Genomic DNA, 59232 nt, shown 5'->3' on the forward strand with positions numbered 1-59232 from the left:
TTCTGACTGCCCTTTGGGCAAGTCATTATTGTACTGTTCGCTGAATTTTATTAATTGATGACCTCTTTTTTTTTTCTTTTTTTTTTAAAAGAGTATAAAATAGCAAATCAAGCATGACCCAAGGAAAAGGCCCAAACACAAATCTCCCTCAAGGAAACAAAAGAAGCCACAACCACCAGCAAGATATTCAAGCCTGCTCCGCCCTACTAAATTCGTCTGACCATCCACGTTTCTCCACCACAACCTGGCCAGAGCCAATCTATATAGCGCTATGTTTTTCCCCACATCAATCGCCTCCTTATAGCCAATCTAAATTACAATAATGTACCGGTCACGGTGCTTAAAACATATGTTTTTTTTTTAGAACAACTTAAAACATCTGTTTAACATATATAATTGTGAGGAATACACATAATATAAGAATTAAATTTAATCTTGTCCCTGTTTTAGTAGTCCTTGAGGTTCGATATTTATTTGAATAGTACATGAAGTCACGATTTTTCTCTCAAATAGTCATTCCGTCTATTTCCTCTGTCAAAATAGTGATGTGGCTGTTAAGAATTTGCCAGCTCACCGTAAAATTTTGTGAATTGACCTAAATACCCATGTTATGCTCACATATTAACTCTTTACTCTCTCTCTCTCTCTCTCCACTGTTTATGCCCTCAATCTCTTCTCTCTCCTCCTCCACCTCCTCACCACAACCACATCACCCGCCGGACCTTCATCGATATCACCACCATAAACATGGTCTGTCACTGCGGCCTCGACCACATACTAGAGCGCAAGAAAAACCTCCGGCGAGTTTTCAACATTAAAAACCTAATAAAATCATAGCCTTTGAAATCTCTCCCTATTTCCACCCTCACCAAATCCAGCCACTCCCTCCAAATCCCAACTCACCCCGTCGACTTCACCTTGCAGCTTCTCAACATCGACGTCAAGGAGCAGCTCATGTACCAGAGCCACTAAACCCACTTACCCCGCATCTCTCTCCCGTTGCCCAAAACTCAAACCCACACCACAATCTTCTTCATTCGCCGACAACCAAACCCTAAACACCACCACCAATGAAGCCCCTCTTTTTTCCGGTTCAGACCCGAGCTAGATTTGCAAGCTCAACCACTTCGAATCCCCAACCAACAACCTCTTCTCGCCTCCCCTTCTTCTATCTAAAATTCAAAGCCATTTGGGAACATTTTTGTCTCAATTTGATGGGAATTGACCACCTAATTGGGGATCCCTAGAGTTTCAGATTTAGGAATTGAAAGGTTGTTTGACGGCCGTGAGCTCGGTGGCACTGGTGGATTTTGGAGGTGAAGAAAGAAAGAAAAGAAGCCGATAAAAGAAGTTAGAAGGAAAAAGAAAGAAGAAAAAAAAAGGTAAACAAAGCTAGGGGTATTCTCGTTTATACAATTTTTTTAGTCTTTGATTGCCACATCATCATACTAACGGAGGAAGTGACGGAATGGACCTTTGGGATCAAAAACGGTGACTTCACGGACCTTCGAGATTAATTTAAAAGAACGAGGACTAAATCGATGATGAACCATACTACATGGACTAAACAATATTTAGCCCTATAAAAAATGTAACGTGACTTTTGACAATTAATGAAGCAGCACAATTACTATTTTACTGAAGAAGAAAAAAAAACCAACAAATTAATCCGGAACCAACAAGCCGGATGACTATACTTTATGGAGACGTCTGGAATGCTCCGGAGTGTCCGTGCTCCGTATTTGTCTACTGACAGAAGTAAATTAGTAAAAATAAGATTTTACCACTTGCGTGCAAACACGCCGAAGCTAAGAGCATCGTGCGTGGGATTATAATTTTTCGTTGATCTTCCTTTCTCTTCGTTTCTCTTTATCTTTTCTCATCCCCCTGTAATGGCTGCTGTACTGCTGTTCTCTGCAAATGGCCAACACGACCCAGGCCCAATTAATCGCCGACTTCATCGATCGTACTCGACTCCACCCATCCAAACGTTTCGCCCTTCGACGGCATCCACGTCGATCTCTCAGACATAGAGACGCGACGCGTAGAGCAGCCTTCTCTGAGAGATCCGACATCGAAAAAACTATTCTGGGCATCCAGTTGTTGTTGTGTAGCGAGTTTTCCATGAAGGAGGCCGCGACTATTTCCAACAGCAGCCCTCAACTTCGTCTTCGACTTCCTCTATTCTCCAGTCACTTCCTTTCCATCTGGTACTTATCAAAGCTCCCATCTTTGTTTTGCTTTGTTTGGTTCTGGTTTTTACAGTCAATAATCTATATTTATGTCTTCTGTTTTTTCCTTTTCCAATTCTCCAGCTGTTTGTGGCTGCCAATATAGGCAACCAATTGAAGCTTCTTCAACACAACTCAACGCTGCCCAAATTCGCCTCTGAGTTGCGCTTCAAAAACTTACCGACGATGTGCATATCACGCGCTCAAAAACTCGAGGAAGACTAACGGTGGACTCACGCCTATTTTTTACAGGAGCCAATGGACGAACGACACGTAAAACAGACAAACGCATAACACAGACGCTCCAGAGCATTCCAGAACTCACCATACTTTATAGTGAAAACAAAGGCTTGAATTATTTGGATATGTATCATGTATGATGGGATGTAGCTCAGCGATCTAATCCAACAAGGGACCTTGGAAGCTGGTTTTGTCATTTCATAGATGGAGCCTTGTCAAAATAGCCGTTGGAAAGCTTGTAGACCATGCATGCACACATTGCTGTAGACTGTAGAGCTCGATCTCCTTCTCTATCTCTGTCCCCTTCCCCTTCTCAAATGAAACCCTCCCTCTGACTCTCTCTTTGTCCAGTCTCTTTCACCTGGTCCATGCCTCCATGGGCATGTCTTGGCACGCGTTGCAGGTCCTGTTGCAGCCACTACTGCGCATAGTTCACTAAAATATTGTAGGCTGACACAAACAAACTTACCCTAAAGTGTCGCCAACTGGGTAAGATCAGAACATTGAATCGAACGGGCTAAACAAAGTAACAAACCATTTGGATGATCGAATGAGCTAGATAGAGGCATGTGCTGGTTGAATATAATAGCGCCCATTTGGCCCTTCTTGGTGCTCACTACTCTCACCCCACCCCAGTAATTGTAAAATGAGAACGGAGAGCTTTTGTTCTTGGTGAAAAAGGTACGCCTGGGGAAGGGTCGAAAGGACTTGGAGATAAAGACACGAGAATTCTAAAGGCGTTTTTGACCCAACACCCATTATCAATCGGTTTTTCCCTTTCTGTTTTCTAGAGGATGTGAAGCTTCCTATACACACCTACCTTCTTGCATTATGTCGAGTCTTCATCCACTCCACTATAGTAATTATAAATTAGTAATGGTCTCACTAAAAGCTAATTGATCAATTTGTTATCATATTCAAAGATGTGAACTTAAGGATATTTGTTGAAATGCCTCAAACAAGTCTAGCTAGCCACGTATAATTTATCCCGATAAGAGACTAAATCGATGTGTTATTTCATCTTACATGTATCGTAAGTATTTTTTTTTATGTAATTGTAAAATCGCTCTAAATTAATCAAGCTAAACTCTGTTACCCTAGAGTTAGGCGTTTCTATCAAGTTTCTAATTATCACATTTGGAAACTTGGAATCATGATGTAGGTTGGATTATATATGCTTTGGGTGAGGCTTGGTGTGGAGTGTTCTAAATGCACTTTTCTCTTTGGCTGTGAAAGTTTGTATTGGAGTTAGTTGAGATGAGGACCCTAAAAAAGAAAAAGGCAAAGGTGGTGGAGGAGGTTTCCAAGATGAAAAATTGAAGCAATGTGCTAGCTAGACGCAAGTACCCTTATGATAGGGCTTAGCTTTTGTCTCTGCAAATGAGAGGTTTCCTTCTACCCCTCTAAGCTTTTGGGTAAAAAGATACTAAACGTCACATTATAGAGCTTGTCATGCCACGCATGGACCGAAATGTCTTCTCCAACGCTCAAGTGAAAATCATTCCCCTCTTGACTCCATCATAGCCACACACAACATACAGACACAGAGTTTCAAAGTCTCGGATCTTTATCTTGATTTCACTAGATAATCATGTCTATAATTCTTCCGTTTTGTCAAGTTAAAGTTGGTCTGACTTCTGTGAGATTACCTAGTTTCCTTGCGGTTTTACCAAAATTCTTGTTTCTGACTTCTGTGTTCTAAAGTAACCAACAAAGCATTAGGATGGATATAAAAACTCAAGGTGTCATAATCTTCATGGAAAAGAGGCTCAATCTATTCCTCACACCTTAATCACATTCACATTTACATGCTTAATATGCTACAATCTTCCTTTGTCCACACACATACCTACTCACGATAGTTATCTCCAATGAAGCTTCAGTTTAGACGTAAATTCACTAATGATTACGCCAAGAAGAAGTCTAGTCTGATAGAAAGTTAGAAACTGATCGAGTACAGAAATCTAAATGCAATGTAAGCTGATTAGAGACAAGGCCATAATGCAACCCCGAGTAGCTAGTGACGAGCAAATTATACATTTTTAGGGTTCTAAAATTTGAGAATTGAGAATTGCTTGAGGAAGGATTGAAGGCATTCGTTTATGGGTTGTAGCATGCGTGTCTATGCCAAATGCCCTAAAGAAAAATACCACCATTATTAATTTGGAAAGCTGGATAGCTTTCCCCTGTAAACAATTGACCATAATCAAAAGAACCCATGAAACCAAAATTTGAAGGGGAAAAAAAAAAAAAGACTGGAGAAGGAAAAGGTGCAACCTTTGCTTCTATTCCAAGATTCAGAGAGAAAACGATAACACAGTGCTTATGCTCATTGCTCTCCACCTATGTTTTCTGGGCACTCTTCCCAACCTTCTCTCTCTCTCTCTCTCTTGCTTCAAAACTGAGCACTCTTCCCAACCTTCTCTCTCTCTCTCTCTTGCTTCAAAATGCAGAAATGCTGCAATATTCCAGGCAAGTATATTTTGTGTTGGTGGAGTTCCTTGGTGGAGATGGAAACAAAAATTTTGCATGCGGAATTAGGCTGTAAAAGTATGTATATAAAAAACGACACACGAGTTGGGGTAGTCCAAGCCACTGTGTTGAACAAAGGAAGATGCTTTTTTCAGTAGATCAGCAGAATAGGGTTTGAAACTTTCCAAGTTGCCATGAGGAAGATGGAGACTTTACCTGGCTCACTATAAAACAAGATATGGAATAACGGACTCTGTCTTGTCGTATTTTGGAGTACGATGAACAAAACCATGGAAGAAAAGGTTTTTGGCCGTTTAATTAGTGCTAACTGCCAATCAAGGTTGATCAATGCAGCAATGGTAATCAACATAAAACGAGATTATTAAATTAGTTATTGTTATGTTTATTGTTTAATCAGTGTCGACTAAAGGTAGTGCTTATGAAGTTAATGTTAACAAAAAACAAAAAAAAGTTTTTAGCATCACTCTACGTCTTTTATTTTTGTATAAATGTCGATTGTTTGAAATTTTTAATTTGATGTTCTAAGTCAGCATTCCGACGCAAATATATTTGTGAAGCGATTAGTCCTATTCAAATATACACGACCAAGAAATACTGGATACCAAGATTTATTTTTACTTTTTCAAAATTTATGTGTAGTCTGTTTTACTCTTGTGAATATGTCAAGTCCTCTTTTTACAAATAGTAGATCAAAATCAAATAAGCTACCATTGGTTTTTCCCCTAGTGTAAATTTTTTGCCACTGCCCAGTGCCCAGTCACCTTCAACTATTTCCTGATCAAAATCCAAAACCTTTTTCCAGTTCCAGTTGTAGATTTTGTCATACTTCTCGGTCCTTACTCTCTACCGCAAGAAAACGAATACAGTACTCCTATCTCTGTTACTGTGTGTGTATCATCAACACAGTAACTTTTACACATTCTCTCTTTTCATTTTCCATGAACAGTGAACACCCATATGCTGCTGACTCATCATTGTCACCCCTAAACTTTCAACCTACCCAAATTTTCCACTCTCTCTCACATGATCATCACACACATCTATTTCAGGGTCCAGAGTTTCTGTAATGCCCCAAAGAAAACAGCTTGGAAAAAATAGTAATAATCAATTACAAAAACAAGATATACCCAGCTTTATATAGAGCCCCCACTAAGCAGTATCCTCATTTCTCAGCAGACCCCCAAAACCCAAATCAATCCTTCTCTCAAGGTTGTTTTGCTCTCATTCTTCTTCTCTGCACTAAACCCATGATTTCTCTGCCATGGAAAACCATTGCAATGGCTTTGGTTTTGCTTCAAATCACAGAAGCCTCTCCTCTTTCTAGACTTGATAGAATTACCCGGTTGCCTGGTCAGCCCCAAGTCGGGTTCCAACACTACTCGGGTTATGTGACCGTCGATGAGAAGAAACAGAGAGCTCTGTTTTACTACTTTGCTGAAGCTGAAGTTGAACCAGCTTCAAAGCCTCTGGTTCTCTGGCTCAATGGAGGTCACTAATTCTTACTGACTAGTCTAAAGTTTGAATCTCTTTCTAGTTTTGTTTTCTGGGTCTTGATGTGTTTTTGATTTTGGAGTACAGGGCCTGGTTGTTCTTCTCTGGGAGTTGGAGCATTTTCTGAAAATGGACCATTTAGGCCTAGTGGAGAGGTACTGGTTAGAAATGAATATAGTTGGAACAGAGGTATGTATTTTTTTTGTAGATTGGTGATTTTCACTAATGTGTAGTTTCAGAACAAGCAAAGGACTCTGAGACATTCTCATTGATTTGATTTGCAGAAGCAAACATGCTGTACTTGGAGACACCAATTGGAGTTGGGTTCTCTTATTCAACTGATACCGCATCTTATGAGTCTGTAAATGACCGTATCACAGGTAATGTGTTATCCATTCTTCTATTTTTGTGTATATCAATTTTTTGGTCATTTTATCGACTGTTCTATTTTATTGACATGTTCTGCATTTGAGTTTTCTTCCAAATTTTCCCAGAAAGTAGAAGTCTTGCAATATAAGAAAGAAAAAGAACTATTTTCTTTTGTCTCTGTACCGAACGTTCAAGTCAACTTCTGTTCCTATCTTTCTTATGTTTCCAGAAATTAGAAAAGTGCATATATATATATATATATATCATATATGTCTGTATATTCTTTTTCTTCTTTTACCCCAAAGTTCCATTTTAAATCTTTTGATTTCTTTTTTACACTGAAGATTCAGAAGAATATTTCATGATGGGTATGCACTAGGTTATTTTTTGGGTTCACTTTACAGATGTGCCATGTTTAATGATCACTATAGATGTTTTGGATTTTTCCTTCTGAGTTGACAAAAGCTAACCTTTACAGGCTACCTCTAATTTCTAAATGTCTGTTTGTTTATCTATCTATAGCCAGGGACAATCTGATGTTCTTACAAAAGTGGCTGGACAAATTCCCTCAATATAGAAACAGAAGCTTGTTTATTACTGGAGAAAGCTATGCTGGTATGATTATCTTGATTCCTATGAAGAATTACTATATCCATAATCAGTATGACTATAATAATAGATGGAGGAACTGATACCTTTTTTTCTTATCAATTACTAGGACATTATGTTCCCCAGCTAGCAGAACTCATGCTCCAATTCAGCAAGGAATATCACTTCAATCTAAAAGGAATTGCTGTAAGTACTATTACCCCTGCAACATTTCCCTCTGCCTGTAACTTAGAACTTTGTCCATCTCTATACTTTTGGACTAATATTCTTGATCACATTGCAGTTGGGTAATCCAGTCCTTGAATATGCTACCGACTTCAATTCAAGATCCGAGTTCTTTTGGTCTCATGGATTGATATCAGATTCAACATACAAAATGTTCACTTCAGTTTGTAACTATTCCAGATATGTGAGTGAATATTATAGAGGCTCGGTTTCGCCTATTTGTTCCAAGGTGATGAGTCAAGTCAGCAGAGAAACTAGTAAATTTGTTGACAAGTATGATGTCACACTTGATGTTTGTATATCATCTGTGTTCTCCCAATCCAAAGTCCTCAGTCCCCAGGTGAATATCCTTGATCACAACATGAAAACTCGGCATTCATTTTGACATCAGTGGTATAACTGGTATCTGTGCTCTAATTGATTTGACTCGTTTGTTCATGCAGCAAGTTACTGAGTCGATAGATGTATGCGTGGAAGATGAAACAGTAAATTATTTAAACAGGCTGGATGTGCAGAAGGCACTTCATGCTCGTCTTGTTGGTGTTCGGAAATGGGCAGTTTGCAGCAAGTACTTCTCGTCACCTATATAAATTTGAAAGAAGCTTGAACTGATAGCTTGATTGCTTATTATATTGATCTTATGTGTTCATGACAGTGTATTGGATTATGAGCTGCTGGATTTGGAGATACCAACAATCAGCATCGTAGGCAAACTCATTAAGGCAGGAATTTCAGTCTTGGTTTACAGGTATATGCATGCTTGCTAAGTATTTCTCCGTACTTTTATGCATTTAGACAACATCACTCTAGGTATATGCATGCTTGCTAAGTATTTCTCCGTACTTTTATGCATTTAGACAACATCACTCTAGTTTGAATTCTTCTAAAGGTCATGGAAGGTCACTAAAATTTGAGCTTTTCTTTTTGTTTTCACTTGCAGTGGGGACCAAGATTCTGTTATTCCATTGACAGGTAGTCGGACATTAGTTCATGGACTTGCAGAGGAACTAAAACTAAATACCACCGTTCCTTATAGAGTCTGGTTCGAGGGGCAGCAGGTTAATCTTATTTCATATCACTAGAACTGAAGAACTTTCAGGTGGTTGTGTTAGGAACTATGACCTGATAAAAGGTTTTTCACTGTTTTCAGGTTGGTGGGTGGACTCAAGTTTATGGTAATATGCTTTCCTTTGCCACCATTAGAGGAGCATCACATGAAGCACCATTCTCGCAGCCTGAGCGGTCACTTGTTTTGTTTAAATCATTTCTGGAGGGCCGACCGCTACCAGAAGCATTCTGATCTACTGATCAGTTAGATAGGGTCCAGATGAGATTGTAAGAAGTGTGGTTGCTATCTGAGCATGGAAATTGCATTTGTTTGTTATTCGTTTCTTGTTACATGGGTTATCCATGCTGTGGAAACCGGAAAGTAGAAGGGCTTTGTAAACATCAGAAGGAAAAAGAAATGGAAAGAAAAAAAGTGTTTTATTTGTCAGTCTTCAAGTTTCCCTTTGTACATCAGTTTCAAATAGATGATGAGTTTCAAAATGATACTAATCTAGAACTTCTATTTAAAGAAGCTGAATGTAAAATTAGCCCCAGATATTAAGCCAAATGAAAGTACATGGAACATTATATACGCTTATCAAACTGACATAACATGACCAAAAAATCAAGAAGTTGCTAAAGAGTTGTTCTTAAAGTAATTGGAAATTACAACCGGAGCTTCAACCTGCATTTTCATAGAACTGAACTCCAATGCCAATAACGGTTTTGATAGCATCACGGCTCTGGTAAGGTTCTGCACATTGTCCGTGATTTCTTTTTGATTCTGCGTATGGTAACAATGACTGTCTGAAGATTGTTCGTTCTCATTTGTTGGCACAGGAGATGGCCCTGAGACTTTGGCTGGATGCACTGCTCGTACCCTAAACAAGAATCATGAAGCAAAGATCATTTGATCCTTCACTGGCAATAGATAAAGAATGAAAGACAGCATATTTCAACCAAATAAGCATATTATTTAACGCTTGAGGAGCATAACCTGCAGTCGATCATGCAAGAGTACTTGAGAAGGTCTGGATAATACTTTGTGCGACCGCTGCAATTTCACAACACAATGTACTAATTAAGAAAAACCAGTTGTAATATCCTAGAGAATTAGAAAGAGACTCAGCCACAAAAGAACTTGCCTAAAACTTGGAAGTGACATTTTGATTGCTGGTCCCATCCACTTGTTACCGTCCAATGCAGGCACTGCCATCACCATAAACCACGATGGACATTGATGATCCAATTATCAGAAGGATGAAAACCAGAAAGAAGTATCTAATAATTAGTTCATCAAAAAGATGTCAGCATAACCTATATGGTATAAGAAAGGAAGAAAAGTTCAGATTTAACTCACTGGAAGTGGTAAGGTTGACATTACAGGCATCTTTTGAAGCATGATCCATGATTTCAGTCACTTGAACATGTATCTGCTCTTCTGGATTAGAGATAACACCATTCATGCCAATTGCATTTAGAAATTCGCTTTGTTTTGTCTGTGGTTGTCTTGAAACTGCTGTAATTCTCTGTTATGCAGCAACCTACTGATTTTAGGAAACAATAACGGATTTCTTGCAAGTACTTTGTATGAAGAGTTCACAATACATAGACATTAAGCAGTGCAGTCACTTTTTTGGTTTCATGATTGTATGCAGCGGTCTACAAATGCTAGTAAACCAAAAGAAGAAGAAAATGCCACTTGCCTTAGAAAACCTCGCAACTTGACTTGGTAGGCCTACTTCCTGCATGCAATTAACATGGAATTGATTTATAGATGCCATAGCTAAAACAAGTTTGATGTAAAATAAGATTGAAATCTGCTCTGAGAAAAATGCAGCTTCCCACCTTTCGCCCATGATCACAAGCTTCATTGCTATTCACAAGCACCTTTGCTGCCCATCTATTTGACAAAACAAGTCAAAACGGCGCTAAAATGTACTGCATTCTATCATTCATTCATAACCAACCTATATCTTTCTGCAACAATCTATATCAACTTTTTTTTTCTTTTTCTTTTGAGAAATTTATATCAACTCTAAAAAACGAGAAACAACGAACGAGCTGTGACTTACCGCATTGTAAACACAGGTTTCTTACTTAAGGGGATGACTAGCCCCAAGATCAATAGGACAAACCTTCCTAACAAATTGTACACTCATCAACTCAGTATAAACAAAACAAGAGAAAGTTGAGCCAAACGTACGCGCAAGATGTTGGAGGGCTCCATACAAGTCCAGCAATCACAACAAGCTGAATGGAGAAAATAAATGGACATGTCCTATTAGTAACTAGTTGCATAACCTTGACAATTATTGCGAAATCAAATACTGAACCAAAACTGATGTATGTGCCAACCTCATCAAAGACTCCAGCTGGGCTATCATCATAGTTAGCAAGAAAAAACCCGCCAAGAGTATAACTGCCAACCATAAGTATACATCATTTGGTGATCCAACTCCCAAAATCAAGATATAAAAGTGAATGTGAGCCATACAGAATCGATAACGTAGTATTTACCCAAATGCTTCAACTAATCTTAACTCTTTAGGGATGCATGCTCGAACAGTCGCTGCCTTGACAAGATGGAGTTGATACAATGCTCTGATTGGACAAATCAAACCAAGGCAATGTGCATAGTCTGTCTTTCAACATTGAGAAGGCAATAAACACTAAGTGTCGTTAGGAGTTAGGACAACTCACCTGCCTTTGAAAATCCATGGAGGCTTGCCGTAGTTGAAGGAACCTTTTGTTTCTTCCACATCCATGAGCTTAGATCACTTGAACAAAGTGCTTAACCCAAAAACACCTCCAAAGTGCTTTTACGTCTGAACTGCATAGAGAGTTCCAGAACAAGAAAAGCTATATGTTACACAACCCAGAAGAGAAAGATTCGAAAATGAGAATAATGGATGGAAGCAAAGGCTGTCTTTGTTGCTTGAATTATGAGAGGAGGGAGATGTAACCCAGAAGGGTATTGAGTGAAAGCAATGAATGGCTGTGAGAGTGAGTGAAAGGTTAACTCTTTCTACATATTTATAGGGGAAGAGAAAGCAACAGAAGAAGTGTGTTAGACTGACAGTGATTGGTTAGCTGAAGCATCAGTAGCCTTAGGAGAGGATAGGACGTTATCCAAACCACCACATGATATGTCATTTGGCGCCAATTGATTACCGAAACCAAAAACCAAACCCCAATACCAATACCATCTCTGTTTTTCTTTTTCACTCTCAGTAACGTGGTTTAATTTGTTTATATTTATCCATGCTGATCCATGACGCAATCCTATGAGATATGATTTCGTTTTGTTTCTCATTTCTTAATTCTTTGATCTAAACCAATCCCAAGCTCTATATTATTATACTGGTTGTTGCCTTGTTGGGTATAAATTGGGAAAGTTGGATTCTTCTGAATACTAAAATACCTAAATGCTTCATCCTTCTGAAGAGTAAAGCGGCTTAACTCTTTACCAGAGGCCCAGAGCCATTGCTAATTTGCCACCACCCAGCCAGCACCACTGAACCACTTGCTTTGTGGAGGAGCCAATCAAGATTAACCTTTCGCCATTACAAAACCATACCAGAAAACAGTCTCTACTAGTAATGCAAAACTATCAAAGCCCAAGGCCTCAAATACCTAGTTGTGCCCAGAAACTTTGAATTTACCCAGTACTACTTTAGGTGGTTTCATCCACGGTTACGCAAGTATGGTTCTCATTAATTTATGATGATGACATATTTTTGGGAACCCCACGAGAGAAAGCGGAAACAATATCACTCACACAAAATCTTGAGATTCTCATACACAGACGTGTCGACAGACTCGTCACATATACTGTCACTCTGCCTTTCATACTTTCTAGTTCCACTAAATTAGAAGTATGAAGAAAAAGAGGTCACTGCTATTCTTACCAATAGCTTCACTGACCTTTTGTACTACAGGGTACTCTGGCACCCTCTGGTTCGTTCTTCGTGAACTTGCAGCTGACTCAAGCTTCATCTTAATGGAGCAACCAGAAAGCGACACGTCTGAGTAACACATGATGGCGCGAGTCATGTATCGAGTTTCAACTTATGTGTCGAGTTTCAATATTATGGAGCACTGTCATAGACTCGTAGCCATTGTCGTATAGGCTTCTATGGAATTGCAAAAGTTACCAGTAATCTCTGCAAGAACACTCGCCCGACTTAAAGTGATGGAATCTGTTGGAGTCTCTCACAATGATTACACGCCTTGTTACCATGGAGACATGTTTTGCAAACTCATGACAGTCTTTGCAGGCCCTGATGTTCTTAAAGACCACAATAGGGGCATTACTTGGTGTGGAAATGAGCCCGAATGCTATAGCTAGTCTCTCACTGTGGTCAAGAAGCTGTTCTTTCCTTTCAGGAAAACCAGCCAGTACATCCTCCTCGGTTAGAAGTGAATCTTCATCATCCTTGAAAGAAATGCTTAGCTCATTTAGCTTTGAGTATATCTGGTCTATTTGAGAATGGTGCTTATCGCCCACTATAAACCGGTGTGTTTCGCCCTTGACAGTGATCCAGCTGCAACCTGTTTCTTTCCTCAAGTTTTTTTCAACCATCATTCTTCGAAAACGTGCAGCTTCTTCCCATTTTCCCAATGATGCATACAAATTGAACATGATAATGTAACTAGCGGTGTCCTCTGGGTCCATCTGGAGGAGATTTTCAGCTGCAAACTTTCCGAGCTCAAGATTTCGATGTATCCAGCATCCACCTAATAAGCTTTTCCAGCTCATTGCATCAGGCTCAAATGGCATACTCTTTATCAGTTCAAATGCCTCCTGTAGTCGTCCAGCACGAGAGTACACATCGATCATACAATCATAATGATCCACGGTTGGTTCCACATTATATACACTATACATCGAATCCAAATACTGCTTTGCCTCTGTCACCAAACCTGAATGGCTACAAGCAGTTAGAACAGCTATAAATGTAACTGAATTTGGCTTTATGCCAGAGTTCTGCATTCTACTGAAAAGACGCAGAGCTTCAGAGGCATTGCCATGATACGCATAACCACAAATTATAGCAGTCCAGGCCACAGTATCAGGTTTGTCTATCGATTCAAATGCTTGATAGGCATAGTCCAATCTGCCACATTTTGAGTACATAGTAATCATTGCACTTGCTCCATACAAGAATGCAACAAAGCCTCTTTTTATTGCATCCGCATGAACTTGAGCACCAAAATTTATATCTGCAACTGCAGAGCATGCTTGAAATATACTTGTATATATGTACGGATTCAATGTAACACCTTTACCAATTAAAGTTTGAAAAATCTCAAGACACTCCTCAAATTGGCCATTCTGGCAATAGCCAGAGATTATGGCACTCCATGAAACATCATTCGGTTCATCTATCCTCTTAAATGCTCGGCGAGCAGATTCAAATTCACCACATTTCACATAGAAGTCCACTAGAGGAGTTCCAACAGAAACCTCAGAATCTAATCCAAGCTTAACACTGTAACCATGGATTTGCCTTCCTGCATTCAACTCCTCCAAACCAGCACATGCCTTGAGAACAATCGAAAAAACAAAATCATCAACCTCTACACTCTCCCTAACCATCTCAGCAAACGACTCCAAAACCTCCCCCAGCTTCCCATCTTCAGTATACCCCACCATCAACCCAGTCCAAGCCACCACACTCTTGTTCTCCCCCATCTGATCAAACACAAGTCTAGCACCATCCAACCACCCACATTTCACATACATGTTCCCAATCGCCGTCTCAACGGAACCACCACCATTCCCACTTCTTATAACATAAGAATGCATCTGCTTCCCAAATTCCAGATGCAAATCCTCATCCAACTTCTTCAACAACCCCGTAAAAATCGACGCATTCGGCCTCACCCCACACTCCAGCATATCCAAAAACAGCCCAACAGCCTTGCTCAAAACACCGCTCTCCACATAAGCAGAGATCATTATAACCCAAGAAACCAAATCCCTGCCACGCATTTCATCAAACACCTTCTGTGCATCCCTCAAACTCCCGCAATCGCAGTACATCTTAAGCGCATCGTTCTCAAGAAACTCGGCTGGACTCTTCACTGTACTCCGCAACCATTCGTGAATGAATTTGCCGTCAGAAAAATAACCCATCAGTCCACACTTCTCGAACAAACACCGGTACGACTGAGCAGTCACGGCCACGCCGGCCTCGTTCATTTGCTTCAGAAACTCGCGCGCTTCTTTCATCTTCCCCTGTTTCGATAACGAAACCAGGTGAACGTTTTCGACTTGCCCGGTTTGTATGTGCTGGGTGCTCAACAATGGAGCTGAGGTGGATTTTAACGAGACCCATGATGGGATTTGGGAAAAGTTTACAGATTTTATATGGGGAGGTTTGTCATTGTGATGACTTGTGGAGCAAGAAAGCAGCAGAGAAGACTGGACTGTGGTTAAAGAAGAAGAAGACATTCAAACCCAGATAAACCCCAATCCAATATTTCCAGCTCTCTTTTGAATCTGTTGCAGATTTTATAGGAAAAGCTTTGACCTTTTTTACTTGGGTTTAAGGAGCAGCCAAAACGCACCGTTTTGCAATACAAAAGTTTGTTTCTTTGTTTATTTCTGTTACATTTCCACACAGAAACCCAAAACCCTAGATTTGATCTTAACCGGAGCAACTCCACAATGAAGGCTTCACTGCAATTCCGCGGCGTTAGCTATTGTGTGACTCCGAGGCTGTCACACTCGCGGCGCGTGGGGTGGGTCGCCTCGGCGGCGGCGGCGAATCCGCGGTGGTTCAATGCGGCGGTGGAGAATGCATGTAGAGGCGGAGGCTTGAGAGCTGAGAGACGGAGGATGAGGATCGAGGCTGTGGTGAGGGGAGAGGGAGAGGGAGAGAGAGGTGAGGAAACGGCGGCGTTTAGCTGCGTGATGAAATTCGGAGGGTCGTCGGTGGGGACGGCGGAGAGGATAAGGGAGATAGCTCAGCTGATTGTGAGTTTTCCGGAGGAGAAGCCGGTGGTGGTGCTCTCTGCAATGGGGAAGACTACTAATAACCTCTTACTTGTAATGCACTTTTTTCATTAGTGTCTCTAATTAATTTAATTTTAGTTTAGTTTATGTGATTGTGATTAGTTGTTGATTGTGAAACTTTATGGGTTTGAACTTTGTGGATGCTAGGCTGGGGAGAAGGCGGTCAGTTGCGGTGTTTTGAATGCCTCTGAAATCGAAGAACTGAGCATTGTAAAACAGCTTCATCTTAAGTAAGCTCAATAAATTTCACCTGTGGTTGTATTTAAGTTTTCAGTTGTGTGTTAGTGGTGTTCTGAAAGGCTGTGTGATTTGTTTGATGTGATCAGGACTGTTTCTGAACTTGGAGTTGATCCTTCTGTTATTACAGGTAAGCAGCTTCCTAGTTGAAGGGGGAAAATGTGTGCATTTTGTCTCTTGAGCAATTTTTTGAAGGATGGTGTTTGATTGGAGAATTTTGATGTTTGCTTTTGTATGAAACAATGTGCAGGACACTTGGAAGAACTTGGGCAACTGCTGAAGGGAATAGCGATGATGAAAGAGTTGACTCTACGCACAAGAGACTATCTAGTTTCATTTGGAGAGTGCATGTCCACACGAATCGTTGCAGCTTATCTGAACAAGATTGGTGTTAAGGCGCGCCAAGTATGTATACCCATGTTTAGCAATTTTTTGTTTTGACATATCTATGATAGCTTTGTCCTCTTATTGTTTGTTTGCCACTTAAGATCGTCTTTTGATTGTCGTTGCTACTTAATGTATTGCAGTATGATGCATTTGACATTGGCTTCCTAACAACAGATGACTTCACCAATGCTGAAATCTTGGAGGAAACTTACCCGTCTGTTGCTAAAAGATTAAATGATGACTGGATTAAGGATCCTGCAATTCCCATTGTTACTGGATTTCTCGGAAAGGTCTTTCTCTTGGCTATAGCTACTGGATAGGATTCTGGCTGAAATGCTTTAAGGAGTCTCAATTTCTAATTAAGATATCATTATGAGCTGAGATTCCTAACATTACATATGTTGTATTGATCGTAGGCTTCAAAATCTTGTGCAGTTACTGCCCTGGGTAGGGGTGGTAGTGATTTGACAGCCACAGCCATCGGTAAAGCCCTAGGCTTGCGAGAAGTCCAGGTGAGATTAGACTTTGAAACATGTGTCACTCATGTTTATGCTAAATCTTTGTCTGGCTGTTTATGGATGTAGCTAAATGGCAAGCATTTTAGTGGTGATTGTGCATCTATGTTGTTAGTACCAACTATATGCTAATACAGAAACAAATATAGAAGTTAATTTGACAGTTGTAGCAGGTGTGGAAGGATGTTGATGGTGTTTTGACCTGCGATCCTAGCATATGTTCTAATGCACAACCTGTTCCTCATTTGACTTTCGAAGAGGCGGCTGAGCTTGCGTATTTTGGTGCTCAGGTTCGATGTTCTCCATGAATGCTTAATGTTAATTTGTATTCAAACAGATATTTGACTTGGCTAAAACTTAAATCTACAGCTTGTTTTTTGGAGATAAATTAGAGCTGGATACTGAAACTTTTGGACTAACTCTGTCCATGAAGACTGTTACTGAGTCTAGTTATTTTTCAGATAAAAAGTATGACATCCATCATGGCCAATTCCTGTTACTTTGTATACCATTTTTTATTAGACAAATCATTGCTTCAGTAATTAGTATGGTAACTAGACATGTAGCTTTTAATTGGTACTGAATAAAACTAAGATTGAATGCGGTGAGCAGGTTCTACATCCGCAATCTATGAGACCAGCTAGAGATGGCGACATTCCTGTTAGGGTCAAGAACTCTTATAACCCTAAAGCTCCTGGCACCCTCATAACTAAAGCAAGAGATATGACTAAGGTTTGTATCAGCTTAGATCTTTTTTCGAAAATGAAGTGTGAAAGAATTCAAAGTCTCTATGATTGTTTACTCCCAAATATTCTAACACATATCAAACTTAGGCTGTTCTAACCAGCATAGTCCTGAAGCAAAATATTACTCTGTTGGATATTGTCAGCACACGCATGCTTGGTCAAGTTGGTTTTCTTGCAAAGGTGAGAGGCTTATTGGTGGCATGTTTTGTATATTCTGATTGGTGACCAGTACCCTTTTATTTTTTTGTTTGTAAATTCTGATTGTAACTGGTCTGATTTCCTCATCTAAGTAGGTGTTTTCAACCTTTGAAGATTTGGGCATATCTGTGGATGTTGTTGCAACAAGTGAAGTTAGTTTATCTTTGACATTGGATCCATCAAAATTCTGGAGTAGGGAACTGATTCAGCAGGCAAGATCACAAATTTATGTTCTTTGTTTATGATTTACTGTTTGCCTACTTGTAATTCGTGTTAGGCTATGTGTATTATTTTCCAAGGTTCCTCTGAATTAATCCTGAACCTGCCCTCCCCCTTGTGCAGATTATGACCTCTTGATAACATAAAGCTACCATTGTTTTTAAAATCTTAACGCCCTCTATCTTCCATATATAACAGGAACTTGACAAAATGGAGGAAGAACTTGAAAAAATTGCATTCGTAAATCTTCTGCAGCAGAGGTCAATCATCTCACTCATTGGAAATGTTCAGTATTCTTCGTTGATTCTAGAGAAGGTGTTGTATTTCTCTCTGTCATACTCTAGAATCTGTTGCACTAGTCACTCTGCCATAATCTAGAATCCGTTACACTAGTGTTGCTTTCTTTCGTTGTCTTGGTATTTTCCTCTTCTTTCTCATCTCCTACAATGTCTATTTCTTCTCACAGGCATTTCAAGTTCTTCGAACCAATCAAGTTAATGTCCAAATGATCTCACAAGGGGCATCTAAGGTTTCTTCATATCTTAATCGTTGCAGTTCCACTCATTATTGTTATTAGTTTATTACATTTTCTTTTTGCCTGCATTCTTCTTGCAGTCTAATACGTGATTTGTTATAAACCAGGTGAACATCTCATTGATAGTAAATGACAGTGAAGCTGAAATCTGCGTGAAAGCGCTTCACCATGCCTTCTTTGAAAGCGGTGACCTGTCTGAATTAGTTTTGGAAGGTGGAATCGGAAATGGCGCAGCTTCTTTGCCAGTAGAAACTCGATGATGCAGCTCTCAGTTGTCCTTTTTAGAGCCATGCCCACTGGAATTCCTCGAAAACCTGTGAATTCTGTGTATCATATTTTCTTTCATAAATGATCCGAAAACTGTTGATCGTGACTGCCAACTTATGAGCCATCACCATTTGAATCCCTTAAAAGCTCGTGTGTTGTTTCCAATGTGTTGGAAAAGCTATTAGAAAGATCAAAGATCATTTGTGCAACATACATAGGGTCTAGGTTTTAAGAAGAAAAGGTAAAATGGGAAGTTCAAAGCCAAAACATAATGGGGATGAGGTAGATGAAATTGACCCAAACCTTAAAACCTTAAATTTGTTGCCCGTTAGTCCATTACTAATTACACATTACCATTTCTTATGACACACCACCTACGTAACCTCTTATCAACTCGTGTGGTTAGATAACCATATAAGCAAATACAATACCTTTTCGAATACGAATGTAACTTCTGGACAACTTGGTCAGTAAAGCTCAGTAGTCTTGAGCTTCAACAATGGTGCAGAGATTCTTCTCAGTTAGGCAAATTGACATCCAACAAAACCACCCAACCAACCCTATTATGCTTCTCTCTGGTCCTCCTTCATGGTACCCACAATTCCACTCTCCTCTTTCTCCCTCAGCCTCTCTGTTTCTTATTGCTCTCTCTCTCTCTCTCTCCCTCTCTATGTTTTCTGCAGTGGAAAAACATCATTACTGTTCCAGTTCGCATTCAACGAAGCCCACAATAACAATGGACCAGTCATCTTTATCTGCAGCCGGCGCCGGTTAGAGGCAAAACCTCCTTATCTTTCCCAGGTACATTTTCTCTCTTTACCTCGTTTTTATGATTGTGTCATGTAATATCTTCCAAGTTTTCAATGGTAAAATGTTTCAGGGCGTTGATTCGTCCTGTGAGACCTTTCAGCGCGTAAAAATGAAGTAAGCTACTGACCCTGGAAAGTTTGGGACCTTCTTGAATCTTGATCATAATGATGTATGCAGCTTCTGATTAAGTGCTTGTGTAAATAGGTATGTGGATGATGATGAAGGGATTAAGAAGTTCTTTGCTGCATTCCACCTGTATGATGAATTTCCTGTGTCGGTTGTTATTGATGATTTTGGAGATTTCTTTGAGGAAAGGTACTTCTTTTTCTTCATGGACAGAATCTGTGATTTTGTGTTGGTCTTTGATTTGATTTTTCCGTATTTTCGATTCAAGGAGCTGCCAACAGAGATATGGCAATCCAAGGGGAAAAGACATGGCAATGGTGAGGACACTAGCTTTGTGTCACAATGCCATGGTTCATGCAAAGTGAGTGGCCTTTTTTCTTTGCTTATAATAGGTGACTTAATTTGCTGTTTCAATCCCTGTTGTATGATTCCATTTTGATGGTAGTGAAACAAGGCCTTGCAAGCTTCTGTTATCAGATACACACCATGGAGACTCCCCACGGTTGCTGTTCATCTACAAACGGTGGGTTTCGACCATTTTCACGATTCAAGGTTGGTTTTGCAGTGTGATAGTTATGCACTTTAACAATTGCCTGTTGTATTGGTGCATGTGAAGCCTAAAGAACATTCTCAAATAAGCTTATTTTGGTTTGTCTTGTGAAAGGTGATGGCTGTGGATCGTTTCTTCTAAAGGACTATAACCATTCAGCAAGTGGCAGCTCAAGGAAAAGAAAGACTGCCAAGTACTCCATAGCTCTCCAGAACCTGGTTTTGGAGAAGATTGATGAAGATGGTGGATAGTAGGGATATCGCATTTACAAATTAGTTAAAGGTCAATAACAACACAATCACACTGTCAGTGTTCATATTCTGTTTCATGCCCTTTGGTTGTTCTATAACTTATATTATCACAATGTTAGTTCTGTACAAAATCCTTGAACCATGTGAACTGATCAGAATTCCTGGCTAGCATAACAACGACCCCAGAAACTACAGTTTTCAACTTCTAATCATGATTCTAATCATAGTTTTCAACTTCTAGTCATGATTCTCATTGATTCATGATCAATATCCCTTATGTTTCTGAATTTTTGAATATTGACTACTTGCAACTGATATAAGAATTAGTAACTGCTGAATCTTCCCAAGTAGGCTATTACAACAAGTTCAGGTACCTTATTATTCAGGAAAGTTGTTCATGGTACACTTCATAAGTTCCAAGTAGTTACTATTCACAAAACTATACAAGTCGGCAATGAAAGTAAGAAGACAACCGCAAAGGATCATGAGCATCCCTGCTAATTGTATCAATCTAAACATCTAGTATACTCCTTTCTGGTACTCCGGCTCGCAAAACTCTCCTCCAAGATCATCACAAGCCTCTGCAGGGAAGACCCTGCAACAGTTATGAGGACAGACTGTTTATTTACCATCATAGAATAAGTTTAAGATAGAGTTGGTTCAAGTGTCTAACATTGTTACTGTGATCTTACGTTTTGGGGCTGTCATACTCTAGATAATCTCTATCCTCCCGCTCTTTACCAGGCGTGGCTGCGGTGCTCTTCCCTTGTGGTTCAAGCTTCACCTCAGGATACATTTCGACATCACAAGCTTCTCCTCCGATCGTTTCACAAGCCTCTGCTGGAAAAACCCTGCAAAATTCACCATTAACTTTGCTTCATGCTTGATGCAACAATTAGGAAAAGTAAAAACCAAGGAGAGAACATCGCTTACGAAGTTGCATTGGAGCTGTAATCAACTGTTGAAGGATCAGAGGTCACGTTGTTGGTTGCCTTGAGCTGGGGGAATCTCGAAGATTGTGCCCTTGGAGTAGCTGACCTAAACGGCAAGACCAGGGACTTGGTCGGGGTGGTCGGTGTTAGAAAGGAAAGGAGTGATGGTGGTGAGAGCTGTAGAGTGGCCTGCATTGTGATAAAACTGATGGTTTCTATGAGAAACTGGTATGCTGATTTTGGAAGAACTGAGTTTAAGAGGCTGTAATATATGATCAGCTTGACCAGTGACTTGTATGGATAAGGCAACAAGATATTTTTTCAGTGAGGATAAGGTTTGTATAATTTTCGTTGAAGTATCTGCCATTCTGCTGGTGGCATCAACTTGGATTTTTCTCCCTACTTAGTGTACTTACTATCTATTCCTAATTGTTCAACTTGGAAATACTCTAAAGTAGCTTCACTGTGTTCTTATCGATGTATGCTCTTCCAACCATTTGGGAACTAACTCAAGTTTTTTTCTCGATAAAAAAAATAAATATATCCGATGACATGATTTTACATCAAAGTTAAGGACTAACACACGATTTTTAAAGATCATGTTTTACTTGTATCATTGTAGAATTTCAATAAAAGAAAGTATTAACAACATTTGATACGTTTTAGCATGTCATGGCATATCACGAGAGGGCACTGAACAACATGCTTGGTACAAGCATCATCCAAATTCTTTTTCACCGTGAACTCCATTTAGAGAAGGGAGTGAAAGAGGACTCCAATGTGACAGGAATTGAGTTCACAAAGAAGAAGAATAAAGCCTCCTTGTATAACTAAAAGCACACTTCCGGTTCCGGACTTCCATACTACTGTTTTCTTGAAGATCTAGCTATACGAAAAAAAACACAAGGACTAGCACAAGGTCATTACAAAACTTTGTGCAGTGGTGTCACCGTTTTTACTTCATTGCAAAACTTTGTTCATCAAGTCAATTTTATCCTCGAATATTGAGGGACATGAACTGGGGTCAAAATAGTTACAGTAATTTTCAGTTCCATAATTCCATTTTCACATGTCGACTCTGAATTTGTATGACTAATAAGAAGCAACAGACCAGGAAAACAAATTAAAAAAAAAAAGAGGAGACTAATAAGAAGCCAAGAACACCAGTCACACTCACACCAGCAATACTTGGCATCATGGCAATGGGGTCAAAAGCATGGCAGCATTCACAGCTGGAAGTGGTTACCTCATCTCTTTTTTACTCCCCTCATGCTTTTTAACCCCCTTTTTCCCCAAGCATGCTAAGCTTTGGCCCCAGAGGCATGAGCTGCCTGGTTCCTCAATTACCAGGGCCACCACATACTTTTCCCTCCAGACTTTTCCTGGTACAGTCACATGTAGCGTTTGATTCATTTGACGATACTTTAGGCAAAGACAAACTATATTAATACTGCCTTCCACAACAGAATCATGAGGATCACAGCAAGAAAGTGAAAAAGAGATTTGCAAAGATGATTATGAATCACATAAGTAGAGGGTTATCAAAAGAACTGAGATGCTCGTGTGGAAGTCATAGCTAGTGATGAAAAATGAAGCAGTTAGAAACATAAGAAGCTGGATGCTATGCTTTAGAAGTTGTGCATCTACACAGAGTAATGGTGACTGCGGCAGAAGTGTGGTGAATCATCTAATCTCGGGTTAAAAGGGCCCGGATTTGAAAAGTTTTGTCCGGAAAAAGCCACCGGATAAACCCTACCATCATTAGGAGGTGAAAACACAATAATGGAGAAGCGTCCCACATGGGTTCATTTGGTCATTCTTAATCTAAAGTTGAAAGTGTCCTCGACTGACTTGCAGCTTCTTCACTCACAGCTAATATACACATGCTACACCAGGAAGCATACAATTTCTAAAAGAAATGTGCAGATTTCGGACCAAAACCTGAAGCAAATATTTCTGGAGTCTAATTCCCCCAAAATCTTCAGAAACAGGAGCTTCAATTGAAGTACTTACATTTGCTTTAAAAACTGTGCAGTTGGGTTAGCATGTGAACAAGTTCATCACTTGAGGGTCTTTCTGCTGGCACATCTGATAAGCATACGACAGCAATTCTCACCGCCATTAGCATTTCGTCTTCCTCTCCTTCTTCCCCAATAAGGCTCTTATCTAATGCTTCCTTTGCCTCCCCTGCATGCTGCAAGTGCCGCAACCACCGTCCTAAACTTCCTCCACTAGATGTTTCCCCAAAGAAGGGATCAGTTGGGTCTCTACCAGTTAATAAAACTCCCAATATCATCCCAAAACTGAAAATGTCACTCTTATCAGTGTACCTGTTGAAATAGAATATACACGACTTCAGTAAAAGAGCATATCTGATTCAATAGAGAACGCCTCAATTTAATTGGTTTCTCCATCCAACTATCAATGGGTAAATCTTCATTAAGAAGAGGAATGTTCCTTCATAATTAGCAATTTAGCACACTAAAACCCAGGAAGTTCATAAATGTAGTATGATGAAAGTTGCAAAGCAGCTAAGCTCTTACATAGCATGATAAACTGCTACAAACAAACCACAGCCCCAAGTTTTAGAAGGCCTAGAATCCTCACAAATTATAAAATTCATTGTGAACCTGAAGTTATGCAATTGATATTGACTTATTGAGAAAAATATTTATCAGAAGATAGCAGTCTGTTCTCCAGCACAAAGTACAACAAACATAAAGCACGTAAAAGTAAGAGGGGTTTCAATCCTGAGCTATCTAAATTTATCCCCTAACTTCAACCTCCCATCAACATTGTGAGAAGTGGAATACCAAACTCTTGCAAGTATTCTAAAAGCAAAGAACCTGGTGGGAGATAGGGACACATGTTATCAGAAAGACTTATATCTCCAGTCCTAAACCCCAATTACTACTATCGCATAGATATATCAGCACACGGAACAAATTTGCACAGGAATTGTAGAGAACATTAAAATTACCAACTTTGGGACATTCAGAGTTCGAAGAGTGTACCTGTCATTCTGGAAACACTCTGGAGCAGTGTAACCAGATAATGCCCCATCCAAATGGGGAGTGAGCTTAGCCAACCCATAATCACCCAACCTCGGTTCAAATTCAGCATCCAACATAACATTTCTCGGCTTCAAATTGTGATGCATAATCTGAGGCACATATGCATGAAGATACTGAAGCCCCTTAATCACCCCAACTGCAATCCGAAGCCGAACCTCCCAGCTGAGCTGCAGCTGATTCTCCCTAACTCTATTCATAGCATCCTCCAGGCTCCCATTGGGCACAAAATCATAAACCAAAGAGAACCTATCGTGCTCGCGAACATAAGCCCTCAAGCTCATCAAATGCCTATGTCTGAGGCCAGCAAGCACTTCCAGCTCCTGCTGTATCCTTCTCTTGGCCGACTTGCTCTGCGCCTTGGGGGAGCCACACTCCGAAAAGGGCTCCAGCTGCTTCACCGCAATAATGAGGCCATTGTCAAGCACAGTCCTGTAGTACTTCCCAATGGGGCTGGAACCAAGCAGCTGGTTCTCATTGGCCAGTGCCAATTGGAGCGTTTTCGGAGCGATTTTGGGGGAGAAAATCACAGGGCCCTTGAGAATTGGGGCTCTGCTAATGTAGCGAACAAAGCAGCGGACTATGAAAGCTGAGATGAGGGCTAATATGAGTCCAGTCAATACTCCCAGCACAAGACTAAGTAGGATTCTTTCAAGGTTGTTGTTCTTGGAGCGAGGGTGCTTCGACGGCGATGGAGGCTCAGTTTCTTGGCACTGAACAGTTGAGCAGAACAAGACTAGCAAAAGCAGAAGCAGAAGCAGGCTTGTGACTCTACACTTCAAATTAGAAGTACTTGTTCCTCTACCCATTTGGAGTCAAAAACAAAAGCCAAAAATCTCTCAAAAGTAAGCAACTTCACTAAAAGCTAAACTAAAACCCACATGTTATAGAGCTTGAAGCTCTACACAAATAAAACCCAGATGAAAATGAACACCACCACCACTAAAGCTCTCAACTTTTCTCTCTTAGACAAAAAAAGGGGAAATCTTTGGGGTTGGTTCTTTCAAGGCTTTAGCCTAGGAGGCGCAGAAAATGCAAACCAATCCACAAGTGCTTAAAAGTGCAGAGAGAACCCATGAGAGACAGAAGCTTCAAGGGAGACTTGAAATAAGGGAATATCACACAAAAATGGAATTTTTTTTTCTGGAAAAGAATCATATTTCGTCACCTATTCGCATCTCCAAAAAACCCATCATCATCTACACTCGTTCTTTCTCACTCTTTCACCATATCAACAAAAATACCAAGTACCAAAAACCAAAAATGGTCGCCAAAACTAAGAAAGAAAAAGGAGAGTAAAGCTCCAAAACTCGCCGAGGTCTTAAACCCACACTATTATTGTTCGAAATACAGACAAACAAAAAATGAAAAATCCCTAAACACAAACGAACACACTCTCTGTCTCTCTCCTCTGTTGTTTTTACTCTCTCTCGCATGAGAAGTGAGAACTGGGCTTCCCGCCTTTGGGACACTACCAGAGCCCCGTACTGAAGTGGGGCCCAGTTGCCACGTTGGCACAGTGTCGCTATCACGAGGCCGAAAGCGAAACATCGAACTGCGTGCGAGACAAGGAGAGGGAGGAGTCGACATCCCACCGTTGGTTTTGGGGTGCGGGAAGAGATCGTGGCCGTGGAGAGAGAACCAATGTAGGAATTTATTCTGGTTTTGTTGAATGGATATTGGGGGGTTAAGAAATTGATAAGTGGAAATGGAATAATCTTTTTACAGGTTTGCTGGGTTCCCTCCATGGTTATCTAATACTCGAGACCAGTGAAAGACCTAACACGCGTGCACGTGTGAGGTGTGACCAAGGTTTTTCACCCATTGCTATAGGATCCTATTTCAACAATAAAAACCCTAAATTACTATTCAAAATATGAACTATAAACCCAAGTACCCAACGAATTCTTCAAAATGTCTTAGGAAGCTGTTCACTCTAGCTCATGATATTCAAGTTTTGGCTAACCATTTCACTTCAATCAGCTACACTCATATCTGGAGAGAAGAAAACTTTGTCGCGTCAATTTTGGTCACCATGTTGGAACTGCCAGTTGGATTGATACACTACCATCTGCTGCTCAAAATGTTTTTCGCTTTGATTTTCTTAACTTATGTTTTAAATGTTTTTGTTTGTAATTTATTTCTTTTATAAAAAAGAAAAAAAACGAATTCTCTAAAATTTTTGTGTTTTTTCTTTTGTATAGACTATTGACGTGTTGAAAAGCTCATTTTAAACACCGAGTTGTTTTGATATATGATTAAAATGCACACACATGATTGCCCAGGACTTACCACGTGAATTGTACGCATGTCCTCCTACCTACGAATTTCTCGTATTGCTGATCCTTGTGCAAGTTGAATCTACTCCCTTCGAGCAAGTTGTCTTTGCTTTCAATTGTACAATGTTTTTAGAAATTTCGAGCATTCTGTGTCGGGATTCATTTGTGCAAAAGTATGCGAAGTGCCTTTTAGGAAGCACAAGCACATCCTAGTACATAAAAAATCGCTATAGAGCACTTGTAATTGTTTTTGTCAAATGCTATCACAGTGACTCAGATAGATAAGATTATAACTAGATAGTTTAGAAGTGTTATGATCGATTTCAGAAAGCACCAATTCCATATGGAGAGATTCATAGCTTCCGTTTTTTTGTCCATGAATGAGGAGAGCGTATTCAGCGCACCCGTCCATCTCCGCCGTCCATTTGACGCTAACTTTTGACTTTTTCAAAATGGACGGCGGAGATGGACGGGTGCGCTGTATAATTTTCGATGAATGAGAGAACAAACTCATTTTTAGCAAGTGAGTGAAGACTAACACTATCACTATCACCATCACCATCTTCCCAATTTTGAAAACAAATTGCCGAAAGAGAGTACCATTTGACTTGCAGGGAAACAAAGCATACCAACCACGCGATAGTCTGCTTGCTACATTTGAATGATAAGCCAAGAACGTAACATCACAGGATTCACATCTTGACTTGGCAGAGATGTCACTGCAGACATTTCATTGATTCATTTTGTTGTCTAGTTCGCAGTTGGTAGGACTTCAGAATTGAATTCCTTTGCCTTGTATATGAACAGTGATTTTTCTCTTCGATTGTGCAAACGTGATGAAGAATACCAAAATTAAAAAAATGGTAGACAGAGTTGATCGTTTGTGCATTCAAACACAGCCAGGAAAAAGAAAAAAAGGAAAAAGCTTCACTAAAACAAATAATGTACAAATACACAAAGGCCTAAACTAAATCACAAAGGAAGCAGAAAACTGAACAAACAAAAGACAACACCATTACAGGCCCCTTGCCTGAAAGCTACCGGAGGCTTTCCACTCAGACAACCAGAGCCATCTTAATTTCCAACCCTTGACAACCATTTTCAAGTATGCCCTTACCATTTTCAAGTATGCTCTCATTGCCCATAGGGCAGGCATGCCATCCTACCACTCTAGACACCCATAAAACACTAACATTTCATACAAAGGAGAACCATCTCTCAAGTTTATGAACTATAATTATACAAATGCAATACCTCTGTTTCATTCGATGGGACCATTCAGCATCAATGTAGTTTCCATTTGGGTGGTTCCTAATTTGATTACTTATCCACGGGAGTCCGATAATATAGAAAGGACCTCGCCATCATCAAAGTTTGACTCCACTGCCAGCTCAAGAGGGGTTTTACCTTCCCCATTTAGTGCTCGTGGATCCGCTCCCCTGTTAAATGGAGTGAAACCCTCAGTAGCAAATCATAAATAAGAGGTATAAACACAGCATTCTAAAGAAAATTGTTAACTAAACAAGAAACATAAGAACTGGGTAATGTACACAAATGGTATAAATGAACAATAAAATTTGCTTTGTAAATATAGGCACCTTGTAAGGAGCAATTTTGCAAATGTGGTTCTGCCCTTGAGAATACATCGGTCGAGTGGTGTTTGGCCTCTTGAATCAGTCGCATTTACATTTGCTCCATATTGTAGGAGCAGTTCAAGCATACCAATGTCTGCAGTTTCACAAGCAAGGTGAAGAAGGGTGCACCCATCTAGATCCTCCATACCCTGAACTTCACTGGTAACACTCAAGTTCGAAGAGCTACCAGAAGACCTCTCCAATGAATCCCCAGCTATGCAGCTAGAGCTTTGTTCATGGCTAGTCTGCTCTTGCATCAGCATTACTTTTGCAAGGGTCAAGGAAGAGCCACAAGAGGCTTGCTCATACACTGCATTCACATCTGGTTCAGAATTAACAATGTGACGATATACAGCTTTCTTGTCATTTGCACGAACGCCCTCCCAAATTTGTTGTGCCACTATATGAGTATATTGTGCATCCTTTGGCCTCCTGACGAAAAGCTTGTCTGCGTACTATGATCAAAATAAAGCGCCCATATAAGTCAGTAGTTCTAAAGGAGTCTGAACTTTTCAACATAGGAGGTAAAGCAAAGATGCCAGTGATTGCTTATGGTCTGAAGTCATCCACTATCGAGAAAGAAGCATGATTAAGTTGGAGGACGTACCTTTGCATGAATGAATTTCTCCTTCACCGGTATTGAATCAGTCTGATTGGGTTTGCTGATAAAAACTAGCTGTGTTTTATCAGACTTGTGTGACCTGAACATGAAGAATAAAGTGAGTGTTTACAATTGTCAAGTAAAGAAGAGTTATATAAGATTACTTGCAAGAACTGTAAAGGAGAATCCCTACCCTGTGGCTATAAGATCAAGCTGAAAAGCACTTCTTGATTGCAAAAGTTCCTCCCAGACAGAGTTTGCAAAGGCATTACCCAATGACTGGAACAAATTAATGACAGAAGGCTCCCATACTTTGACATCCAGTGTTAGAGACCTTACCTGCAGTAAAAAACACCAAGAACAAGTTCCCAGATAAGCAACCAGTCTGTATCTCTGTTTTCCAAAGGACAGTCATAAAAATGATTACCATGCCCACTTTACCCAGTTGTAAACAAAAATCATCAAGTCAGGACTCTCTACCATGTTATACAGATCCCTCTCACAAAATCATTTATTTCCAACCTAACATAGTTTTCTTTTACCAAGTCTATGTGTATACATAATGAATAATGTATTTTAACATGCCACCTGAACGTTTGCACTCCATTCTAACTTCAAAGCCATATTTAGATGAAATCTAATTTTCATCTAAATATGTCAATATCAAACCAAATTACTAATTGTTTTACAAGGAAGGGTTCTTTAAATTCCCAACTATGCATAACTAATCATGCAACAAGAGCACACACAACATTTTAGTTATTTGATAAGCAAATGACAAAACAATGTTTAAAGAGAGCATGCCCAAGATCATGAAAGGGAAAATTGTGCGATTAACCTTTGAGATATGAACACCAAGATTACGATGAACCCCAGAACATTCGATGCAAACAAGAACGCCAAGATTTAATGATGCCCAATCTGGCTCAGGGGCACCACAATCAGCACATTTATCATTCCCACAAACTCGCCGAAGAGTGTCAATTGTCTTCTCACTTCTTAAAGATGACCGTTGCTGTTGCGAACTTCTTAATTGGCGGTGGTCAGCATTATTTAGGCTCCTGTCCGATGCAAGTTCTTCAACTCCAGTGTGATCAAAATCAGAACTCTCAAACGAACTACTCTCACTAGCAGACCGACGATGACTTCCCATGGGACTAGCAGGCAGAAACTGAAACACAATTGAATCAAAATCATCAACACGACCATGAAATCAATGGCCACATATTTGATTATGTAGAAACTTCAGAATAATTACCCTCTCAGGAGCCTGAGAACTCAGTAATGATGCAATAACCCCGGTTATCTTTTCAATCCAATCCATTTGATCAAGTGCACTCTCTGCCTGCACTGACAAGCATAAATAAATATCATTGCAGGAACTACAATAACCATCGATTATTCACCTTACAGCCAGAATCACAATCAAAACATTAGTTAAAAACCATATAAAAATCATGTCTAAATCCGTAAAGGCCAGTTAAAGTGAATCGAACCTGCAAGGTATAGTTCTTTGTTGGTGAAATGATTCTGAAACAAAATCTGAGGTCTGACTGGTCAGCGTCAACTTTGATTGTTGATGTAAGCAGATTTACTGTGTGATGTGCAACAGATTTCTCATCATGCACTCCACCATGATAATGAGAAGATAGCCACCGACTCAACAGTCCAGAACCAAGCTCGGAACTATTCCTCTGACCAGAATGTTGACTACCAGAGCCCTAAAAGGTAGAGACAAAACAAACCAAAATTTAATATTAATATCAAGCCCAGGAAAAACTTCAGCCCATCTACCTCGAAATTATTTCTTGAGCAAATGACTTACAGATGATTTGCTAATTTGTTTCCGATAGTAATAGAGCATTCCTCGGCTATCAAGAACAAAAAATCTTCTTTTCCAGTCACCTCTCAAGTTTGAGGACCTCTTTGAGAGATAACCTTGCCTGATGGTTTGAACCTGATCAATGATAATTGTTAGATTTTCTTATTATATTCAATGTACAGATGAAAAACTAAATAAATAAAACTGATATGAAACTAATCAAGAAGGGCAGTGCATAAACCTTTCCCTTTGCAGCAGATTGCATAACGGCATCTATCATTTTATGCGAACTTCTGCCAATAGCTTGTATCCCATCTCCATTAGGAGACCCATTAGAACCATTGGACGACCACCTGCTCTCTCTATCGACTTGTCTTTTGTAATCTTGCATCCTTTCATTAAGAGCTGCCTGTTCATAGTTGGATCTTTCTCTTGACTGTTGAGCATAAGTTAAGACCTGAGAGATAATACAAATCCCAATTTTCATTGATTCTCATTGCAAACAGAAGAGCATTCAAATTTGACACAACATACACACATATGTCCAACAAACCTGATTAATATAGGGTTCCATTTGATGCAACAACTCGTAACCCTACACATGGAAAAAGGCTTCAGGACGACAGTACTAGTAGAAAACATGTGAATATGACAAAACCTGCCTTCAATCCACACCTGTTTGAAGTAACGAAGATGGGCATCCATCGTCCCACTGACCGCTTCCAGAAATTCAAACCTCTTTTTTGCTTCAACATTAGAAAGAGCAGTCACCTGTAGATAAAATATTCCTCATAAGGTCGCAATCCATGGAATCATTGATTCCCAAGACAACAGGAACATCAAGTACTTACAAGACTAAAGCGAGCTTGCTCAAATGTAGACCTTGCATTATGAAGCTCCTGGAATATTTGTTATTCGTTTTAGATGCTGAATAATGAAGAATTTCTAATACTATAGAGGAATACAGATTAAAACTATCAGTTCATAGTACCTCTTCTACCATGGTGGCTACATCATTCCTTGTTCCTTTTCTTAGTGAGAGAAATTTCTCGCGAGCCTGCAGTAATATAAGCATCAAACTACATACCAAGTACTCTACATTAATCTCATATTGCTAATCTAACTATAGCAGCAACATCTATAACATGTCATTCTTAAAACCATAGGCCATTGTTGCAGACTTGTACTTCTGTATCAAGGTATGTAGAATTCCCATTATATCCATCAATAAACAATGTCACCAGAGGTCTGATATCTGATCGCACAAAAACACAAATGTTACTGGTGGATTTCTGCGGAATGTTAACCAGCCTCGTGAACTATCTTACAGTAGGCCTAAATGGATTAGTACTCATAGGTATACCTCAGACTTTATCAGAGCATTAAGAGGTTAAAAGAATGTATTCAACAATTGTTGGAGATCCCACACTCATGTGAATGTTGACTATTTTCTTCTACAACTGCTCATGCCAAATTAAAATTTTGAAAAACAAGAAAAAGCTCCTTCTAGACAGGGATATTACACAAGAAAGGAGGTAAATTAGTTCATGACAAGAACCACACACCTGGTCATAAAGAAGGCTAGCCTTGTCAAATCGTTTCCGTGCTTCCTGCACAATGAGAATACATTCAACAGCAAGGCACGGATGATATAACAAAATATGAAGATAGACAAAGATTGGTTATACAGAAAATTTGCACGAACCTTGACCTCATGCAAATCAAAATTCACAAATTGTAACAGTCTGTCATTTAGCATATGCTCAACCTGGAAGAAGAAGAAAGACAAACAAGTCATACAAGATAACTCAGGACTTGAATTAAAACAATCCATCAAACAGAGTAACTAACACAGGGAATGGAACAAGAGGAGCAACACTTCTTTTATTGAAAATAAACAAGGAGGGGCATGAAAAACATTTAAGGTATGGAAGGACTACGGAATGCACCAATAATATAACACAAGCCGCTATATAAGTAACATAACATGAATTAAGTTTAGTTCCTGTCAAAATCTAAGTAAGCGATCAAAGGCAAAAGGTTTGAAACATAAAAATGATGTTGATCCCTTAAAAGGGCATTCGTTGCAAGTCCAATATATGAAGCAAGCATTTCAACTTGATTTAATTCATTTTCTGGAACTGCACCCGAAAGATTGTGATCAGAAAAAACACAGGAATCCGAAAATGATTAGCTTTCAGGAAGGATTTGACATGTATATTACCGATACATTAAAGTTATTACCTGGGACCGAAGAACTTCCTTGTATGTCCCAATTTCTCTCAATGCGATAGTAAATTTGGTCATAACAGGGCCTAAAGGATAGAACAGAAGTTCAATCAATAAAAGTCAATGTGTAATACGCTTCAATGAAATGAAGTGTGTGTATGTGAATGAGCATCTTATAAAATAATCAATCAAGTTACTTAAGATGCTAACAAGTCAGCTTACCTCCAAAAGCCACACTAATTGGATCATTATGCCCCCCACCAAACATCTCTAGGGCACTAGCAAAAGCAATGTCCCCATCGTAAGCTTCCCCAAGACCTTCACTGCAAGCAAGGAAATGTAAGTACTTCCCACTTAAACTCAAATGTATAGTCTGGCAACAGCTCCCATACCGCAAAGGATAAAAAGAAATGAAAAGGATGCAGAGATATCACAAACAAGTAGACATACGTGTATTTTCGACATCCTTTGTAAAACTTTAAACTTCTCTCCCTCAATGACTCGGCACTATCCTCCATGCCCTGTATCTGCTTACGACAACAAAAGAAGCAATCAAGGACTGCAGAATTCCTGTACAGTTTATAACTGGAAACAATGTGTAATAACAAATATCTGTTAACAAACTTCCTCCGTCTATAACAAATTCTCCTTTCATTGAATAACCATTACAACTATATCACATGTGACACAAAGTACATATGATAAGAATGGGAAGGGGGGGACTATATAAAAACCTCTACATTGACATAATGAGTGTGAGTCGTACGAACTCCGCGCAGAACATAAGCATATCTATAAAATTTGAGGCACATGTTTTCGAATGCTATAAAAATTCAGTCTTGCACACAACAGGGAATGCAATACTTCCAATTTATTATACCCTCTATCGAAATAATCTAAAAGCAATCAGCAATCGGTATAAATATTTGATTCATTACTTATAACATTTCACTGCTGTCTTTCAAATCAAAAACAAACACTCTAATCCAGCAAACATAACATAAAGGCAAACCAAAGCAATCTAATTGGAAAAGAAGAAATCTACTCACCTGCTTGCGGAACATGGGAGAATCATCTAGCTTTGCAAAATGCATTTTCAAACACCTTTGATTTATCCCCAACCGTCAATCAGCCTCACACCAATGCTCCATCTACCTCCCCGGAGATCCTCACCTTTTTAACCAGCTGCATCAACTTCACCCCATTCAAACCAGACCTACTTCAATCACTGAAATTTCTCCACTACTTTTATTCCGGCTCCAAAACCCTAGAAACCAGCACAGAGAAGAAAGAAACACACCACAAAGAGAGAGAGAGAAGAAGATGAAACTTTTTTTTCTTTCTTTTTTGGGGGGTTTGATTTAGCTCAAGGCCCTTGGGAATTGAGTGTGTGTGGGATCGATTTAGGTGTTTTGATTAACCTGAAAATGTTGTGAGACAGTAAGACAGACACAGTCCTCTTTGATAAATGCGAACAAGAATAATAGCAACCGGCACACACAACACCCCCTTCTCTCCTCTTACTCTCCTCTCTTCCCAAACCCTTCTCTCTCTCTCTTTTCTTTCACTTTCCTTTTCTTTTTTTCCTTTTCTAATTTCTACCTCTTTATTTAATCTATCTCCTAGCTTTTTATTTTAACTCGCAGATTAATTAACCGCAGGTGAAACTACGTCGTTTCGGGAGTTAAGTCATGACTGCATCGTGTCTAAAGGCCGTCGATCAGCTTCTGTGAGAGAGAGTCTCCGTAACTTTACAGGGTACGAGAAACGAGGACGACCGTTCGTATCGACGCGTCCCGATCGGCGCGTGGAGAAGACATCACAGACGGTTTTGTTCACTTCGGAGGATTGCTTTCTACGCGCGGAGTGGGGAGCGTGGGAGTGGGAGAGATGCTTCTGGCACGCACGCTCTAAGCACTTCACGGAGTGGGGCCCGAGGATTAAATTTCCCTCCATATAATCATGCCCGACACACAAAACTGGAGTTTCGAATTTTATTTTTTAATTATGATGAAATTATATTTTAACCAATAAAATGGCTGACAACGAAATTGCCTCTCCTTTCTCTTTCTTATAATTTTTCAGATCTGTAAACTAAAGAAATTAAGGGGAAAATAAGGAAAATGATCTATCCCTTTTCTCAAGTGCCTAAATCAGCTGGACCATGGACCACTAGGGTGGTCCTAAATGGCTACTCCGATTGATTATCCGGCTGACCACACTTTCAAGTACAGCATTGGAGTTCAAGCAAGACCGGCTAGATTATGATGACCAGTAGGACTGATTGCATCAATCCCTTATCATTCAAAATAGATATCAAGATATTCATACCGTATAAGTTTAACATAACATGATTTTATAGATGTTTGAGTTGAATATTAAGACAGTTTTATTCTTTAAGTTTAACGGATCTATAGTTTACGGATGTTTTATTCTTTAAGTTTAACGGATCCATGGTTTACGGATATTCAAATTAAATTTTCAGGTGGACTTATTTTGTAAGATTAACCAAAGATATAATAAAATGAGCCATATTACATGCACCGTAACGTATCATTGAGTGGTGTGACGATTAAATGATAATTGAGTTGAATATCGGTCTGTGTAAGTTTAACATAAGTTGTATTAATTAGAGTTGCATAATATGTTTTGTGATGTTTAGTTTAATGGTGTGACAACAAGAGTCTCATAGAAATAATAAAGTACATGAGTAAGTAAGATGAAAAGCCCTGATAATGAAAAGAAAGGCGTAAAAGATCTAGCATAAGCTCTTGTCACACTCAAACTTGTAAAATCATGAACCATACGGATATCATATCTTCAAGAATAATGATTGTTAGTGGATAATTGTTCTTAAAAATCACTTCAACTTAACAATGAAGACGAACGTATTGTATCACATTTTAGCCTGATGGTTCTCACAAATTTGATTAAATGACCCTAAATACTATTAACGAGATACAACATCATACCCACTCAGACAAAGTTGTCAGCCACGGTTCTTCATCTAATGAGAAACCATGATTCTAACAGCTCGAATCAATCTCACCAATCACGTGAAACCAAAAACCACATAGTTAGAATTTCATACATCGTGATTCTCAACACCTTAGTTACACAACATTTAACTACCCCCTTATTTGATATGAGGACGATATTATTGTATATAAAACTGACACATTACATCAAATTGTCAGTTTACCAAAATAATGTACGATAGTCGCACGTTTTACAGTTCATCAGAATGTGACATTTTACAATTAGAAAGTCAATCTTCGTCGCATTTTATAAATGGTTAATACTTAAGTAATGTTGTAATGGTACATATGTATTGTCTTTAAGTTATTTGTTATGATACTTACAAAGATACATGAAATTATAATATGTGTTAAGAGTTAGTTGTGTCATTGTATGAAATTGTGTTTCAACTCTACCTTTGTCTTCATAGAAAATCATAATCCTAGCTATTACAAACTCGAGATTATTGTCCCTTGGCAGCATGTCATGTATTGATATCTATAGATGGGAGTTGTCACCTAAATTGCCAATCTTACTACATCGACATCATCAGTGTATAGGCCCAAGCGTCTCCCTTTTAAAGTGAGACAACAATGTGTGCTGATTGGTATAACTGCAGTAAGAGTGAGACAACAAGATTAGCTTAATCGTCAAAGCTCTTCCTCTTGTTTTGGTTAATAAGATTTAGTAGCTTCGTGATTGATTTGGTATATCCCTTTATCCATGTCAAAGCCGGTCACATCAATTTCCATTTCCAGCTATTAAGTTATCTTCATCTGTTCGTCGATAGTTCTCCTCTCCAGCATCACCCATGCTTCCCATTTCCCACACTCATTCTCCCCGACTTGACGTTTTGAGTCCCGATACTAATGCTCAACCTGAAAAAATAGACATGTAAAATTTAAGTGTAGGATTGAGGATTACTTCGTTTTTTCGGTAGATGTCAAAGAAATAAATTAATGGCAGGTCAAAGATGATTGAGTACGCTTATCAGTGTGGTTTTGTTCTAATTTTATGACAACCGGAGCAAAACCGTATCTATGTATTGTTAAACACTACATAGCGGCGTCTAAGTTAAAAAGAAAAAAAAACATATTAGAGCATCTTTAATAATGTTAACCATTTTTAAGTTAAATTTTAATCAAATTAGATGCAGCCGTTTTAGAAATGTGGCTGCATTAATACTCTCTATTTTAGCTAGCATTACATCAACATTATTCTTCAAATAGAAATTAACTAATTTAAATATATTTATATATCACATAAAATATCTTATAAGGAATGTATTAAATTATAACTAGCCTCATCAGTCATCTCCCTAGCTAAACATAGCTAGCGAAATAGCTAAAAGTCATAATAGGTCAAGTTGGCTAGTCTGCTGGACCTCTTAAAACATTCAAAAAAGCTAAACATGCTCTTTAAAATAACTAAAAGCTAAAATAGAGAGTCCACTGAAGTTGCTCTTAGTCCACCGTGAAAACCTACATGTATGAAAGTGTACAAGCGAAGACTATGCGAAGTGAATGCTTACACAATGAGTGACATTTTTCTTCGTGAAAAGAAGAAAAAAGCAAAAGAATGTGCGACTATGTATATCAGTGTGGAGATGGAACTAGCTAGACTTTTGGCTTTGTGATCTTCGACCATGGCCTAGCAACGTTGTTCACCTTTTGACCATTTCTGACTCTTTTCTGCTTCTCTCTTTCACAGTTGAAGCCCTCACTTTACCAGCACGATGATTAACCAAGGTAAATGAGTAAATGACTGATAGTAAATTACCCAGGTAAATGACTGACAGTAAACAAATTTACCCATTTTGCTAGGGTCGGCGGACAAGAACTTGAACTTAACCAAGCATGTGCAGTATGACACAGTATGGGGAATCTTTGTACCAGGAATTCAGGGTTTGTGTGTATATATGGACATAATATATAGTCATGTAGTGCAGTCATGATTGATGAAAAATCATAGAGATGGTCATGGATGGAAGTTCTTGTTTGGCTAGACTGTATTATTTTTACCTTGACTTGACTATGTTTTGAAATTGGCTAGATTGCTAGAGTGGTCTCTTGCAGTTATGTGTCTGGTGAAGCATTTAGTTGCAGTAGTGTTTCCAGGACAGAATCCTATGCTTCTTCGAGAGAGAAAGAAAAATGCAAACAGTTGTCTGCCTTCAGTTTCTCAAAGATATTTAATCGAACATGTGGTGAACATTTAATCTTCAGACTATATATATAAAGAAAGAACGAAACAAATTGAGTTACTAAACACTCGAGTATAAAACATATATTAGTGGGTGATTTTCTTCACATCAACCTCCAATCTTGAATCCACCAATGCTTGTGTTTTCGTGATTAGCTTGGTCAACAAGATAAGCTGACATTGAAAATTTAAATATTTTGAATAAAATGTCTAAAGTTCAACATGTTTTCATATACAGTTTACTATTTTTACGAAAATCTCTTTAAGATATTTTGTCGAACATTTACCTTTTTTAAGAATTCGAACATTTACCTTGTTCTATTTCAAATCAAATTTGATTTGTATGTTACATGACTAAAAGAGGTATGTGTAATACAATTTAAATATTAAAAACAAACTTATATTTGGAAACTAATAATGTGAAATAAAAACCAAATTAAAATATTAAAAACGAAAACTTATTTTTGGAAACTTATAAAGTGAATTAGAACAAATTAAATTTTTAAGATCGAGAACTTATTTAGGGAAACTATTAAAGTAAACATAAAATTTGCAAGGAAATTTGGATAATCAATTAATTTCTTTTTTGTCCTTAAATATTCATAATTTCCAAGTTTAGAGTGTCAAAGTGTCAAACGATGTAATTGTTATGCATATGAACACCTATTTCGTTATATTTCACATATTTTTCTTTTTACTCAAACACACTATTCAGATATGTATATTTCATCTTGTTTATCATTTTCATGTTTAATAATTTGAAATGAACAATGAATTTTAAGGATTCTCAAGAACTAACACAAGAAATAGATATGAACATCTATAGAATGTTAATTTATATAAATATATACTAATTATACAATAATACTAGTGTTAATATAGTCGATCACATAATATGATATTTCATAGATTTTTAGATTAAGGGTATTTTAAGTACTTTGGGTTGTGTATTTATTAAAATATTCAAATGAGAAATTAAATAAATGGTCTATTGAGAAAGTGATGTGTATTAAGTTATTTGAGATGTGTATATAAAATTTCTCTTAAAATAAAGAAAGCAAGAAATAAAGAGTTGCCAAACTCTTCTTAGGTAACCATAATTAACGTGACGATTGCCTTCACATATTCGAAATATTCTCCTCAATATGCCGATATCGCTTATCTTCATTTTTGAGCTTAATCTATTAGCTATCGAGGTAAGTTTTCAAATTGTAACGACTGGATGAAAAGAGAATCGAACTGTCTCCTTGGATCAACCTAGGTTTTTGCCATTGCTTGGCTTAAAGAGAAGATATTGCAATGATCAATCAACAAACAGTGTATTTTGGTTGAGACTTGGGGAAGAGAGGAGAAGCCATAATTTCAATAAAATCAAACACGTGTGATGCAGTTAGTGACAACCAAGAACTAGAGGACGATGCACACTCAAAAGGCCATAGATCATCGAAACAGCAATGAGAAAGATTTACGCACATAAAAAAAGAGAAAGTTAGGAAGAAAAATAAGGCAAAGAGAAGGAAAAAAGGAGCTAAAGAACCGACAGACGAGGACATCCCATATGAAGATGGAGCTAAAGTGAAAACATTGTGTTGCTTTTTTGCTCTTGTATATCATCAACTAGTTTGCTTTTGGGTTTAAACTACTAATCCCCGCTTAATCAGGCTGTAATATTTCAATGTCTTCCTACTTAAACCTGCATTATCTAGCTGCATATCTTTATTGAGATGATGATACTAATAAACTATAGTGAACAAATTATTACCTTCTTAAAACAAGTAAAACTTACCCGAAGAGCTAATGAGCATTGATCTGGTTCATTGAAGGACGAGTGTGGCATCGAAACCGATTAGGTACGAATCACTTTGAATGAATTGAGGAAAGTTCCCATTATTTAGTGTACTATGAGATTCGCTTGTTATCCTTTCTCTTAGTGAAGTAAATAGAATCATTTATACCACTGTTGAATGAATCAAAAGTGTTAGTGGAGGATGGTGTAGTAAGTTAGTAACTAGTTAGTGTATCTGCTTAATTTAGTACAGTACCCCATTTGGGCAATCTCCATAAACAAAATATTGAAGTATCAAGCATATGGTAGTAGGAGGGGTGTATTGAACATGGCCACACATCGTATGAGGGTCCTAAAGAATCCCACTTGCCTTTCAATTCTATCTAGAGGTAGGAGAGCTGAGAACATTGAGGTCTATGTCAAATCCCAGTTGGGATTATAGCCTTTGGATATATTGTGTGCTTTGAGGCAATTATAGTGTGTAACCGAATAGCCTAATTGTCCTTACTGAAATTGCAGAAGAGTCTGGTTGCATAGCTCCAAATCCCAGCATTATCTCTTACCTGGAGGTCGCATTCACTGTTTGTCATTTCTGGGTTCTCAAAATCATGGAGCTTTGTTGTTTGGATATGCCCACCACAGATTGAGAAAAGAAAAAAATTCTCACATTCTATGTACACATCTATTACCTATATTTGGTAAGTCATAGAAAAAGAGGGAGAAAAATGCAAGTCTTGGTCCGTTATATTTGTAAAGGCAATAGATAATTTCTTACCAGACTAAAGTACAAATGAAAGTACGCATATCGACCCTGAGTTCAAGTTCATATTCTCATCCTTCTAAACTTGCTTTCGGGAGATAGGGAGCGTGCAAAGGTCACAACCATTGATCGGTATCAGATTAAACTAGCTCATCAAAGCTGATATCTGATTCTGACATAAACACCTTAGCAGAATCATCATATGAAAGATACGAGACAATTTTTCAATTTTTATCTCAAAATTCTTTTCACCCTTATAATTCAATTCTTATCTCAAATGGTGAACCAAATCATAAATCATTACCACCTTAACCCTAGTAGAACTCACCCAAATGACCAAATAAGAAAAGTGAATCAAGTCTCAAGTCTTAAAGTACTACCCGAACCGGCCCAAATACATACATTTTGGTGCGAACCGGCCCAAATAATTTCCCTCCTCAAAGCTTACGATTCTGCATTATTTACAAAGGACTATACACCGATCTGATAGCCAGAGCTGCATTAAACCCTGAATAATTTGTCTTGTATTCCAACACCTTCTCCGTACGGTGTCCGGCGTCGTTCCATGGTCTCCGCTTGTGCCAAATTTTAGGGTTTCCCCTGAGCCCCCCATATCCTATATAAACCACCACACTCACTTCAGCAGAGATCCGCAGAACGGCACACTAGGGTTTCCTCAGAACCAAAATCCCCTCCTCCATACCAAGCAAGCTCGATCGAGACCCCAAAGGTTTTGAAACTCATCACTCTGCTTTCGTATATATGAGCACTACTTTGATCTTCGTTTTACTTTATTTTCTTCTTTTAATCTGCACCTAATTATATAAGTTGATGCCTGTTTTGCTTGAGTGCATGTATCCGGTACTTGATTTAGGGACACTAACTAGGCCGATTTTGCATGTTCTAGGAATCTAGGGTTTGTATAAGATAAGTTTTGATAGGAATCTCGGGTTTATATAAGCTAAGTTTTGATATTCATTGATTTAATCTAGGAAAATTCCTTGCTAGGTTTTTATTGCTGGATTGTGCAAAATTGGAAAACAGAATTTTGTGATATTGGAATATTTGGAAACTTGAATAGAAAAGCTTTATTCGTATTCTGGTTGGGTGAACTGCATGAGGTGTTTATTTGTAATTTGATTCAGGTTTGTTACTTTTGGCATGGATCGACTATAAGAATAAGAGCTTCGATCTGTTGCTATGTAGTTTTAGTGATCTATGCAATCAAGTTCCTAGAGTTTATTATTTAGACTTGGAATGAAGGACTTATGATTGATTTAAATGATCTGTATTGTATCTCATGGAATATTGATGAATGATTATGGTACTTTCTTTTTTGCACTCAAGAAGCAGGTGAATCATGTCTGTCTCTCGCAATGACATAGAGTTTTTGGATAAGGACTTGATTGGACTTGAAGTCCCGCACAACGATGCACTTGTTGTGAGCATGATGGTGGCTAACACTAAGCTGGACAAGATTTTCTGTACCACAGGCTTCTCCCACAGTATCATTTACCTTTCCACTCTTGAGCGATTGGGGATCAGCAAGAAAGATATTAGCCCCCAGAAAGAGACTCTGAGGGGCAACTTGGGGGAAGAACTCAAGTCAGTGGGAAAAATAACTCTCAATGTCACAGCTGGTGAAAGGCCCCGATTTCGTACACTCGTGGTGGATTTTTTGGTGATGGACACCCCTTCAGTATATGACATCATTTTTGGGGCAAAAGGGTTAGCTGATATGAGGGCAATAGCCTCAACATACCATCTAGTCATCCGCTTCTGGACCGAAGCTGGAGTTGGAGAGGTCAGAGGAAGTCAGAAGATAGCTAGAGAATGTGAGAAGGCTCTCTTGGAAGAAGCAAGGCGCAAGGACCCTTCAATCAAAAAGGTGGCAGTGGTTATGTAGCTGCACAGCAGAAACACTCCTTGGTTTGGACCTAGTTATGTTAGAATCCTAGCAAGTTCAGAACTTCTCTCTTATGTTTTCATCCTAACTTTAGTGGCTTATGTGCTGGTCCGATTGCAACATCATTTTAATTTGTGAACCATGTTATCGGATATTTGTGCCACTTCACTATCTATGTCAGTATGTGCTCTAGATCCTTATGAATTGCTTATGCTTCATGCCAGGGAAGTTTTTCTTAAAAAATATTTGTCTAGTATTTACAGCCTTATATTCTGTGAACCGTGTGAACTGAACAGGAAGATTTGGCAGGGAAAGTGTTTGAGTAAATGGGTTAAATTCAGGCCCTTTCTTGGTGCCTGTTTATGCAACCACTCAAATGCTTCATAAGATACCTTCCTGATCAGGAAGCATTTCTCAGGATTAAATAATTAAGCATGTTTAACTGTTGCTGTTTTTATACTTTCTGTCACAACCAAATGGAAGTAGCTTTGATATTTGGCAATTTCTTTGGTTAATGAAGCATCTATCGTTTTCTGCGTACAAACTGTTGAGATATGTTCTTTCTTAATTTGTTTACAAAGATTATGTTCTTTATGTTGAAGGGGTCTTACCTACTTCCCCTTCAAGTTTTTCTTTGGCCAATAATCTATCAACTGATCTGCGACAGCTCTGTTGGGGCTTCAGACATTAGTATAGGCAAATGCTGGGTAAATGATGAGGTTTTCGATCCCAACAATCATGTCATCAGTGCAATCATGATGAGGTATAAGTATTGCTGCTATTGCATAAGTTTTCACATCCTATGTTTTCTCAATTTTGTTATATTTGAAACTAGTAATACTTAGTATTTTCCCGATCCAAATAGACAACTGCAATTGCATACTGTAGACTAGAATTACTTGCACAGTAGTAAAAAGACCAGATCAAAGTGCCGTCTAAGCCTTCTGCTGTAAATGCTTGCAAAGCAGTACTCAAACATGTAGGCGGCTAAAAAATGAATATCTAACAAGTGGCAAGTGAATTCGATGGATGGATTATGATTTATAAAGATAAAACTTGCAAAATAAAGGTATTCATAATTTCATATCAAGCTACGTACAATTTTTATTGTAAGATTCATAAACAGACCAAACGCAGAGATAAACACTAAGACTGAGCAGACAAGTAACATCACAAACTAAAAATTAAGTAACTGGAATCATTGTTGAGCGCATTGGGGCACACCACCATGCACATGTTCATGTTCCTTATCTTCTTCCTCATATGCCTGTTGAGACTTCTTTGCTTTCTTTCTTCGCATTTCATCCTCCATGTTCACATCATGCAGCGTAGTCTCCTCGCAGTCATCTAGTTCCTTATCACTAAGCTGCGACGAACCAGACCCGCTAGGAAGCACAGCCTCTAGTCCTTTGCACAGCTCTGGGTTCAGGGAATTTGGGAACTCAACAATGAAGTGGACATACAACTTACCCTTCGTAAATCCATTCGAGTAGATCGGCATGCCTTCATCATTTATAGCCTTGTGCTGATCAGGCTTGACAACTTGTCCTGGTTCAGACTTAATCAGAAGCTGCCTGCCGTCCAAATGCTTCAACTTAAATTGGAACCCACAGAGTGCCTCCTTTAGGGACAAGGTATGCTCAAATATTAGGTCATCCCCCTCTCTCTTAAACTTGGGGTGCTCCTTCTGTTGGACAACAATGACAATATCTCCTGTGATGGTGCCAGGCGCTTCGTCTGCCTCACCGCGGAATGTGATCTTCTGCCCGCTTCGCATCCCCTTCTCGACATTAACTTCCAATGATTTCTTCTCCGCCACAACTTTCTCACCCTTGCACTGCTGGCAGCGGTCCTGGGCTCTAAGGGTGCGCCCAGCGCCGTTGCACTCATTGCAACACTCCTGCATTTGCTGCACCATACTCGGGCCCAATCGGCGTGTAGTAACTTTCCTACCACTCCCTTGGCAACCACCGCAGGTTGTCGATGAAGCACCTGCCTTTGACCCTTTGCCCTTGCACTTGGTGCAGATCCTGTTGCGTGAGACAGCAAGGTTCCTGGTTGTGCCATTGTAGAGATCTTCAAGAGAAACCTTGAGGGGATAGGCCACATCCTTCCCCCTTCTCTCCCTTGTCTCCCTCGGGCCGCGATTAAAGAAGTGAGCGAAAATATCAAAAGGGTCCTGTTGATGAGGATGCCCGCCAGGTCCTTCATTCATGAGGCCCTCCTCTCCAAACTGGTCATAGATTTCACGTTTCTTTGGATCACTCAGAACCTCGTACGCTTGGCCTAACTCTTTGAACTTTTCGGGATCGCCGCCCTTATCAGGGTGGGTCTTGATGGCGGCTTTCTTGTAAGCCTTTTTCACATCGTCCTGCGAAGCGTTCTTAGACACTCCCAGGATCTTATAGTATTTGTCGTTGTTCCCCGTCATCTTCAAATTTCTTGTATTGTATAAATAATTTTGATTGATTTCCCCCTAAGCAGTCCTCAATGGTACTTGTTGAGTTTGTTGTTCCGAAGGAAAGCCGGTATGTAACTATTTATAGAGAATAGGATGAAGTAGCTAGGCTGGCTAGACCTAGGAATTCTAATCCAAGTAGGAAAACAAAACATAAGCCGATTAGGAAAACTTTCGTTGGGGTTGGAATTGCACATATTCAGGAAGAACACTGCCCTTTGCTGAACCCATGCCAGATATATCTCTCCTTGATCGTTAAGGGTTCCCATTTCGAAAGCAAAAAGAAATGGGTTACTTACAGATCGACTTGACTTCTAGTTGGAAATAGAGTCTGACATGAGCTAGCCCCGGATATTGCTGATCATCTTGCCACTTTTCATCATACATGCATGATGCATATCGATCATCTCGCCTGCAGATTTCATCATATCAATATGCTACTCAACATTTCATGTCAAATTAAATTTTATTGTTGCCGCCCATGCATGCTAACTACTTTTGGTACTGCTGCCCGCTCTTCCTCTTATATACATTGTTAGCTAGGAAATTCCGGTACGTGCCCTCTTTTGTTAGCTATAGCACATGACCGAACAAACTTTCAAACTGGGTCTAATATTACGGAACGGCACAGATCCGGACGGTATGCTGGTACAGCAGCTTTTCCCCTAATATTATGCAACGGATCAATATATACCTGAGCTAATTACTTTGGACGTAGCAGACTAATGATGCCGATCGGTCGGTAATGAAAGGGATTAGCATCCTCTCCTTCGCTGGTTAGTTGGTCTTGGTTATCCTTGGCTTTCTATCTCAGCCGTAGATGAGATATCCTAAGGCTCCTACGACTCCACATCAGCAAACTCTATATTAATTACAAAAAATTAATGCTGCACAGCTAACAACACTTAAACGCCATCCACAGTGTTAACGCTTCTTTTGGCCCTTCACCGTCTTCCTCCTTCATCTCTTGCACTCTGCAACACCCAAAATCTGCAATTTCCATTGAATCCATCAAACTTGAAACAATGAATTGAAGACCAAAAGAATATAACAGAGACATCCAACCAGAAGGATTAAACCCTTGGATATAACAATGAACTACTTTGAGAGCTCCCTGAGCAATGTGCATCCAACCCGAAGGCTCGAACCCGTCGTAGGCGATGGGTTCGGACTCATTTCAGCAGATTCCGAAGCTCATCATCCGGATCCACTATGCTTGTATATGTGGAGGGAGATTATGAATTTGGGTATAGCTCGATTGGGTGTGGACTGGGTTAATTATGTTTGTACAAAGACTACAAACATGCTTTCCATATGCTCCGCACAAATGCAATACCTCACACGGACCTTAATCTAATCACAACCCCAATCTATGGCAAAGCAAACTTACCCAGTTTTCCTTTTACCAGTTCACTTAAATCTCACCAAGGATGCCAACAAAAATGATTGATAAAACTCGAAGAAGCAAACTGCAATGATAAGAAACTAAAACAACCAAGTCGCACACAAACATGTTGAAGATATATAGATGAAAAAGATTCAATTTGGCAGACCAAAACAACCCATAGAGTAGTTCAACTTTTGCTGTGAATCTTCTTAATATTATAAATCCCACCATATGTCCAATTAAACCCATATATTTTCAAATTCTTGTCGGTGGGTGACTGTAAATATGGATCCTCACCTCCCTGGGTTTGGCTGAAATTGTACATTCCTATCCCCAGATTCAAATTCGAAAATCTCAATTACTCGTGAATTCCCTAAAACTGAAGTCGAAGAAAGATTGAATCCCGGAGGAACCCTAGTTGCTGGTGAGGTTGTCGTTTGGATATCTGGGAATTGAGGCCTCTTCAGACCTTCGAAACCCCAGAAATACGAGGGATGAAGAAGCCAAGACGAAGGAGAAGATACAGAGGCTTTAACATTTAGTCCCAAAAAAAAAAAAACACGTTGTTTCTAAACGACGTTTTTCATTAAATTAGTTTTAGGGGAGTTTTGCTGAGGTGTCATGTTTAGGACCTTTGGATATTGACCGAATGGATAGGATATTAAGTTAAGGACAAACAAGGAGGAGAGGCAGCCAAGGAGAGGATCCTTGAAAGACATGGCAAAATGCTCACACTTTTTGCGGGAACGTCGTCTAGGCCAGGTACTCTAGGGTTTGTTTTTTGCCCCTTTCATTAATTTGGAATTATTTCCTGACTAGAATATCACAGTTCGATTTTCCAATTAATTAAACACATTTGACCGTTGGTTCCAATATTTAATCTAAGAAGGAAGGTTGTCTAAGTATATAATATACATAAATGAACCTGAAGATCTTCTATAAAGATCTAGCTGCATAAATCGAAGTCACCAAGAAGTAGAGCTAGCCGGTGCCTGAGTAGAGGAGAGTCGGGAAAATGATATCCCAAAAAGGCCAAAATACCATACCTCCATTGACAAAGATTTTAGGCCTTCTCTTTCTTACTATTCTGTTCTTGTTGGTGGTTCATGGCGAGGTGCATCACTATGAATTTGTTGTAAGTAGACACTAGACGAGTTCAATACTCAATCTTCGCACTCGTATATGATTTAGCAGCTATCTGTTTATGTGTGCTAATTGGTGTACATTTTCATGTTTAATTAGGTTAGGGAGAAAAACTTCACTAGGCTATGTGAAACAAAGAGCATGCTAGTCGTGAATGACAGCTTTCCAGGTCCGGAGATACGAGTTCACAGAGGAGACACAGTTTATGTTAATGTTCATAACCAAGGATATTATGGTTTCACTATTCACTGGTATATACTATATATTATATACTGTACAACTCTCTGCTTCTTGCATCCATGCATCACCTGTTACTTACACAGTTTATGTTAATGTTCATAACCAAGGATATTATGGTTTCACTATTCACTGGTATATACTATATATTATATACTGTACAACTCTCTGCTTCTTGCATCCATGCATCACCTGTTACTTATACATACTGCTTCTGTAGCCTGTACTTAACAAGTTTCAAAAAATATATATATACAGCCCCCTTCCGTTAAGGGATCCTTATTTTTGGCCACTTTCTAGAGATAGGGCATTGCACCACTTCCCAATTGAATTTTTACATCTCCACCGTTCATATCTTAGGTCTATATGAGTAGATTACCTCTACAAAATTTTATATGATTTGGTGATCGTTAAGACTTTCAAAAGTTTGATTTAGTTTTAATGATTTTGAACGGTCCAGCTTATGTCAAACTAAAACCGTTGAAGGTACATTAAAACTAAATCGAACTTTTGAAAGCCTTAACGATCACCAAATCATATGAAATTTTGTAGAGGTGATCTACTCATATAGACCTAAGATATGAACGGTGGAGATGTAAAATTATAATCAGGAAGTTGGTGTAATGCCCTATCCCTATAAATGGCTTAAAATAGGGATCCCTCGTTGGAAGGGCCCTGTATATATATATAAAAGTGTTAAGTTTTTTGTTTTAATCTCAGCTATCCAAACTCATTAAAAAACAGATCTAGTGGTGTAGACTTATCCCTAAAAATGACAAAAAATAGGGATCATATCCCTCATTGGAAGGGTCCTGATATATATATATATATGACGGATCAGGAGAGGACGTCCACACCGCCCTTAAAGTGCGAACGTTCTTCCATTCTCCATCGTCCGACGCCTACAACGACGCTCCTCCACCCGAGCGGACACTAGGGGCATCCCCGTGAGTTTTCTCTTACCGACAGACTCACCGAATACCAGTTTGCAGCCGAGATCGATATTGTCTGAAGTTTTGGGTGGAAGTTGCTGCCTAGACCTTCAAACCATAAAGATGAAGGCCATGGAGATCAGATTTAAAGGTCTAGGCAGCAACCTCCACCCAAAACTTCAGACAAGATCGATCTCGGCTACAAACTGGTATTCGGCGAGTCCGCCGGCAAGAGAAAACTCACGGGGATGCCTCTGGTGTCCGCTTGAGTGGAGGAGCGCCGTCGTCGGCAGCGAACGATGGAGAACGAATGGACACGAATGGACGTCCGCACTTTAAGGGTTATCAAACGTCCCCTCCTAGTCCGGCCTATGTATATATATATATATGTGTGTGTGATATCACATGGTTCTTAATTAGTTCCTTTCAGATGCCCTTAGTAACTCCTCACTATTGTAATGCATCGATGAAATAATTAAACTTAACTGAAAAGGTTAATTATATGAAATATGCTACAGGCATGGAGTGAGACAGCCCAGAAATCCATGGTCAGATGGTCCAGAATATATAACACAATGTCCAATTTCGCCCGGGACTAATTTTACTTATGAAGTCATATTGTCTGAAGAAGAGGGAACTCTATGGTGGCATGCTCATAGTGATTGGACAAGAGCGTCAGTTCATGGTGCCATTGTTATCTTACCTGCTGTTGGAACCACATTTCCATTTCCTCTACCAGATGAAGATGAGACCATTGTGTTGGGTATGCAAAACCAATCAAATTAAGTTCAGACTTATATAACTAGTTTGATTTATATGTATATATTTGGTGTTTGTCAGCCTCTTGGTACAAGGGAGATTTGAAAGCAGTGGTTGATACGGCTATGGAAACTGGTAGCGATTTACCCTCTTCTGATGCTTACACTATAAATGGCCAACCAGGGGATCTTTGTCCATGCTCCAGTGGTATATATATTACTCTACTCACTGTGCTCAAACACTCACAATCTATTTATATATTTGCAATTAGAATGAATTGTCTTGAAAAACTATTTCATCCTCTGGCGACGTACATGTCTTGCCGGTCTTTGTTGCATATGCATGTTTGAGTAAAACTGAAATCCATTGCTAAAATTGATCACTATTTGCATGCATATTGCAGAAACAACTTATCGCCGTAAGATAGATTACGGCAAGACCTACCTTCTTCGGATAGTGAATGCAAACTTGAATGCAGAAGTCTTCTTTGCAATTGCTCAACACAATCTTACAGTGGTAGGCCTTGATGGAGCTTATATAAAACCCATAAGCACATCTTACATAATCACACTTCCAGGACAAACAATGGATGTCCTATTCGAAGCAAAACAGCCTCTTGGCCAATATTACATGGCTGCTCGGATATATTGGACTGAGGATGCTGAAGTTGATAATTTTGACCATGAAAATGCTACTGCCATCTTTGAATACAACGGCAACTATACCTCCCCAACATCTCCTTCTTTTCCAAGTACCCTTCCCTCATATTTGGATTATTTTGGAGCATTGAAGTTTACTGACCAAATTAAAAGCCTAGCGACTCCTGCATACCCTGTCAATGTACCAGTGAACATTTCTACCAAAATGTATATAGTAGTGTCGATGAATTCCCTATCCTGCGAACATTCTGGATGCGATTCTGATCAACAAATCGCTACAAGCCTAAACAATATCAGTTGGGCAAACCCCGGAATAGATGTTTTGCAGGCATACTACAGGTTTTCCCACTTCCACTCTCGTTCTTCTATATATATTATGGTTTGCTATAGCTTATACAATGTGTAGTTTGTGAAATTACTAATCTGAATTAACATTCTGATGCAGAAACCTAAGTGGAGTTTATACAACAGATTTTCCAGAGCAGCCGCTTTCGTACTATAACTTCACAGATGTAAGTTTTGATCCAGAAATTGTGTTCACAGACCAAGCGAGAAGAGTAAAGGTGTTGAATTACAACGAATCGGTTGAGATTGTTTTTCAAGGCACCAATGTGCTAGATCATTCCATGAGTCATCCCATGCATTTGCATGGCTATAGCTTCTACGTGGTCGGATATGGTTTTGGGAATTATGACAATGTGACTGACCCGAAACGATTTAACTTGGTTGATCCTCCTCAAGTAACTACTTTCGCGATTCCAAGGAAGGGATGGTTGGCCATCAGATTTACTGCAAATAATCCTGGTATGTGTCTCTTCGATCGTACCATTTGTACCATTTCAAATGACTTTTGCGAAATATAGTGTGGAATAGTAGCACAAATGCATATTACATCATAAACTTTGAAGAAACTTTACAATACATTATATAACCAATGATACAAATGAAGAAAAACTACTAGAAGTTATGATTATTCATGGTTATATATGTTCAATACTAATTTTCTTTTCTTTTTATAGGTGTTTGGTTTTGGCATTGTCATTTCGAAAAACACTTAAGTTGGGGAATGAATGCTGCGTTTATAGTGAAGAATGGGGGAACTCCGGAGACTAGCATCCGCGATCCCCCAACCTACATGCCTCCATGCAGAGTTTTGTTAAATTCTCACGTCCAAGATTTTGATGCAAATACGGTGAAGCAGTAAAGTCATGTTAGAATAAAAATTTCTTGATGTTCTAATTTCTTGACATGACATACATAAATACCGTATATATTTATGTATGTCATTTAGATATCGGAGCTAGTTGAAATTTTGCTTTCTTTTTTCTTGTATTGCGCGCTTTTTATTTGTAATTTTTAGGCAAACAATGCTATGATTATGAAGCATGTTGATTGCCGATAAGATTTAGTCTGTATACATCAACGAGTCAATTGTGAGTCGAACTCACGATCTCCCACTTACAAAGGAAGACTTAATTATGCCACTAGACCAAATGGTATTGCGCGCTTGCCTCATAGTGACAATTACTCATTGGTTAATTAATATGCGATTTCTAATATGAAAATGCGATTTTTAATCAAACAATGCTATGATTATGAAGCATTTTGATTGACGATAAGATTTAGTCTGTATACATCAACGAGTCAATTGTGAGTCGAACTCACGATCTCCCACTTACAAAAAATACTTAATTATGCCATTAGACCAAATGGTATTGCGCGCTTGCCTCATAGTGATAATTACTCATTGGTTAATTAATATGCGATTTCTAATATGAAAAGTGGATTCTTAGCTGATCCAAATAAAACGTCGGAGACACATAGAGAATAAAGTAATAAAACCAAACTAGAGATGAAGAAGCCGAATGCCCTAAAGACTGCAATTACACCTGCAACAAAAATTAGCCTCACGATGGATATGCCAAAATTTATAGACTTGCATTCTTTCATGAGTATATAAAACTGGAATTTTCAGCCAAATCAATTATTTTCATTAATGAAATAAATTAAAACGTTGGGTGTACAAAACAAAAGAAGCCCCGTTTGGGCCCTTAAATTCTCGATTACCCGGCCCAAACCCGTTCTGACCAGGAAAAAGAATGGGACTACAAGGCGGTGCTCCGCCTCCGATTCCAAATATAACGAGACCTTGCAGCTTGAAGCTCCCTCAAAATCAAATCCATGGACGACAGCTTCAGACTCCGCGCCGACAAGATCTTCGGATCCCTCTCCGCCTCGCTCTCGTCTTCTCTCCAACCATCGCAGTCCGCTCCCTGGTCCGTCGCCGCCGCCGAGGTCGAGCGCCGCCAATGGAGGCGCCCCTCCGACGCCCCCGACCGAGACGAAACCCCCTGTGCGTCGTCGTTTCAGGGCGAATTCGGAATCGGATCTTCCATCGGCATGGATCCTACTCTCGATTTCGAGGTCAGTTAAATTCGAAATCTTATTTCTCTGATTGTTCATAGAAAGTTAAGCTAAATAGAAATTGATGACGTATGCTGATTTGGTTAAGAAAGACTAGAGCTTGGTTAATATGATGAAATTATTAGTTGTTTTATGGGAGTCGATGAAATTTAGTTACGTTATGATTTTGTGCAGGATGAGGAAGATGAATATGACAAGGTGGCATCGGGTGCCGAGGCTGCTGATGATGTTCGTTTGTTTATGGACGACGTTACTCGTCACGGCTCTTATTTGAATTCGTACAATGTGTTGGTTGGTAAGGATTCGCGTGCGAATCACCCAGCTGCAAGGCACCGGCTGAGAGAAGATGATGCTCAAGTTCAGAACCCTGGTTCCACACCCGTGGATTTTACTGCACCCCGGTGTGCGAAATCACCTGAAGATGGTGGTCAGCCGAAGCCTATACTGAAAAGGAAGGACAGTTCCTCGGATACCAAGTCTCGGAAACGTGTTAGGTTTGACCCTGCTTTTGTAGATCAGAGTGATGGTGAAGAATCATCGGGTAGAGTTCAGAAGTTGGGTTCTGGATTAAATAAGACTGCTTCTCAGGTTCCGGATTATTTGGTGAATCCTTCGAGGTATACGTGTTATAGTTTTGATTCAAGAAGTGAAGTCGATGAAGGTGGCAACACCAAGGCGTTTATGGACTACATTACCAAGACGGATAAGGACTGCATTACTCAGGTTGAAAGCTCAGGGTCGGAGATGGAGGATGCTTCACCTCAACTTCCCAAGTCTGTGACTTTTGTTCCAAAGAAGAAGACTGTTGATGGTAGCACTAGAACATTACAGGATGCGGAAGATGACAATAAGCAATCCTTGAATATAAAAGGCTTTGCTGTTGGTATTGCGGCTATGGTAGAAAGTGAAATCAGTGCAGCAGAGGAGGAAGACAAGTCGGAGCAAAATGCAGCTGTTTTGAGTGATAGTTCATCAAAAAGTGGTCGGAAGTTTCGAACCAAGTCAATGTCAGATGATGAGTCTGATTCTTGAGCTTCTCTTAGACTCACACAGACTGCTAGCTGCAAATCTGTTTTTTTATTATGTTTTTAAACCATGATAATGTGTATGTCAAGTTATTAACACCCATCCTGATTCCTGAGAATGTTTTCCTTACATTGTATTGGTGGAAATTTCATATTTTCTGCTAATCTTAGATACTTTCTCCATATACACACCTCTCAATAGTAAATTCAGTGAGTTGAACCTTCAGTGGGATATATGAACCTCACTCTGCAAACTTACAGTGCTCCGCAAAATGATAACGGCACAGCAGTAGACGTAGCAACTGACAATGTAAAGTTCTTATTGATATCAAGGGCCTGTACAGTCACCAAGACATTTGGCAGGGAAATTCAAATTCCATTAGAGCTGGATATATGAAAGAAAAGCATCACAATGCGCTAAATCTTTGAAATTCTAAACATCAAGTAAAAGCAGCCGAAATGTGCTAAACCTTTGAAATTTCTAGACATCATCTGTGTATTGATCCTACGCATTTTTGATGGTGAAACTACGCCACAAACGTAGACAGGAGAAAATTCAAGTAAATAAATAGTAAGTAGAAGAACATGTCTACGCCCTTCCACAAGATAAATGATCAAATTTGATCCACCAATTCCCAGCCCCGCTAACATCTATTAGTCTTGAAGGAACTTCTCTTATGTACACTGGTTTCTGATTGCCTTTCTACAACTTATCGGCGATTCTCATGAAAGCATCTGCAAGCTTGTTAAGAACAGCAATTAAGCTATCAGAATGTTCTTTTCTCTGCTCCCTATCCAGTTGTGAATGTGAATTCTGAGCCTCAAAGTAGTCAGCCAGCATTTTACCATTTCTTTCCATGACCTCAATCAACTGATTCTGCAAACTGAATGTTTCCTCCTCTCCATCTATTGCAAAGCGCTTCCTTTTCCGGTCTTGAGAAGTAGAACCCACCTCGGGAATTGAAGGTGGCTGTTTTTGGCCTGCTGTACCTGCAGACAACAATCAGATCCATATACCACATTTAACAAAAAATCAAATCTGTTTCTTGAACTATTTGAAAATATATACGAGACCAGAACTCTATCCCTGGGACAATGAACTAACAGATTCTTGGTAGTAACTAAGATAGAAAAAATACAAATTAAGATGCAGGTGACGATTTCTGTTGTTCTCTCATAGAACCTTAAAATTTGTTATCTATCCCTTTCAAAAACAAAACAGTACATAATGCTCCTGATAATGTGAAATAATCAATTTAGTGTCAACCGTGCATTTTAGGCTCCAATGGAGTAAGTTCAACACCCAACCAAAAACCTAGGCCAATTACAACATATGCTACATTAGACTGTGACAAGCAGACTTAACAGCTAATTGAAAGACAGAGACTTGATAAACACTATGACTATGACCCCTACTTTATCAGAGATTGGTGTAGTCATTCAATACTGAGAAGCTGGCAAACAGCCCCGAAATGTAATGAAACTTGATTGTGCTATCTGATTATATGATTCTTTTTTTTTGTTTTCTAACTCGCAACTTCAATAAACGTTTACAGCATATCAATACAATAACTAGTTTTGATAATCAGGAATATCAAGAACCGAGGCAAACAACATTACCTTGTACTGGGCACAGTTGTACTGGTTTGAACAGCTTCTCTGTAAATCACAAGACAGTCACATTTCAAAATGTCAGCAACTGTACCAAATAGACAACTAAAAGTATTTTCTTTTCCTTACTATTACTGTGTCAACAAAATTCCCCTGAATGGCTAAAAACCCAAACTCCAAAGCACAATATTTAGTATTTACCACCCCAAATGCTTAAAAAGAAAATAAAAAAGCTCTCTTTGATTTCCAACCCACCCCACCATGGCCCTGCAACCCCTGCTTCACCAAATCCCTGACACAATTTCCTTCACCAACTAAAATCTCACTCTCCCCCTAAAAATCTCCCTTTTTCAATAAACTAATATAACAAATTTCACGCAATACCAAACACGAATAAATCCAAAAAAAAAAAAAGCCACAACATTTCTAGGATTCACATTTCAATCACCCAAAAAGATTAAAACTTTTCTTTATATGAGTCTGTGAATTACCCGATATTGGCAAAGGCGCCGGAATCCCGGTGTTACTCCCCGGACTTTTCCCCCGGGTCACTTCCTTATCGGGGCTCCGACCCGACTCCTCCTGCTCGTAATCCGAAAACAACCCGTCGTCAGTGGGCCCCTGCCTGCTGTCAAACAGCTTCTCCACCTCGTCGTTCATCAACGGCGGCGCCAACGCGATCGTAACCGGCGCCGCCCCTCCCGCCGCAACAGCCTCCATAATATCATAAACTTCCTTATCAAAAAACCCGGGAAGCTTCCTCTCCCTCCTCAAATCATTCCTCATCACCCAAAACGACTCCGTTTCGTCTTTCCTCTGCGCCTCCCACTCCCTGATCTTCTTAAAGTCTCCGGCCAGGTTGCTCCACCTCTTCCGGCACTGCACCGGCCCCCGGTTCACCCCATGCTTCTTGCAGTACGTCGACACCGCCGCCCATTTCGGCTCCACCTGACCCGAACCCGACGACGACCCGAACTCCGACCTCGCCGTCCTCCCTCCTCCGCCGCGGCTCTCCGCCGCCCTCTTCCCCCTTATCAGCACCAGAATCTCCTGCCGCGTCCACCGCGGCAGCCTCGGCGCCTTGCCGCCGTCTTCCCCGCCGTTAGCGTCGCCGTCAACGCTGACGGCGAGACCCAACTGCCGCTGGCTATGGTCCTGCTCGAACTCCAAGGCCATGAGCATAAATAAAACAGATGGAGAAGAAATAAAAAGGAATTAAAATTTGAAACCGCACGTGACTTAAAACCTCTAAACGGCGTTTTGGGGATGGGGCACCGTCCGTCCCTCTACGCCGTTTAGCCCCAAAGAGAAGGGCTTTGTTGTTTATCTATGAAATTAGAGAGGGAGAGGAATAAGAGAGAGAGGAGAAGGAAGAAGAGGTTTTTGAGGGTTTTTGGGTTTAGTATGAGTGAGAAAGATAAGAGATGGAGATAATTAGGGTCTGTTTTATTTTTCTTTTCTTTTTTACCGCTACTTAATCCCCTAATTAATTGGGTCAAATCTGTATCAAATCTCAATTAATTTTGGGTTTAATTTTGTTACTATATAGAGGTTAATGAATTTTCCTTTATGACTCGGAGGGCATGGAATCTCTAAGGACACTCTTTAGGTCATTTTCTTTTTGTGTTTAAATATTATTATCATACTAAACGCGTTTTGTTTTAAGTAGGGTCCCAAATTCTATCTTTAATTTTTGGATTATCAACCTTTGCTTGTTTCTAATTCGTCCATGGATTGAATTTTAGGAGTGGGGATGTTACTCATGACTTCTTTTGGTCAATGTTTTTTTAATATAATTCAATTTTGATTTCGATTTCGATTTCGATCTCGATCTCATAGACATGGAATATATGAGTTTTTTTTTTAATAAATATTTTATGAGAAAATTATAGAAAGGAAGGGGGCTTAAGGACAATTTGATGGAGTGGAAGATACAAACACTTGTGTGTGTATAAGGTGATAAGGGCATGCTACCCTACCACTTAAGTAAAATTTTCTCCACCTCTCCTTTCGTTCTCAACCTCTCTTAAGAGTCTTATCCCATTGCATCATTTGCTCTAATCTTTACTTAATCGCTAATGCTTAATTATGATAATGGTGGGATATGGACCCTCCCATTCCAAAGCCACCTATCCTTTTTCCTCTCTCTTTTGTTGTTTTGGACAATAATTTTGAGGAGGGTGGTACCACTAATAAACCATCCCCCTCTCCTTCCTTCAACCATAAACATGCCCCCACTTCTATTATTAATTGTCGCTGATGACGGATTAGCAACGTAATTATCATTTTTTTGTAAATGGGGGGATTTGGTGGGGGGTTTAGGGTTGTCCATATTAGGGGAGGGTTATATAGGACTAATAGGACCGGGTCGTCTTCAACCAACTGGCATAGTGGGGTTAAAATGTGATCCGAATAGTTCTTATACGGCAAAGGCCTAGGCAATTCTTTTGCTATCTTTCTTGCGCCACAAGGCTACCTAGTGGCAATTATTATTTCAGAATTTAGGGTATTTGTTTCCCATCGCCATCCATGGTATTCTCCTTTTTGTGTCTTTCTAGTTGTCTATGGTATGCTGGCTAAGCCATATCTTTGCTCGTGAGCCCTAAGAAAGATATGAACACCCTTGAGCATGGCAGAGTTGTATCGATGAAGAAGACGGAGATGATTGTAGAACCGTGAGTGTTTTTGAACTTTGTTATACGAATTGTATGGTTGTTGGGTTATGGAAAAGATGGAAAATATTATTGGACAACACTAAACGCAAGTATCTTGATGAAGCTGCGTTAGCCACAAAATGTAGGAATATTGAAGTGGAAAGAATTTCAAATCGAACCGTGAATGAGTCATTGTTAATGTTATGTTACACAAGGACAAGCACCCATCGAACTCTTATGTGTCCTAACTCCTAAATTAGGACAAGGGTCCTGATCAAGTGTCACATCCCGACCCTTATATTTTTACCTTATTTACTAGCGTGATTATAATAAGAATTTTACCGTCTCCGTCATTGAGTAAATAGTATAATTGGTCCCTAGAGGGGTTTCGGGGACGATTATGTGCGGAGGATTATTAGTATGAAGAAAATACGACGACGGTAAAAATAGTAAATTTTAGCTAGTAAAAGGTAATTTTTATTCGGGTATTATTTTTCGGGGTGTTGAATTTTGGATTAAAAGGAGAGTTGGGTCGGCTGGGCCGAGCCCAACCCATTTCTTCTTCCTTTCTCTCTCTCTCCCTCTCGATTTTTCTTCTCTTCCCACCCGAGTTTTTTCTCTCTACACCCAGCAGACTTCCGTCCGTCCTCCCGCCGCCGTCCGACCTCCGTTCGCCGCCGGACCGGTCCCGTTCGGTCGGTCTCCCTCCCAGCTTCCATTCTAGACCGGTGAGAGGAGCCCTAGCGCCGCCGTGAGTGAGCGGTGCCGCCCGAAAGCTTCGACTGCCGAATTGGTTTTCTCGCCGGAACTTCCTCCTCCGGCCACCAATCCGGGCAAGCTTGGTATGGTTTTGTAGCCCTCCAACCCAGCAACCTTGCCCTAAAAGGACTCACTCCCTCTTGAGCTAGGTAAGGAGAAATTTGAGGTGGAAGTTTTATGGTGTTTTTGATGTTTTTAGTCGATTGCCCTAGTTAGGCTTGGAATTGGTGTTTGTGCTAGTTATGAAAGTTGTAGAGCTTGATGAGAGGAAGATGCTGTTAAAATTTCATAGGTTTTGGAGGTCGCCGGAATTGACCTCCGGCCGCCGCTGCCGGCGGAGCCGCCGCCGGGTTAGGAGATTTTTATGGTTTTTG

The 59232-nt window shown here is 39.5% G+C and overlaps 11 protein-coding genes across 11 annotated transcripts; 6 read left to right on the forward strand and 5 right to left on the reverse strand.

The window, feature by feature from the left end:
- The first annotated feature begins 6182 nt into the window (after positions 1-6182).
- On the forward strand, positions 6183-9153 carry LOC101301551 (serine carboxypeptidase-like 45-like). Its single transcript, XM_004310086.1, has 10 exons — positions 6183-6452; positions 6543-6644; positions 6740-6835; positions 7347-7439; positions 7543-7619; positions 7717-7998; positions 8102-8226; positions 8314-8406; positions 8599-8716; positions 8809-9153. The coding sequence occupies exons 1-10, from the start codon at positions 6212-6214 to the stop codon at positions 8956-8958; spliced, it is 1377 nt and encodes a 458-aa protein (XP_004310134.1). The 5' UTR covers positions 6183-6211; the 3' UTR covers positions 8959-9153.
- A 177-nt stretch (positions 9154-9330) lies between these two features.
- Positions 9331-15165, reverse strand: LOC101313955 (pentatricopeptide repeat-containing protein At5g13270, chloroplastic-like). Its single transcript, XM_004310193.1, has 10 exons — positions 13487-15165; positions 11226-11309; positions 11064-11127; positions 10912-10958; positions 10554-10608; positions 10412-10450; positions 10066-10234; positions 9851-9914; positions 9703-9759; positions 9331-9586 (listed from the first exon to the last, which is right to left on the reverse strand). Exons 1-10 carry the CDS (start codon positions 15163-15165, stop codon positions 9331-9333), a joined length of 2514 nt encoding a protein of 837 aa, XP_004310241.1.
- LOC101301839 (light-regulated protein-like) lies at positions 10706-21781 on the reverse strand. Its single transcript, XM_004310087.1, has 4 exons — positions 21504-21781; positions 21263-21421; positions 20924-21165; positions 10706-10720 (listed from the first exon to the last, which is right to left on the reverse strand). The coding sequence occupies exons 1-3, from the start codon at positions 21695-21697 to the stop codon at positions 21090-21092; spliced, it is 429 nt and encodes a 142-aa protein (XP_004310135.1). The 5' UTR covers positions 21698-21781; the 3' UTR covers positions 10706-10720; positions 20924-21089.
- LOC101314248 (aspartokinase 1, chloroplastic-like) lies at positions 15382-18944 on the forward strand. Its single transcript, XM_004310194.1, has 13 exons — positions 15382-15762; positions 15877-15959; positions 16056-16096; positions 16217-16371; positions 16494-16643; positions 16770-16865; positions 17042-17158; positions 17481-17600; positions 17702-17794; positions 17908-18024; positions 18230-18346; positions 18498-18560; positions 18674-18944. Exons 1-13 carry the CDS (start codon positions 15382-15384, stop codon positions 18824-18826), a joined length of 1686 nt encoding a protein of 561 aa, XP_004310242.1. The 3' UTR covers positions 18827-18944.
- Positions 19333-20570, forward strand: LOC101314536. Its single transcript, XM_004310195.1, has 7 exons — positions 19333-19424; positions 19517-19634; positions 19714-19757; positions 19848-19958; positions 20038-20130; positions 20215-20321; positions 20434-20570. Exons 1-7 carry the CDS (start codon positions 19333-19335, stop codon positions 20568-20570), a joined length of 702 nt encoding a protein of 233 aa, XP_004310243.1.
- A 1507-nt stretch (positions 21782-23288) lies between the features above and the next one.
- Positions 23289-34650, reverse strand: LOC101314822 (ADP-ribosylation factor GTPase-activating protein AGD3-like). The gene is made up of 21 exons (XM_004310196.1): positions 34188-34650; positions 33589-33665; positions 33361-33461; positions 33154-33224; positions 32615-32677; positions 32475-32519; positions 31901-31966; positions 31761-31808; positions 31585-31680; positions 31463-31504; positions 31151-31366; positions 30913-31044; positions 30584-30808; positions 30346-30432; positions 29926-30258; positions 29281-29426; positions 29094-29187; positions 28451-28941; positions 28185-28291; positions 24517-25309; positions 23289-23832 (listed from the first exon to the last, which is right to left on the reverse strand). Exons 1-21 carry the CDS (start codon positions 34230-34232, stop codon positions 23523-23525), a joined length of 3588 nt encoding a protein of 1195 aa, XP_004310244.1. The 5' UTR covers positions 34233-34650; the 3' UTR covers positions 23289-23522.
- A 6879-nt stretch (positions 34651-41529) lies between these two features.
- LOC101315117 lies at positions 41530-42810 on the forward strand. Its single transcript, XM_004310197.1, has 2 exons — positions 41530-41634; positions 42258-42810. Exon 2 carries the CDS (start codon positions 42265-42267, stop codon positions 42808-42810), a length of 546 nt encoding a protein of 181 aa, XP_004310245.1. The 5' UTR covers positions 41530-41634; positions 42258-42264.
- A 1198-nt stretch (positions 42811-44008) lies between these two features.
- On the reverse strand, positions 44009-45271 carry LOC101302131 (dnaJ protein homolog). Its single transcript, XM_004310088.1, has one exon. The coding sequence runs from the start codon at positions 45239-45241 to the stop codon at positions 44009-44011; it is 1233 nt and encodes a 410-aa protein (XP_004310136.1). The 5' UTR covers positions 45242-45271.
- Positions 45272-47632: 2361 nt separating this feature from the next.
- On the forward strand, positions 47633-51843 carry LOC101302421 (putative laccase-9-like). The gene is made up of 7 exons (XM_004310089.1): positions 47633-47790; positions 47898-48049; positions 49486-49730; positions 49808-49933; positions 50130-50724; positions 50831-51189; positions 51405-51843. Exons 1-7 carry the CDS (start codon positions 47671-47673, stop codon positions 51587-51589), a joined length of 1782 nt encoding a protein of 593 aa, XP_004310137.1. The 5' UTR covers positions 47633-47670; the 3' UTR covers positions 51590-51843.
- A 723-nt stretch (positions 51844-52566) lies between these two features.
- LOC101315405 lies at positions 52567-54059 on the forward strand. The gene is made up of 2 exons (XM_004310198.1): positions 52567-52809; positions 52984-54059. The coding sequence occupies exons 1-2, from the start codon at positions 52567-52569 to the stop codon at positions 53839-53841; spliced, it is 1101 nt and encodes a 366-aa protein (XP_004310246.1). The 3' UTR covers positions 53842-54059.
- A 107-nt stretch (positions 54060-54166) lies between these two features.
- Positions 54167-56621, reverse strand: LOC101290925. The gene is made up of 3 exons (XM_004310199.1): positions 55937-56621; positions 55455-55493; positions 54167-54824 (listed from the first exon to the last, which is right to left on the reverse strand). The coding sequence occupies exons 1-3, from the start codon at positions 56619-56621 to the stop codon at positions 54538-54540; spliced, it is 1011 nt and encodes a 336-aa protein (XP_004310247.1). The 3' UTR covers positions 54167-54537.
- Positions 56622-59232: the final 2611 nt, after the last annotated feature.

The sequence above is a fragment of the Fragaria vesca genome, unplaced genomic scaffold (assembly GCF_000184155.1).
Source record: "Fragaria vesca subsp. vesca unplaced genomic scaffold, FraVesHawaii_1.0 scf0513160_u, whole genome shotgun sequence".
Taxonomy (NCBI): domain Eukaryota; kingdom Viridiplantae; phylum Streptophyta; class Magnoliopsida; order Rosales; family Rosaceae; genus Fragaria; species Fragaria vesca.

Bases quoted from the DNA above. Each gene is read 5' to 3' on its own strand.
- LOC101314822 (XM_004310196.1), bottom strand. From the start codon at position 34,232: ATGCATTTTGCAAAGCTAGATGATTCTCCCATGTTCCGCAAGCAG. The intron at 31,967-32,474 runs GTGTGTGGTTCT...ATATTACTGCAG, and splicing joins CTAGCCTTCTTTATGACCAG to GCTCGCGAGAAATTTCTCTC. The intron at 28,292-28,450 runs GTGCCTATATTT...TCCATTTAACAG, and splicing joins GCAAAATTGCTCCTTACAAG to GGGAGCGGATCCACGAGCAC.
- LOC101315405 (XM_004310198.1), top strand. From the start codon at position 52,567: ATGGACGACAGCTTCAGACTCCGCGCCGACAAGATCTTCGGATCCCTC. The intron at 52,810-52,983 runs GTCAGTTAAATT...GATTTTGTGCAG, and splicing joins ATCCTACTCTCGATTTCGAG to GATGAGGAAGATGAATATGA.
- LOC101313955 (XM_004310193.1), bottom strand. From the start codon at position 15,165: ATGTCTTCTTCTTCTTTAACCACAGTCCAGTCTTCTCTGCTGCTTTCT. The intron at 10,235-10,411 runs GCAAGTGGCATT...GCTGCATAACAG, and splicing joins AAGTTGCGAGGTTTTCTAAG to AGAATTACAGCAGTTTCAAG. The intron at 9,760-9,850 runs GCAAGTTCTTTT...GTGAAATTGCAG, and splicing joins ATGTCACTTCCAAGTTTTAG to CGGTCGCACAAAGTATTATC.
- LOC101290925 (XM_004310199.1), bottom strand. From the start codon at position 56,621: ATGGCCTTGGAGTTCGAGCAGGACCATAGCCAGCGGCAGTTGGGTCTC. The intron at 55,494-55,936 runs GTAATTCACAGA...TGTGATTTACAG, and splicing joins GGCGCCTTTGCCAATATCGG to AGAAGCTGTTCAAACCAGTA. The intron at 54,825-55,454 runs GTAATGTTGTTT...TGTTGTCTGCAG, and splicing joins ACAACTGTGCCCAGTACAAG to GTACAGCAGGCCAAAAACAG.
- LOC101315117 (XM_004310197.1), top strand. From the start codon at position 42,265: ATGTCTGTCTCTCGCAATGACATAGAGTTTTTGGATAAGGACTTGATT.
- LOC101301551 (XM_004310086.1), top strand. From the start codon at position 6,212: ATGATTTCTCTGCCATGGAAAACCATTGCAATGGCTTTGGTTTTGCTT. The intron at 7,620-7,716 runs GTAAGTACTATT...ATCACATTGCAG, and splicing joins TCAATCTAAAAGGAATTGCT to TTGGGTAATCCAGTCCTTGA. The intron at 8,227-8,313 runs GTACTTCTCGTC...TGTTCATGACAG, and splicing joins AAATGGGCAGTTTGCAGCAA to TGTATTGGATTATGAGCTGC.
- LOC101301839 (XM_004310087.1), bottom strand. From the start codon at position 21,697: ATGCAGGCCACTCTACAGCTCTCACCACCATCACTCCTTTCCTTTCTA. The intron at 21,422-21,503 runs GTAAGCGATGTT...TGAATTTTGCAG, and splicing joins TACAGCTCCAATGCAACTTC to GGTTTTTCCAGCAGAGGCTT. The intron at 21,166-21,262 runs GTAAGATCACAG...TAACTGTTGCAG, and splicing joins GAGTATGACAGCCCCAAAAC to GGTCTTCCCTGCAGAGGCTT.
- LOC101314536 (XM_004310195.1), top strand. From the start codon at position 19,333: ATGGTGCAGAGATTCTTCTCAGTTAGGCAAATTGACATCCAACAAAAC. The intron at 19,635-19,713 runs GTACATTTTCTC...AAAATGTTTCAG, and splicing joins AACCTCCTTATCTTTCCCAG to GGCGTTGATTCGTCCTGTGA. The intron at 19,758-19,847 runs GTAAGCTACTGA...TTGTGTAAATAG, and splicing joins TTTCAGCGCGTAAAAATGAA to GTATGTGGATGATGATGAAG.
- LOC101314248 (XM_004310194.1), top strand. From the start codon at position 15,382: ATGAAGGCTTCACTGCAATTCCGCGGCGTTAGCTATTGTGTGACTCCG. The intron at 16,644-16,769 runs GTCTTTCTCTTG...TATTGATCGTAG, and splicing joins TTACTGGATTTCTCGGAAAG to GCTTCAAAATCTTGTGCAGT. The intron at 18,025-18,229 runs GCAAGATCACAA...CATATATAACAG, and splicing joins GTAGGGAACTGATTCAGCAG to GAACTTGACAAAATGGAGGA.
- LOC101302131 (XM_004310088.1), bottom strand. From the start codon at position 45,241: ATGACGGGGAACAACGACAAATACTATAAGATCCTGGGAGTGTCTAAG.
- LOC101302421 (XM_004310089.1), top strand. From the start codon at position 47,671: ATGATATCCCAAAAAGGCCAAAATACCATACCTCCATTGACAAAGATT. The intron at 48,050-49,485 runs GTATATACTATA...AATATGCTACAG, and splicing joins TATGGTTTCACTATTCACTG to GCATGGAGTGAGACAGCCCA. The intron at 51,190-51,404 runs GTATGTGTCTCT...TTCTTTTTATAG, and splicing joins ATTTACTGCAAATAATCCTG to GTGTTTGGTTTTGGCATTGT.